Source organism: Papaver somniferum, chromosome 9 (assembly GCF_003573695.1).
Source record: "Papaver somniferum cultivar HN1 chromosome 9, ASM357369v1, whole genome shotgun sequence".
Taxonomy (NCBI): domain Eukaryota; kingdom Viridiplantae; phylum Streptophyta; class Magnoliopsida; order Ranunculales; family Papaveraceae; genus Papaver; species Papaver somniferum.
In genome coordinates, this window is record NC_039366.1 from 124,798,114 (window position 1) to 124,870,202 (window position 72,089).

At 36.3% G+C, this 72,089-nt stretch overlaps 1 protein-coding gene across 1 annotated transcript; it reads left to right on the plus strand.

Annotated features, from left to right (window-relative positions):
- The first annotated feature begins 14,241 nt into the window (after positions 1-14,241).
- Positions 14,242-17,076, plus strand: LOC113307907 (cationic amino acid transporter 7, chloroplastic-like). Its single transcript, XM_026556372.1, has 5 exons — positions 14,242-14,873; positions 14,971-15,193; positions 15,275-15,623; positions 15,962-16,196; positions 16,272-17,076. The coding sequence occupies exons 1-5, from the start codon at positions 14,489-14,491 to the stop codon at positions 16,865-16,867; spliced, it is 1,788 nt and encodes a 595-aa protein (XP_026412157.1). The 5' UTR covers positions 14,242-14,488; the 3' UTR covers positions 16,868-17,076.
- Positions 17,077-72,089: the final 55,013 nt, after the last annotated feature.

Genomic DNA, 72,089 nt, shown 5'->3' on the forward strand with positions numbered 1-72,089 from the left:
AGGTTGGGCGACTAAGGTAATAAGGACTCTCCCAAGGAGTGCAGATCTGATCAAGGCGCCGAGGTACACGGTTGAGTCAAGAGTGGGGGGTTTGAAGCGTCCTTGCCATTCTTGACAAGTCTTGGCTTATACTGCACTCGGCCTGAAGAAAACCCCACTTAGGGTGCAGTCTCGTAACCATAAGCCCTATAGGTAAAAGGGATAAGAGGCTGCGAAAACAACTGGTTGTTGTTAAGACTGGATGGGAGGAGCTAACCTTGTATGGTAGAAGTACGCCTCCTTGAAGGGGAACCAGGGGGAGATAAGGGCGGCACCCTCCATTAGGGAGCTGATAAGTGTCTTAAGACGCAAATGTCATGAGGCTTTTTATTCGCAAGGATATTAAGGCTTGTCATATTTGTGCAACAATCCTGAAGAGGCAATAATACAAAAGAAAAGATAAGACGAGATCAATGGGTTTTCGCATGAAAGTGCGAAGACGTCCTGCGATTTCGTCGCAAGACGGCAATGTCATGGGGCTTTATTTTCGCAAGAATATTTAGGCCTGTCATATTGTCGCAACATTCCTGAAGAGGCCATAATACAAAAGAAAAAGTTAAGGCAAGATCAATGGGTTTTTGCATGAAAGTGCAAGGACGTCCTGCGATTTTGTCGCAATGACAAGAGGTGGCATAATAAGACCTTTAATTAGGAAGGCAAAATAAGACCATATGATAAAACAAATTAATTATAAGTATTCGTAACAATTATTTTTTGCAAGAAAGATAATGAGAGGCAAGTATGGGAATCAATACACAAGAAGCATTATCTTTCTCATCAACAAAATATTAAAAGGAAAAGTTGATTCCAAAGTTTTGAAAAATGTAACTCGCAAAAGTGATAAAAATAAGACAGTTCAAGAAGACAAAGCTAGATAAGAAGCTCAAGCTTCAATATTAATTTCAGTAGCAGGAGATGACAAAATTCTTCGCCAATATTCTCGCAAGCTCCTTCATTTCGGTTTTGATCTTCGCCATGACTAGCATCTTGATTATCGCCAGCAATTATTCAGGAGAAATTTCTTTCTCATTTGATTAACACCAGCAGACGCTTCTTTAGAAGGAACTCTTCTTCATCTTCCAAGAAATTATCCTCTGCACCGCTTTCGTAATCATAATCACTATCAGCAGGACGAGGAACTTCATCATCATCTACTTCTAAAGGATCAATTGATGTAGGAGGAAGAGAGTTGGACTAAAATGTCATTTACAAGGACTTCAGCCCGGAGATGAACTTGGCGAAGAAGTGCTCTCTGATGATTCCTATCTTGAATATCCTTAAAATAAGCAAGATAATCAAGTCTTCTTTCTGCTCGGTCGCGAGAACCAGTAAGGTAGAGACAGCAATGCATTTTCTTTGCGAATTTTGGCATATTTAGCCTCCAAAACAGAAATAGAAGAATGAAGATTCTTCTCAGACTCTTCGAAAGATAGAATACAAAATTTCATTAATATAAGGAGTTCAGAGAGATATGACAAAAAAAAAAAGATAATTAAGGCAGTCAAACTATTATGAATACCTTCCTTTTGCGAAATAAGGTGTTGAATCAAGGACAAATAACTATTCTCCCAACGGTCCATTGCGTCATCAAATTTATCTCCAACTAAACCTTTAAGTCGAGACTGAAGATTTTTCTCTTTAGAAATAAGAAAGGCATTTTTCTTCGCAAGAGAAGAATAAGATTCTTCTAATTTGGAATATTGTTCTTTAAGCTGATTCACCTTTACACTTAAAGCTATTCTACCTTTAATGAGTGTATCTCTTTCAGCGATAGATGACTTTGTTACTTCTTTAAGTTCATTTCTCAAAGAGCGAAGAGATTGATCTTGGTCAGCACATACTTTTTGGAGAATACTAAGTTGCGAAGATATCGCCATCTTGTTTAAATAAGTTCGCTTCTCTTGAGATAAGGTCTTATTCTCATCTGATAAAGTTTCCATCCCTAAATTAGCTTTAGTTAAAGAATAAGAAAGACGAGATACTTCATTACTTAATAGATCTTGTCTTTGAACTAATTGGGTATTTTCATTGGTAAGATTATTTATCTGATCAAGAGAATATGAATAGAGGTTATCTAATTGGTTATATTGATCCATCAAGATTTCTTTATCAACACGGGCTTCTTCAACAGCAGATTCAAATTGATATCTCTCCATTATTCGTTTCTGGTTTAATGCTTAACATGCGAAAGAGGGATTTCAAGGATAATTAAACATGGGAAGGATAAAACCATTAAAAGGAAATTAAAGACATAGATAAGAAAATCATACCTCTCAATTCATCATTCTTCTTGCGAAGATTGTCACGATCCAGCAAAACATTCTGAAGCTTCTGATTTTCAGACGAAGAGCATTACATTCTTTTTCCAAAGCTGTGAAGCAGCTCTGTCAGAACCCAAATGCTTGCTCAGAATTTCGCAAACATTAGACTTGATAGGATCAGTAGAAGACTTCTTGCCATCATCCAGAATTCAGATAAAACTTTGAAAGCAATATCTATCCCTTCCACGGTTTTTTCGAAAGAGGAAGAGACTTGGTAGAGAACTGGTAGAGATAGAAGGTTGAGAAACATTCTCAATGGGAAGAGAAGAGGTTTCATTCGCAGAAGGATCACAAGGGGATTTCAATCATAGAAAGGTCAGCTGAAGAAATGAAGTCTGAGGCAGCTTTTCGCGAATTGGAGATAAAGGTTTATCTTGCGAAGATGTCGCAGGAGATTTGAAGAAATGAGTAGTGGAAGGGAACAGAAGTTGGAACAGTTTTAAGGTGGCGAGATTTCTTGAGAGGTTTAAGATCTTTATCACCCTGCGAATTACAATCCAGATAAGAAACAGAGGCAACAATATTGTTATTAGAAAAAGATAGTTTTTCTTACTACCTTCTCATTCGCAGACTTTCTTTTATGTGCGACAACCTTATGCTGTGATTTGGGAATGTTGGGTTCTGAACTGTAAATTTAGTGTTGGAGCCGTTTTTGCTGAAATAACAAGAGTATGGGAATCACATAAACAACACCAAATAAGGCAATAAACAAGATCAATTTCAAATATATCAATTCAACAAAACTCATAAAGAAGAAAAGAGAAGACTAACCTTGATAAATCCATGAAAAATAATAGCAGGGAGATTGTCTCGAAGAAAATTACGAACTATGAAGATCCAGTATGAAGATGAAGAAGAACTTAAGAAGGTTGAAGAAGAAAGAAGAAAAGTTGCAATAATGGAATTTGCAGGAGAACGATGAAGTTGCAGAGAAAATAAAAAGAAGAAAAAAGAGAGTGAGAAGGAATATATATAGAGGGAATTTCTCCTCGAGAAAATCAACACGATTAATACGGAAAGATATAAGCGGTTAAAAGGCAACAGTTACAAAAGACGTGTCGAGAAATAAATGGAAGAAAAAATACGTATGATAAATGCAGAATATAAAGAAGAGAACAGCTGCGGCATTTCTCACATCATTCTCTACTTTGCAGAGAAGATATGAGAAGAGGCAAGATGTAGGATCAGAATCTCGCAACAATAATGTCTCAGCGAAATTATCAATGGTACAACACAATAGCGTCGCCGAACAATTTCAGGAAGAATATAACAAACGACGTCAGCTAGGATCATGAGAAAGATGTGATAGTCCTGCGAAAATTAGAGAGCTTGCGAAATTAACATTTGTAAGGTCGTGAGAATGTCGCAAGCTATATACGAAAATAAAGGACAGAATAGCTGTCATCCACTATGTATTTCCCTATAAATAGTCGTTCAAGTTGTAAAGATAAGAGAGAGACCTTTTTGAGTGAGAACCAAGTAAATAGGAGAGAGAAAGTTCAGAGCAGAGATCATTCTTGACTTCTTTATCTTTCTTGTAAGAACATTCAAAGATTTATCAATAAAATTAAGAGTGTAAACCTAAAGATGAGTTGATCAACAATGAAATCATACGAGGGGTGTAGTGTAGGATTTCCTGCAACTACATAATGAAATCAAGCAGTAACTATCCAAGACAAGCTACAAGTGTCATAAATAGTCGGTAGATACATTCCTAAAGCAACATGCAAGAACAAAATCTACTTGAGTGATTATTCTCTGACTTCCTTTCTTTACTGCCTACAAGTGTCAACAATAAATGTAGGTTGCAATCCTCACAGAAATCTTTGAAGAATAGCCTATATAAACCCTCATACCGGTTGCCTTAGTCTCATAACTTTCAAACAAAAAAACAGATACAAAACAACTTCTTTAAAGTTTCAAAACACTCATAGTAAACATTATTCAGTTTTAGTTCTTTCTAGTTTTTGGAAAATGTCTAATGTTCCAACTAGAAATTACATTGCTCATCTTAATGATGTTCTTGAGGATCAAACTCAACCTCTATCACACTCTTTTAGATACTATGTGGAGTTTCTCAGAGATGCTGCTAAGGCAATTGAAAAAGGTAAATTTCCAAGGGTGATAGTCAAGCTCTTTAAGGAAATTAAGAGAGGTGATGATCCAAGAGGTCCTACAACTGGTGAAATGGCTTATGCTCCCAATATGGCTTGGTCTCCAACAGGAAGGCTTATCATCAAAAAGACAGCTAATCCAAAAAAATTTATTATCAGATTCTCTAATGCAAGTGACTTTGCTTCAGCTAGTTACTCCATCCCAAGCAGAGTTCATGGGAAACTTCTCACTATGCGCATGTGGAGCAGTGAAACTAGAATTGAGGATATTGACTTTGATTCTCAAGACTTCTGGATCAAATTTGAGCTTAGAGGTGATTTGGTGGAGAAGGGTTATGTGGCTAAACAAGTTGTTGAGAAAGTAGGAATGGTTTTCACTCTTATTGGTCCTCTAAACTCACAAGGGAAATACTGTAGGATCAGAATCTCGCAACAATAATGTCTCAGCGAAATTATCAATGGTACAACACAATGGCGTCGCAGAACAATTTCAGGAAGAATATAACAAATGAAGTCAGCTAGGATCATGAGAAAGATGTGATAGTCCTGCGAAAATTAGAGAGATTTCGAAATTAACATTTGTAAGGTTGCGAGAATGTCGCAAGCTATATCCGAAAATAAAGGACAGATTAGCTGTCATCCACTATGTATTTCCCTATAAATAGTCGTTCAAGTTGTAAAGATAAGAGAGAGATCTTTTTGAGTGAGAAACAAGTAAATAGGAGAGAGAAAGTTCAGAGCAGAGATCATTCTTGACTTCTTTATCTTTATTGTAAGAACATTCAAAGATTTATCAATAAAATTAAGAGTGTAAACCTAAAGATGAGTTGATCAACAATGAAATCATACGAGGGGTGTAGTGTAGAATTTCCTGCAACTACAAATGCCAAGCTCATGTTCTTACTAATCTTAAGAAGACTCTTGTTATTCAAGTTAAAATAGTCATTCTTGATGGAATGGACAGAGAAACAATCAAAACTGGAATTTTTTTCATGGTGATTCCACATGGTACATGTAGGAAGTGCTGGTTTGTAGATGGTGACCATTGTGAACAGAAGTGTGGACCAAGAATCATTGCTTACAAGAGAAACTTCCCTAAACTTTATGTCTATAATGAAGAGGTTGAGGATGCAGAGAGTGTTCATGAGAAATTCCAATATCAGGAAGCACCAAATGGTAGCAGAATGGAGTCACTAGCAAAAGCAGTTTCAAGCCTCCAGATTTATGACAGTGAATTTGACAAAGTAGATTACCAAACTAGAGGCATCAAAAGAAGGAGGATTGACAATGATTATTCATTTAATGAAGAGGATAATGAAAATTTAAAAAGTACAAATGTTGAAATCATTGGAGAAGGAATGATAAATGCAAGGGGAGGAAATACTGCAGTCTTAGAAAGTGGAAAAGAGCCTGAGAAGAGTGATCAAAATGTTGAGGAGATAAGGAGAGTTCTTAAAGGGAAAGCACCAATGATTGATGAAGTTAGCAACTCTAAAGAAGAGAAGCAGAAGAAAAAGAAAGCCGACTGGTTTAGACTCTTAAGTCAGTATGCAGTAATGGATAGAAGGAAGAGTTTAGTAATCAATGAGCCTAGTGAAGATTTGGTTAAGAACTGGCAGATGGTAGACAATGATCAAAACAACACTCCAGTTCAAATTGCTGAGGAGGTTCTAAATCAAACAAGAAACATTAGAGGATTTGGTGAGGCACTGATTCACCTTTCAAACCAAAGTAATCTAAATAAAGAAGATATTGAGGAGATTGCCTGTAATGATGAGGAAAATGCTCTTTGCTGGAGTATAATTGAGGCTGAAAAGAACAACAAAGCAATTGCTGAGATGGTAACTACTGAAGCATCAGCTGACAACACATACCCTATGGATTGCAACATAGTTGATGAGGTAATCCTAAATCACAATTTGTTCTCTGAAATTATTTCTAAAAACTGCTTGAATAAATATGTTAGGCCTTCTTACTTTTTCCCTAAAGTGTTACTACTCTATTTAATGTTTAGATTCAATAAAAGTAATTGTTGCATGCTGAATTTATGATTCAAAATTTGGAATTACTTTTTGTGTGAGCATGCTTCTATTATTTGTATGTTTCTGAAATGCACTTTGAATGGTTTTTTTCCTTATTATAAAAGAATGTTATTCTGTTATATGGTCATGGAAGATAAACAATATGGGTATGACTTTAAAGTTGTATCCTGGAATCTTCAGGGAATTAGAGCAAGCTTAAAACAAGACCATTTGAATCATATGAGCAAAACTTATAAACCATATTTGATTTTTCTATCTGAAACAAAAGTCAAAATGAATGTTGTAGAGAAAGTATTTATTAAAATGAAGATGAAAGATTGGTTTATCATTCCATCAATAGGTAGATCTAGGGGTTTTGCAGTAGCTTGGAATCAGGGAGTTTCTGCTAAACTCATCTCTTTTATGGAAAATGTTTTTAACTTTCATGTCATTAAGGATAATATTAGTGTTAACATCACTTTTATATATGAATCACTAGATAGAAAAATTAGAACTAAACAATGGGATTTCATATATAGTTTCAGTGATCTCAATAGTCCTTGGGCTTTGATAGGTGATATGAATTTCATCCTGCATAAAGATGAGATAATAACACTAATACAAGTAGTATGGCCTATGTGTATAGCCATATTCAAAAATTAGGATTAGTAGATTTGAAGTTTACGGGCTTACCTTTTACTTGGACAAATAAGATAATTGGAAATGAGAATATTCAAGAAAGAATTGATAGGACTCTAGTTAATCATAAATGGCTTGAACTTTTTTCACAGTCCTGTACTAAACATCTTACGAGAGTTTCATCTGATCATTCTCCAATCATGCTTGAGATTTTTTCTAAATTAAAGAGAAATAATAGACCATACAGATATATGAGGTGCTGGCAAGAGCATGAAACGTATAACATTTTAGTGGAGAATTCCATAGAAATCAGTAAAGAAAGAAAGTCAGATATCAATGACATTCTTAAAAACTTAGAAAGTGACTTTAGAATATGGAATAAGAAAGAATTTGAAAATATTTTTAGGAACATTACTAATGTGCTAAGTAGCATAGAAACAGAAAACAGGAAACCATATAATTATGACACAAAGAATAGGCTAGAATCTCTTCATAATGAACTGAATTCCTGGTATACCATTGAAAAAATGTATTGGAGTCATCATGTAAAAGAAAAATGGATAAAAGAACATGACCATAATACTAAATTCTTTCATCAGTATGCTTCTGAAGGGAAAAGGATAAATAGTATTTTTGGACTAAGAGATGATAGTGGGTTATGGATAGAAGGCCAGGAAAACCTAAATGAGTTAACAACCAAACATTTTAAGAATATATACAAGATAAATCATAAACAAACATACCCCATATTCAGTAGAATAATTAAGCCTAAGATTAGCGCAACTGAAAATATTGCTCTGTGTAAAATACCGGATGAAGAGGAAATTAGGGAAGCTCTTTTTAGTATGAATGCTTGGGGAGCTCCAGGGCCTAATGGATTTCCCCCTGGCTTCTATCAAAATCACTGGAATGACTTAAAACATGAAATTATAGATTGGGTTCAACAGGTGTTTATAGAAAAAGATTTCAAAAAAGATATTAACCATACTTTCATCTCTCTGATACTAATGGGTTTCAAAAGTTGTTGTAGTAGTAGAGTTCGTCTAAGACTTGTGAAGGTTCGATTTTTAAATTTAATAAAAATAAATATACAAATAATGTTAACAATGGTGAGAGGTACTGGGACTAAGAATTTCACCAAATTCCATTCATGTGATTCAAAATTATTCATGCACAATTATAGCTTGTATGATAACAATTTGTTGACTCTAGTTCCTTGCCTAATGTAGATTTTGAGAGCAATGAATGTAAATCTAAAGCATGAGACATCAAAACATTTTAGCTAAGCATGACCCATCAATTGAAATGACACACATTCAATAAAAATCATAAATCATTTCATAAACAGTGCAAGTAGTCATAAAAAGAAATTAATTTATTTACCACAATGACGAAAAATGGCTTCATCCGTCGTCCCAGTAAACTAAATAGAAAACTAGTTCCTCATTATTACAAAGAAAACTAAATAGAAGAAATAAAAGAAAATTGTGAAACTGGCTACCGGCTCACCGGCTCTCCAAAAAAATGACCCCCTGGTTTCCTGTTCTCGACATCAATATATAGATTTCAACAAAATCTAACCTTCCTCTTTTAATTCTCTTCCACATGTCATGTCCAATTGGAGTGTGCCACTTGTCTAAGAATACACAATATCACCTAATAAAGACTCGCCACATGTACGACCACTTGCTTTTCTTTTCATGGGAAAGAAAATATTATATGAGCACATACTGATCTTATGTACGAGGTAAGTACTCATTTTGTCATTATCTCAATTCCAAAACAGGCATCATGTATTAATGTGGTGAAGTATATATTATGCTCAAAATCAATCTTCTTTAGTTGCAAAAGATATTTAGTTTCCTTTCTTCCTCCACCATGTCGACATACCTCGTACATTAATTATTGAGTAGGATTTTTCATTTACGTGATACCTCCTAAATCCTTCGAGAACTAATCACCAAGTCCTTCATCCTAAAATCCACGAGACCAAAATGCACGAGCATGTTAGTTTCTTAAACCAACTTCAGCCAATCATCTCCTTCACTAACTTAAATTGGGCCTATCCCATTTAGATCCAAAAGTATCCACGACCCATGTACTCCGAAGTCCATATTTTTTTCTTGGAATCCTAGTTTTAGCCGATTTTCTTGGAAGAGCCCATTTTATTCATTTACCTAAAAAAACACAATCAATACCAAAATAAGCACCAACAATATATATTTTGGGTAGTAAATATGTAAGAATTAATCGCTCATCAGATACCTAAGAATAATTCGCCAAAAACTCCAAATGAATTCAGACCTATTAGTCTTAGCAAAGCTTTATATAAAATAGTGGCCAAAATTTTAGCTACTAGGATTAAACTATTGTTGGACAGTATAATCTCACATAATCAATCATCTTTTATACCTAAAACGCATATTACTGATAACATAATAGTGGCTCATGAAATTCTGCATACCATGAAAATTAGTAAACGAAAAAACGGTTACATGTCCATTAAGTTAGACCTTTCAAAAGCCTTGGATAGATTAGAATTGAATTTTGATTATCAATATCTTGACTTTACTAGGATTCACAACTGAATTTTGTGATTTAATTTATGCTTGCATCTCTACAGTTACATATTCTGTGTTAGTCAATGGTACCCCGAGTAATTCCTTCTCTCCATTTAGGGGAATTAGACAGGGTGACCCTCTGTCCCCTGCCATTTTTATAATATGTATGGAAGCTCTTTCCGAATTATTATTGCATGCTGAGAATATAGGTAAAATTAGTGGAATCAAGTTTACAAATAATAGCCCATCTGTTTCTCATTTATTTTTTGCGGATGACTCTTTCATTTTCTCTTCAGCTAATATTACTTAGGCTCATAATCTGTTAGATATGTTGAAAATCTTTAGTGACTCATCAGGTCAGCTAATAAATTACCAAAAATCAGGAATTTACTTTAGCAAAACTGTACAGAACAAGCATTGTAAGATTTTGTTTAGGATTCTTAAAGTGAATAAAATTACTAAAAATGACACATACCTATGTACTCCCTTATTTTTCAATAGAGCTAAGTCATTTAACTACCAACATATGTTAGATAAGGTTTACAATAGAGTTCAAGGTTGGAAGGCTAATTTCCCCACTCAATCAGGAAGGACAATTCTTATAAAATTTGTTACTAGTGTTATGCCCTTATACCAAATGATGTGTTTCTCTCTTCCTAAGAAAACTTTAGATAGAATTGATGCTCTCCAAAGAGATTTTTGGTGGAAAAAAACTAGGAATAATAAAGGAGTTTATATTAAAGATTGGGACTCAATGTGTACTAGTAAAACTAGTGGGGGGTTAGGTATTAAGAATCCTCATAAGTTCAATCAAGCTCTCCTAACCAGATAGCTTGGTGACGCATTAAAAACCCTGATAAACCGTGGTGTAGGGTTCTTAAATATAAATATTTCAAAAAAACTGAACCTTTAAAATATAGGAAAAAAACAGTTAACTCTTGGGTCTGGACTAGTATATGCAAAGGTCTAGAAATCATAAAGAGTAACCATACCTGAGATATAGGATATGGAAAACAAAATAATATTTGGGTTGATAAATGGCTTCCAAATGGGAAAATACATAATCCAAAGAATGGTAATATAAATAGCTTGTATGAAAAGGTGTCTGACTTGATCTGTCCTCAAGGAAAATGGAAGAATAACTTGTTAAGTAATCTGTTTGATGAAGAAACAGTTAAGGAAATAAAAATGATTGAACCAGGTATCATAGATGATTTGGACACAGTCAAATGGTTAGGAACACAAAATGGAGAGGTCACAGTTAAGTCTGCTTACAACTATCTGTGCAATAAGAATCATCTAGAGGTTAAGGTGGATTGGATAGATATTTGGAAACTAAATGTGATCCCTAGGATCCAAATGTTTTTATAGAAACCCCTTAGTGACTGTTTGCCTGTTAAGGATAGGTTAGGGAGACACATTCCCATTGATACTCATTGTGTTTTGTGTGATAAAATTGTTAGTGAAACTACTGACCATCTATTCCTTGAATGTACCTTTTCGGAAGCAGTTTGGAAAGGTATGTCATGTGATCAGGTTTTTTATAAAGGAAAGAATATGGGCTTCAAAAACTGATGTGTCATGTGGTTAAAGGATAAAGATAATAAAAACTTTTATGCTTATATCCTTTGGCTGATTTGGAAGTACAGATGTAGAATTAGTTTTGATAGAATTAAACCTAATCTTATTGAGCTGATAAACAATATGAGGAAAGACATTAATTTTTATTTGAATGATATCTCTAGACATGGAGAGCAGAGACCTAATAACAACAAACCTAGAACTGTTTGTGAATGTAATCACCCTGGTTGTAAATTTCATAATTCCCAGTGTTCTATTGGTGCCAATTATATTTGGTTTGATGCCTCCTTTGATAGGAAAACTAAGAACTATGCTTTTGCCATGGTTCTAACTGATCACAATGGTGCTGCTCATAACTTTGCATGGGGATCAGGGAGATGTCTTAGTCCAGGAGAAGCAGAAGCAAGAGCTTGCAGAGAAGCTGCAAGATGGGCAAAAAAAATGGAATAGACAATATCATCTTCTTAAATGACAACCTCAGTGTGATAAATTGAATGAAGAGGAAGAATTTTACTGTTAATTAGAAATGTAAAGCTTTTCTACTTAAAGCTTTAAGCATTACTAATTCTTTTGCTTCTTTTTCTTATTACTACATCAGAGGGAATGTAATTTCATTGCGGATAGGTTAGCAAAATGTTTAAACAAGATATTGATTATGTAAACTGTAAATGTTGGAACATAGGTAGCAAGGTTAATTATCTTAAAAAAAAATTTAATCTGAATGATGTAAGGTTTGCTTAGTGGTTTTATATATTTTCTTTTTTTTTTTTAAAAAAGGTAGGATTTTACTCCCACGCATGCTTATGAGATGCGTTTAATATTAGTGGTCACGTTTAAGAGGGACGGTTTCTTAATTAGCTTTTTCAACTTTTATAACTTTTCCACTTTTTACCTTCCTTAGGCTTCAGGTGGAAAAATTGCTAGATGCGACAACTTTAGCCATGACTCTGTTGCTCTTAATAGATAAAGAAATGAAAAACAAAATCGAAGTTAATAAAAGAAGGGTGTTCTTATATATACCCCCAGAAATACTAACTATACCCCTTTATCTATATATCTCCAACATTTATCTACCTATCCCATCAAATTCAAAAAATAATTATACCCCCGAATAACAAATCAAAAATAAAAACACAAACCCATCTTTATTACAGAGTTTTTGTTCTTCTTCCTTCTCTTTGTAAAAGTCTCGAATTTTAAATTTTCTTTTGGAATTTGTTCACTTCCTCTACACAAAACAATGGAATGTCTGAAGCTAATGTTAGCTTGCAAAAAATCCTAATCTTGGTTTTTTAGTTCTCTTCTTTGGGAATAAAAATTTTCGCCTGGTTAATTTCTTGTTACTGTATCAATATTGATGGATGAGGAGAATTAAAATGAATAGTTTGTAGAGGTTATCAATAAAACAATCATGATTCATGAACTCATGATCATTGATATTAATTTTATGTTATACTTTATTTAGCCTAAATTGAAAACTTATTGTTTTGTACAACATACCTTGTTCGTTTGATAAAATTCCTTAAAGATTTTCTTTGCAATCGATTGTAATTTAAGGATTCTAAAGAGATTTTGATTTGTGGGTTTTGTTTAAACATGAATTGATAAAATTCCTTACGGTTCATCTTAATATGATTCAATCCCCGGACCTTCCAAATGGGATTCTAACGATTCCATAGTTGATTTACCTAACTAGAGTTTTCTATGTTCTTCCATAAGATATAATATTTTTAGTATATAATCTCACAATTAATCTCACAGTCAAAATAATGTTCTATATTTGGAAGAAAGATTTTGCGTATTTAGAAATATAATTTTACATCTATACATATGGTTGTATGTATAGATGATTTTTACCAACCAAAAGCTTTGTATAATGATTAATTCAATGTTTCGTCATTGACATTAGGAAATAAAAATCAAAGACTTTTATATCAATCTTTTCTATACATATGGTTGTATAATAAATTTTTAAAAGGGTTATCAGTCTCAAAATTTCAAATAATTTCATGATTTTCATGTTAACCAAATTAAAACTATCATAACTAACTAATGAGGGTACCGTTAGTATTTTATGGGGTATATAAAAGAACGCCCTAAAAAAGAAAATCCCGATGATTTTGGAGGCACATCACATGTGAAGAGGAAGGCTCAAGCAAGATTGCGGTTTTCACGGTTACGTGTTATCAATAAAGACGGTGTATTTAGCAATATATATTTGCGATCATTTACGCGTGTCAGCCTCTGAATGCTGGGACCACGTTTCACCTCGGTGAGCGTTAACAACACATCTTTTAGTAAGTTTTTGACTTTCAACATTACTAATTCCGTACTTATCCTACTCACAACTCCTTAAACCTAATTTTGCCAACAAGTAAGAATTTCTAAGCTCTTATTTTTGGAAGTTTATCTATGACTATCAGCAGAACTTTATTAATGCAGTCAAACACTCTGATTTCAGCTTTCAAATGAGATGATAAAACAAGATAAATGTAGGCGCATGATGTGTCTTTCTGTTGAACCAAACCATAGTTACATTTGTGGCAAATTTCTCTAGACATCCAAAACATTTTTTTTATCCTTTTTGATCGGTATATAGAATTGTATTGTTTAATGGAGTGACCACCAAATGCAGGGTAAATAAAAATTACAGACATCTAAAACATTTACAATCCAGATTAAGCCATATTATGAGAAAAATTATTCAAAACAAACCGGTCACTTTGAATTCACGATCACACCCTCCACCCTTGAATGCAAAATCCCATTGTAAGTGAGAATGTAATTGCAAGTTTGCAACTAAGTGTGACATCAAGTCAAGCACCGTAAGAGAGTGAAGTCAAAAGCCCGGGATGCCTGCACCAATTTTAGTTAGTAGTAAATTGCTAAGGGATAAGGGTGGAAGTCTAGATCCACCTCTGGCTCTGGTTAACTTCTTCATACGGAACCATACTACCCTGACATTCATCCTTACTGGAACAACCATTTGCCTATCGGTTTTGTCAGTCTGCTAGACGGTTACTCCCATCATTTATTATACCTTTATCCCAATCTTAGCAATACACTTCCTGTAACTTTCTCTCTTTGACCCTATTCCTCTCTTTATCTCTTCTTGTCTTACTGCATTATATAAATCCCTCTTCTTCCGCTCTTAATTCTAACTCACTCATCACATCCACATTGTGGTAGAGCTCTCCCTCTATCAATCAGCAATGGAGGAAAGCAATGGTTCTTCATTTTCGAGCTTGGGAGCTTATGGTAAAGCTTTGATCGAGACTCCGAAGCGTTTATGTGTACGGGCTGGTTCGGTATCGACTACTTATGAAGAAATGAGTAGGATTCGTGCAAGGTCTGGTTCGAATATGCAGAAAACATTGAGATGGTTTGATTTGGTTGGTTTTGGTATTGGGGGGATGGTTGGTGCTGGTGTTTTTGTTACCACTGGTCGTGCTAGTCTTCTCTATGCTGGTCCAGCTATTGTTTTATCTTATGCTGTTGCTGGACTCTGTGCACTTCTATCTGCTTTTTGTTACACTGAATTTGCTGTTGATATGCCTGTTGCTGGTGGTGCTTTCAGTTACCTTAGGATCACTTTTGGTGAGCATTTTTAATCTCAAAATTGGGTGTTTTTTTATTTTGATTTTTGGGAATTTGGGAATGGGTTTTGAATTGATTTTTGATTTTCTTAATACAGGTGAATTTGCTGCATTTATAACTGGTGCTAATTTGGTAATGGAGTATGTAGTTTCTAATGCAGCCATTGCTAGAAGTTTTACAGCTTATTTAGGCACTTCAATTGGGGTACATACAACTCAGAAGTGGAGATTCACAGTTTCAGGATTACCCAAAGGGTTTAATGAAATTGATTTCGTTGCCGTCATAGTCGTATTGATCATTACTCTCTGTATTTGTTACAGGTACAACAAAAAAAATTTCTTCTATTTTTTCTTCACTCTGTTTTGGTATTGGTTTCTAATTTTGATCTTATGATTTTGCAGTACAAAGGAGAGTTCAGTATTGAATATGGTGTTAACAGCAATCCACATCCTGTTTATTGGTTTTATAATATTCGTTGGATTTTGGAGAGGAGAATTGAAGAATTTTACAGAACCATCAAATCCGAAAAAACCAGATGGTTTTTTTCCATATGGAATATCAGGAGTGTTTAGTGGTGCAGCAATGGTTTATTTAAGTTATATTGGATATGATGCTGTATCAACAATGGCCGAAGAAGTTAAGAATCCAAAAAAAGATATACCAATTGGTGTTTCTGGTTCAGTTGTTATTGTCACAGTTCTCTACTGTGCAATGGCCGCTTCAATGTCTATGCTGGTCCCTTATGATGCGGTAAAAATTCATCCAACTCCATATTTATTTTCTTGAATTATGCCATTGTTAAGACATTTAGGATTTTATTATAAGATATATCTAGTTGGTTCGCCATTAATGAATTCTTTTTGTTGTTTATGGTTTTTGATGTCTTTTCTATGTCTGTTACAACTTTGAAGTCACCATTGTTGGGTCTCTCTCAATCTCTTTCAAACTTTACATTGCCGTTTCCAAATTCGTTATTAATTACCCACATTAATTGACTATTAATGGAAAATCTTAATTAAACAAAAAAAAAAATCCCAGAAATGGTATAATCCATAATGTATGCTAATTTGATCCGGGTATGATTTCAGATTGATACGGAGGCGCCATTTTCAGCAGCATTCCGAGGATTATCCGACGGATGGGGATGGGTTTCCAATCTGATTGGTGTGGGGGCCAGTTTCGGAATATTGACATCCCTATTGGTGTCCATGCTGGGTCAGGCTCGGTATCTCTGCGTAATCGGACGGTCGAACGTTGTTCCCGCCTGGTTCGCCAAGGTGAATCCAAGAACGTCTACACCTATCAATGCTTCTGTCTTTCTTGGTAAGTGCATGCAATTTGGGTTGAGGGTTCAGATTCCAGGAGACCTGTTATCTAATATGAATCTTGTTTTGACAGGAATTTTTACGGCCGCAATAGCGCTGTTCACAGACCTTGAAGTTCTATTGAACCTCGTATCTATCGGTACACTGTTTGTTTTCTACATGGTAGCTAATGCAGTCATTTACAGACGGCACGTATCGACAGGGACGACAAATCCATGGCCAACATTATCTTTCCTATTAAGTTTCTCGCTCACATCCATCCTTTTTACCTTGATATGGCAATTTGCCACACCAGGGAAGCCTAAAGCAGTATTGCTTGGTATATGTACAGTAATTGGTGTGGTAATAATACAAATATTTCATTTTAGTGTAAAACAAGTTAGGAAACCAGAGTTTTGGGGAGTCCCATTGATGCCATGGATACCGTCGATTTCGATATTTTTGAACATATTCTTGTTAGGATCTCTTGATGGAGCTTCTTATGTGAGGTTTGGGTTCTTCTCAGTTCTTGCAGTGCTAGTATATGTTTTTTACAGTGTCCATGCTAGTTTCGATGCCGAGGGAGATGGGTGTTTTGATGAGAAGATTCAGGAAATGAAGAAATACAATCAAGAAGAAGAACCAAATCAAAATAGTAATTTTGATGCTAATAACAGTCTAAAAGTGTAAAGGGGAGGTTTAATTATGCAAGCACATTTACATTCGTAGTTTTTTTTTTTAATCTCAAGAAGGATGGGGTGTGTGGATGATTATAGAGAAGCGTGGGAAAAGGATAGAGAGGGAGATGTCACATATTTGTAAGTATGAACAGAATGATCTGTGGGGTTGATGTAATTTTTTGACATGCATATATATAAAAGATGCCCCATTTTCAGTTATGTTTGGTTATAAATGGTCCATCAACTTTTGTAGGGCAAGATAGAAAAGCAAACATAAAAGATAGAAGAAATGACTACCGGCTACTGCACTTTCTATCTCTATATCTGAAAGTTGTGATTCATAGAATGCCACCGTACCTTTCAATGGAGACAGTAAAGTGCCATAATAAGTTGTTCATTTGGAAACGGATTCTATTGGATTCGTGATTTGTTTGCACTACTACAAATGCGTGTGAAAAACGTAGTTAATAATGGTATTTTTTACTACTAAATAGCGACTAGAGTGGCCGGCAACAATATTCTTCTGTCTCAACTTTTTTTCTTTGTTTATACGGCATGGGTCTCCACTTCTCCGAACAGACCCACCCAGTTGGAAAATTCTGCTGTTGGTCTACAACAAGTTCAATCTCGACCACATGCATAAAGGAGATATGCGATAAAAGATGAAACTAAGAATTACTAGTTACTCCAGTTTTGGTGGCATGTTTAATGGAAGGTTCACACATTAAAGATGCTTTGATTGGTGATATAAAAACCTTAATTTCTGGCCAAAGCATGTGCGAAGGTTGTTAATTACTTTTTAAAATACAATATTGCCCTTCTACACGCAAAATAAAATTAGCTCATACTTTTTTTCTTCGAAAAATGGGTCATTTGTCCAAATATTTTTAAAACATGGTTCAAATGGGCGAGTAAAAATTAGTATGGGTGAAATGGACACTAAGAAAATAGTAAGGATGAAACTGGATTCATCGTGACTTAAGCTTAAAGAATAGTAAGGATGAAACTAGATGCATCCTGATGTAAATTAAAAATAAGAAAAAGTATTTGAAAATGGGTAGGATGAAACTGTTTACTCCTGGCTATTTTACATTTTTGTCCATTTAAACAGTATCAAAATCTAAATGTCCTTTTCACCCAGGAATTGTTGATTTTGGTCTTTTTAACCAATTTTGTGTTTTTTTTTCCAGCTTGTGCTCAGATTTGTTTATTTCACTCTGTTTCTGCTGGTGTTCTAGGAATTCGCCTTTTCGTTTTGAAGGTGAAGAATAAGATTTTGGAATCGAGTATGAATAGAAGAAGAAGATTCGTACAATACATATTGTTTATATATTGTTGATATAAGATTTTTGGTTGATTTAATCGTCATATATTCTTCTTACATTTCGTTTGGTCATCAGTTTGATTTAGTTTACTTTTATTTTCTTAAAATCGTAATTTGAAGATTTTTTTTTTGTTGTATGTATCAATATATATTGTGGGCCACTACGCCTAAAATAGACAAAAGGTTTGTAAGAATTTGATAGGAAAACCTTGTCATTTAATTTTTGATACACGTTTGCTATCAAATTCGTACATGTACATGGACCCCGGTTGGGCATCTATTATCAACGGGGTCAATAAGTGAACCCTTTTCGTTTTTCCTTGCATCTCTAAGTTCATTTTTCTTTTCTCCCAGAAGGAGCAATCCCTCTTTTCACTGACTAATCAATCTGAAGTTCATCATTTAAAACGATCGAAGTAGAATGAAATCAAAATGAAGATGTGGAATCGATTCAGCATGCAAGCCTCAATTCGAAAACTAAATAGGATTATCAATTAACACTTGATTCAACATGCAAGTCTCAGTTCGAAGATTCACTTGAAGTTTTAGGAGAAAATTAATGAGGATCAAATTGTATACTCTCAAGATTTAATCATTCAACACTATTGGAAAGATAAGTTTATTTTCTGGGTTTTTAAAACTAAATAGGAGTATCAATTAGCACTTGATTCAGCATGCAAGCCTCAATTCGAAGATTCACTTGAAGTGGTAAGAAAAAATTAATGAGGATCAATTGTATACTCTCAAGATATTGGAAAGATAAGTTTATTCTCTAACAATGACATATCTGATCCGTCGAAAAAGGTCATTTCTGGCGTAGTGGATGATATACTTTGACGTTTTACTATTAGATCATACGTAAACTAGGTTTCTGATGCGTATTCAAGCATAAAATAGGTTTTTATGTAGTACATATTGTATATACTATTGGATGATACATTTCAATATGTATTATATGATCCCACAATACGGGATCTTACACTTTCTCCTACAATACATATCAATATATATGTATTGTTGGATCATACATATCAATATGTATTGTAAGACTACATTTTTTCCTCCAGCATATATCAATATATACTATGGAACTGTACACTTTTTCATTCAGTATAGTACATATTATATCTATTGTTGGATCATATGTGAAAAATAAGACAAAAGAGACATACGTGAAATGGAACACATTGATTATACCTGTTGATGGATTTTCGAGATGGTTTTGAGTGGATTTTTGTATTGATTTTAATATATCTAGGTTTCAGTAAATACATATCAATACCCACTGTTGGTCATAGTGTAATATCTTCAGTCAGTATCTAAGGTGGAAACCTTCACTAATCCCGAGTCAAACACCTGGAATCATGAACTCATTTTCAATACATTCCCATCACAGATAGCCCACCACATCATTAACATCCATTAATTTACCATATTCATCGATCCCGTGGCTTGGTCATTCTCAAAAAGTGGAAAAGATCACAGCAAAACGGGAGATCTCTAACTCCTGAAAAACCAAATTGTCTTCACTTTTTATCAACTGTGCAACGCACCAACACTACCACTGGACTACAAAAGGACAAGTAATTTGCAAAGTCCACAATAAATTAGAATTTTCTTGTGAAAAGTCATGAGTAAGGCCTCACCACATTCCAAAGGCTACATCAGCTCGACGTCATCACCGCTAACCTATGTCGATTGCAGCACCCACACTGAATTTACAACTCACATCTTTTTCGAATACACAAGTCCACTCCAGTTTTGGGTACTCATGTTCTCTCATCTTTCAAGAATCATAAACCCATTACCACAGAGGAAAAAAATCCTATCCACCATCCATGAGCTAATAGTCATGAAAATACTCGAAACATCCAAAGTCCTTCTAAGTTTTGTCATCTAGCATATTTGGTTAGCAAGAAACATGAAAATCTACAAGAACACAACCCATACGCCACAACAATTATGCAGGTAACAATACCGATATGCCAAGAATATTAATGGGACCAAGAATGTGACCGACATACAACACCATCTTTGTTAGTTGGAAACCACCCCGACCGACATGGATTAAGATAAACACTTGTTGATCGGTGAAAAAGATTTGCTATTATTTGAGGAAAAGTGGAGGGATGTGCAACATGAGGATCCTCGATTGAGCAAATTTCCTAAACCTTTAGAGATGCACTTCACGGAGTACTTTGATTTTGAAAGAGAAATCCATAATATTTCGACCTAAACCAAGACAATGGTCCAGAGTTAATTCGATCACAAAGAGGGATGTTGGTCGATCTGTAGCAAGGATGCCGAGAAATGTGTGAGATCGATGATGATTGAAGGATTGTGGATGTGTTGGAGACTTATGTAAGTTTGATGAAGCGTCAGTGAATTCTGATCAAGATTGATTGGGTTTTGTTCATTACTGTTCGATTGAGATCCGTTGAATTGAGTTAAGTTAAGGTCAGATAAGTTATCAAGATTGATGAACCTATTTATACTGCAGAAGTAGTTTAACACATTGATCTCCAGTAAGTGTGACGGTTACAGAGGAGTGGAAGAATGTGGGAGTGGGAAATCGCGGTTGAACCAGTTCCACATACGTTGGAGACTTAGTTGATTGTCGATCCACTTCTTTGCTAAATCCTTCAACTACTAGCACGACTTACTCACATTTCTCATCGTGGATGTACTGTTACATCACACGTGATTTAGACCGTCAGACCAAAACCTTAGTATACCCCACCTCCCCCATGTGACATAATTCATGTCTCATGTATGTGGAGTTTGCAAGACAGACGTTTATTCAATTGGTCAATTCTTTACTTGGCTAGACCATGTGTAACACCCCGTGTTTTTAGCATGATGCATGCTCAAAGATGCGCTACGGCATGAGATGAAGCTGCATCCAAATATTCCGTTACGTAGTAAAGGAAACATTGGCTTAAGAAAATACGGTGTAAAAATGGCATATTGCGTGGGTATATGGGACAAAGACCAATGTCCCATCACAATAGTGCAACAGGCCAGAGCAGACTGGCCTTGGTAGTGTACATCCATTATGATGGACATTGGAGTGACTTATGGGCCATAGCTGGAAGTGCATCCATCATGGACCTTCTTCACGAGACTTGGCCGAGACAATGTACAGTCATCATGGTCGTACATTGCAGTTGGCCTATGGGCCAGAAATGGAAGTACAACCATCATGCCCCTTCACTGGACCTAGCTTAAGAAATGTTCAACTATCATGGGCGTACATTGGAACTGGCATGTGAGACAAAACTGAATGTACATCCATTATGGTCATACATTAGTTGTAGTTGGTCATATAAAGCCATCATGGCCTGTACTTGGTAAACGTCATTTTCTTCCCCTAATCTAAATTTTAAAAATATCTTTAAAACATATATAGGGAGGGTACTTGGTTGAAGGTACATATACGGACCATGCACCAAGTAAGCTTCAGAGCTTAGACGAAAGAGTATAAATGATGCTTAGGCCTAATTTGTAGTTGCATAACCTTGCCAATGGAGCATATTAATCATGGGCATCACTATGCCATGCCTCGGACCAAATATACATCACTTGGATGTAATTTTATGGAACGGCCTATACAGACTAGGCCATTACCATTATTGCTTGGCCACGACCTTGCAAACGAGTTGGCTTAAGTTGTTGTCCCTTCGAGGATGAACTACGGTCAGTGTTTGATCCCTTTAGAGTAGAGAAGGGTACGTAGGTAGCCGCAATAAGTTGCAACATTTTCGGTCCAGCACTTTGTCGCTCATATCATCTAACTGAGAGGTGATTTCGACATATTGGCCTATCGTGTCATCTAGCTCGGCATTGTGATGCAAAAGATGATTATGTAAACACTTGATGAGGCTAGTTTCGTGTCATTCACTGGATGTTCATACTGTTTATCAAGCTACACGGAGTTGGAATATGCATCAATTTCTAATTGGGCATGGCCAAGAAAGTAAGATACATCAATATGCAAGTTAGCAGAGCTTGCATAATCCTAAGAAAAGTACGACATGAGCCTGATTGATGCACCCTTGGCACGAGAAAGACAAGTGCATGCTTTAAGCAGTGCCTAAGCTAAGTAAAAAGGTGGAATTGGACGTTATGACTTATGCACAAGTTCTCAACATGTTCTATGTCTAGAAAGGACTCGAGATCCAGTGATGCATGCAATATGCATCGTCCATAGCCTCTATGGTTTTAAACCCTTCGCAGAACAAGGGTAAGTTCGAATGGTATGTAAGCTAAGTTAGACACAATATACTCCACGAGCATGATTGCAAGAAAAATGAATGTTCCTAGTTTTAAGGCCCGGAGTATAGCATCAGAGTGGCGCATCGAGGGAGTTATGGCCTGCGCCCCTGGTGTGCTAGGCTTAACTTTCCAGTCCGTCACAGTTGGTATCAAAACATGTTCCGAGATAACTCTAGGGACTGTGCTGAGTTGACTTATTATCGAGTATTTTTACTTGAATGGAAACAATAAAAAGTTGGAGAATATGCCAACTTTTGCATGGAAACAGTTTGTAACTGCTATGTCAGTTACCTTGCGAATCGAGTTGAGCTTGTTTTAAGTACTATGAGTTTTTTTGGCCTAATTGGCACCCTACTGACGAGTGGATGTCCGAAAGACCGTTCAGAACGGTAGGCAGGCAATGAGACTGATCATACCCACACGTTGGTAACTGGCCATCGGTGTGCGTTGTCAGGCCGACTAGCATCCCACTTACGAGTGACAACTTGGATGACCGTCAGGGACGGTGGGTAAATGTATTCCGTTTCATACTGTACTGTGCTAAGATATTGATACCTTATTGAGATATCCTTTTGGCAATTAGCCAAATGAGATTCTCCGCAATGTTGTGGACTCTTTTTGGATTCCTGAGTATGCGGTATGAGACGTTTTCTCAAAAGGTCCTAATTGATGTTCCACTATAAACTAAAGAAACCTTGTGATCTTTGAGCATCTGGTATGAGACTTTTTCTTAGGAATCCAAACTGAAGAGTTGTCCACGATAGTTTTTATTTTGAATTTCGGGGACGAAATTGTTTAAAGGGATGACCCTGTGTTTTTAGCATGACATATGCTCAAAGATGCACGATGGCATGATATAAAGATTCATCCAAAGCTTCCGTTGTTTAGTAAAGGAAACATTGGCCTAGGCCAACACAGTACCAATAATAGCATATTGCGTGAGTATATGAGCGAAAGGCCAATGTACCGTCATAATAGTGAAACAAGCCAGAGCAGTCTGGCCTTGGTAATGCACATCCATCATGGCTGGACATTGGAATGGCTTATGGACCATAATTGGAAGTGCAACAATCATGAACCTTAACGAGACTTGGCCGAGACAATGTACAATCATCATGGCCGTACATTTGAAATTTTCCAATGGGACATGAATAAAAGTACAACTATCACGGCCCTTCACTGGACCTGGCTTAGGAAATATTCAACCATCATGGTCGTACATTGGAACTGGCATGTGATCTGGAACTGAATGTACAACCATTATTATCGTAGATTTCAGTTGTCCATGTAAAACCATCATGGAATGTACTTGATAAATGCCATTTTCCTCCCATAATATTAGTTTTAAAAATGTCTTTAAAACATATATAGGTAGGGGTAGTTGGTTGAAGGTGCATACGGGGACCATGCACCAAGTAAGCTTCATAGCGTAGACGAAAGAGTATAAATGTTGCTTAGGCATAATTTATAGATGCGTAGCCTTGCCAATGGATCATATTAAGCATGGGCATCACTATGCCATATGTCGCAGACCAAATATGCATCACTTGGATGTAATTTTACGGAACAGCCTATACGGACTATGTCATTACCATTAATGGTTGGCCACAGTCTTTCAAGCGAGTTGGCTTAAGTTGTTTTCCCTTCGAGGATGAACTACAGTCAGTGCTTGATCCTTTTAGAGTAGGGAAGGGTACGTAGGAATCCACAATGAGTCTCAACATTTCCATTCCAGTACTTTGTCGCTCATATCATCAAACTGAGAGGTGATTGCGGCACATTGACCTCTCATATCATCTAGCTCGGTATTGTGATGTAAGAGACGATTGTGGCCACACTTGATGAGGCTAGTTGCATGCCATTCAATGGATGTTTCTACTTCCTATCAAGCTACATGGAGTTGGCATATGCATGAATTGGGAATTGGGCATGGACAAGAAAGTAAGATACATCAATATGCAAGTTAACGGATCTTTCATAAGACAAAGAAAAGTACAACATGAGCCTGATTGATGCACCCTTGGCACGAGCAAGTACATGCTTTCACCAGTGCCTATGCTAAGTAAAGAGGTGGAATTAGTCCTTTATGGCCTATGCACAAGTTCAAGGCATGTTTTATGCCTAGAAATTAAAAGACTCAAGAGCTAGTGAGCATGCAAGATGCATCGTCCATAGCCTTTATGGATTTAAACCCTTTGCAGAACAAGGGTAAGTTGGACTAGTGTGGAGGCTAAGTTAGCCGCAACATTCCCCATGAGCATGCTTGCAAGGGAAAATGAATGTGCATTTTCCTAGTTTAATTTAAGGCCCGAAGTGTTGCATCAGAGTGGCACATTGAGGGAGTTATGGCCTGCGCGCCTGGAGCGCTAGGCGTAATTTTTCGGTCCTTCGCACCATGAGTCTTGGTCTTGATGAGTCGGGCATAATTGATGAATGTAATATGCTCCGTGACTCATCTATTGGGTATAAGGTTTTTGCTGGGATAACAATAATGCCTCGACGTCAAGTCTGCTAGATTTTAATGTATCATGATTTGGATTGACGAACGTCGGTCTATTGAGATTGTTAGATCATGGACCTATTCTGATATGTCGAGTATTCGACAGGAATACTGATCTAATGTATCATGATTTGGATTGACGAACGTTGGTCTATTGAGATTGTTAGATCATGGACCTATTCTGATATTGTTGACTTATGTACAATACTCATTCCTGATCTAATATCTCATGAATTGTTGAATGAAAAATTAGGAATTAGAGAATTAATAAGTATTGGACTCATGGTCGTCCAAAAAAATATTGGATGGTCGGCCAAGTGGATGGACGTCTAAATCATGTAGCTCCTCGGATAATCGAGCAACAAAAATATTGGTCGCGGGACAGAACATTAAATATTAATTAAAATATTCATAGCTGGATCAGTATGAAAATTATTGATGTTTATCAGAATTATTATAAATTTGAAACCCTAATTTTGGAGGATCCAAGAGATGGAGAGATTTTCAATGTGGGTAAAGATATCAACCAACCAATGGGTATGAGGACCGGCCATTTGTGGTGGAGAGACCGGCAGAGCAGTAGATGGATAATTGTCCCACTGGTGGAAGAAGATTTACCAAAATATGGAGGATTATCCAAAATAAAATAAATAAAAGGAATGTGGGACCGGCTGGCCATGGTGTCCAAGGGACCAACCAAGTCTAGTCATGGTAGTGCGCGGTCCACCATGTCGACGTGCATCTATTCCTGAGAATTTTTGGTATTTTTGTTGGACGTTTATGCAATATTTTGCATTTTCAGAAGAGTTTTATCTTGACCGAAACTCTTAATTTTTGCATGAATGAGCAAGTAAGGATTTTCGCTCATGCGTCCAATATTTCAGAATATTAAAATAAGATATTAATATTTCAATATTTATTAGTGAGAAGGCCTGACGGTCGTGGGACCATTGATTTTGTGGGATTTTTGGAGAATTGAGAAATATTTGAAGAAATATGGAAAACTAAGAGTTTGCACGAATGTGAGAAATCAAAGAGTTGTGGAATAATAATAATATAAAATTAAAGTGAGGAGGCGTGGGACCGGCCACGGTCGCGGCTTGGCCGTCCGACGGTTCCGGTCCTGTGTGCCTATTTTTTGTTATTAATTATTTTCGTTTTCGATTTTGCATAGCTCTCCGTACATCCACATTCGTCCATATTTTTGGATGCTCGTTCGTGCATTATTATTGAGTACACTCGCACCATTTTCTCGTTAGTGACCCATATGCCCGAAAAGTGAATATCTATTACTAATCCATGGAATTCAACTGAGAAAAGCCATTAATAGAAGTAATGGAATATAGTGATGAAAATAGAGAACTTTCTAGGAATTCAACTGATGAATATTGCACTAGAATTAATTAATTGATGGCTCTATACTAGCAGGCAATCTTTCTAGGAGCATTATATTTATTCGGGAGTCGAGGTATAAGATAGTAGAAGCATCATACTCATTCTGAATGTTTATGGTGCATAGTAAGGGAACATTTACGACATCCTAAAGACATTATTGCTCTATACTATTGGTCAATCCATCTAGGAGTCGTCCAATCATTCTCGATTCCATATAGGAGGAAGTACTGGAATTTCTCAGTACAAAGTGATGAAACATGCAGAATAGTGAAAGCTCGGCTAAGGGGCTTTAATAGTTACATATCCATCCATGTTCTAAAGAAGCTACACACTCAGTAGGAAATCATCATGACATGAGCTTTCATGTCTAAATTCTAAAATGTGACTTTCATACATTCATCTGAAGCTAGGTCATAAATATACAAAATTATGATTTTAGCCTTCGTCAAAAATCCCACCATCAAAAATCCCACCTGCAGGAGCTGGAGTAATTTGCAGGAACTCAACAAGACCAAGTCATTCTAGCATTGGCAGCACCATTAGGGATTACAACAACGATTACTGCAGAAACATAGGGATTACTTATAGTAACCAGATTTGTTATTCAACGATAATGAAACAAGGTCTTGTTTCGATGTAAACTCGAAAACACTAATTAACACAACTGCTACAACAACCTACACCAGCACCTTGTACTTCAAATAAATGCTAAAATAAATTCACACACCGCAACAACAAATCCACACTTAAGAATTACTCACGTGTACGGGGAGGCTAGTCAAGCTGCAAATGAGCTCGCAAATTAGGCGGTTAAAAAATTAGTTTAATTTTTTTCTTATTCATCACTTGAAGTATCCAAGTGGATTCTGTATGTAAGGCTCATATAAACACACATTAAACTCATAATGTACCTTTACAAACAACAGTTTCAGTTTCAGTTTCACTGTACCACACAAAAAATACAATTCAATCAACATTTAACATCAATAGAATAGTAGTTCGTGGCTATTCCATTCAATATTAATCAAGAAATACATCATAAAACAAATAATGATCATGGATTTTTAACTAAGTATATGTTATGATGTTTCCATTGAGTTATATTCAATGTAGCTAATAAACCTAGTATCAGGATTTTCATGATTACCAAAATAATTTCACCATAAACCCTGAATGTGGAATGACTTACTTATGAGGATTTTTCCGATGGAAGTCAAAATTGAAAAATGCAATTGAATCACCTATGATTATGTAACCAGCTCTTTTAATTTGACCGAATTCAAACTAAACCACCTTCAAAATCAAAAGGTGGATGAAAATGAGTTGGAGTGAGGGAAAGACGGAAAAGAGGAAGTGAACAAAGAGAGTGAAAACATGAATTGTTCCTGAGAGTTTATAAGTGAAAAACAAAAAATGAATTTCCGTTTGGTCAAGGTTGATGATAACCCGGACGGAAACTCTGTTTCAGTATTACATTATTCTAGCGGAAACTAAATTTCCGTGTCGCTAAGCTAAGCAATTCCTGTCCCTATAGCAAGGTGCAGTTAGACACCCATTTCACTTGGCTACATTTAAGTTATAGCCAAACAAAACGGTTACGCCATAAGGCTTGGCGTTACGGCTAAGTGAGGATCCAGGTTGACTGTTCAACGCAATATAAAGCCATGTCTGTTGCAAGTAAGATTGGATGTAAGCTATTGAATTAACCTGCCAGTAGAAACGGCACTGACCATAACCTTATCTTTGTTTCTGTTAATATTCCCGAGTACGCAATAATATGGGGATGGGAAAGACAAATCCCAACAAACAAGTTATGGTCCCTCCCACACTCCCCCTATACTCTTCTGCCCCTATCTCAATTATATCCCTTATTTGGCTTTACGAACCTAAATACCGGTATCTACTCTATAACTGTGGGGGACCCCTTTCCTTGTGAGCCCTTTAAAAGTGACCAATGCTGCATCTATCTCTCTTTACTTTGACAAAGATGGGGGTTAATGCAACTTGCCAGACTTTCTTTTGGGGCAGCAGCAGCACCGCACCAGCATTACGCTTCACAAATTTCCATTAGAACCAACTCTTGCATGGGAAATTTGATGATTCAATCTTAAAATGTCCAAATGTCGATCGGTCATCTGAAGCCAGCGCCCATATAATGCAGTAAGACTATACACATGAGCCCTACATTTCCTCTACTGTCCGCAAATTTAAGATGTCTTTAATTTGTCTATGCTCTTGTTGACGAAAACGAATGGTGCAGTAGACATCAAAGAGTCCTATAATGTGTAGGTTATTGACCTATGCACTATTAAAATGAGTCACCATTTCTATTCAACTTTATCTTGAAAAAGAAAAATGGCTGTAAGCCATTGTTCTGATGGAAACCGAACAGATAGATATAGTATCCTTGAATCTAGCCCATGAATTGATGTGTTGAGAAACATGCAATGAATTTTAACTAATATGCAGCACTAATTAGACTTATTTTCGTTCAAGGGGTGGATATGATTCTTTCAGTCACTGTTATAATTCCCTTTTGACAAAGAGATAGGAACTCAAAAGGGAATACAGGGGGGATAATGCGTTCAAATTGCAATGACCTTGCAAGTCAATAACCTCTACTTAAGTTTTTTTTTTAAGGTCAACTTGTTAATTACAGAGTGAAAGTCGAATTCAACTATGGATAGAAACACAAGAATAAGATCTCGGGGGTTCTGTTTGGACTTATCTCTCGATACATGGAATATTGGAATATATCTTGCAAAGTGCACAACTTACTTTTACCAGTAAGTCATTTTCAGCAAAGTTCTGCCGAAAGCTTTAGGTACTTGATCCGGCCCTTTTCCAAGAAGCTAAATCTGAGGTGGGGGCATACAGAGGCTGCAGCAGAGCCAAAAATATTCTTTTGGTCAAGCCGGAAAAATGCACATTTAAACTAGATACATGAAATACGGAGAAAAAGTCGGCGATTCTATCGTGACAATGACAGTATATAGCCTATGTTGATTCCGTCTCTGATGTAGAGCGTAAAAATGACTTTTACGAGTAGTCTATAGATATAGAGGAAAGATAGGAATGAAGTGCAAGTGAAAAGTATGAAAGACTTTTGCTGTGCGGAGATGTGATTTTGCGAGTGCGGAGAGTCGCATACTGCTCACACCTCCAATTCCCAGTCTTCTTCCAGTGCTCCAATCTCCCCATAGCTCATCTGGATCTTTTGATAACAAAAATAATCGAACAGGTCTGATTTGATATGGCAATAAGCAACTAGCCAGACCAGAGTGATATGTACAAAACGCAAAGTGATAGCTTATAAAGTTAGATAAATATTGTCTTGTTGTCGTGGGGACAATTATAGTAGTCTTACTAGGTCTGCTGCAGCTGAGGTGACCTTACCAATCAATTTGTCCTCGGTTGTTTTGGATAAAATAGCACTGAGACCCATAACCTAGAAGATAGTGTATGTTGCAGATTGTTGCATGATAAATACAGTGGGACCTTTTATCATAAATTTTTCTTTTTCTTTCCTCTCTCTTGCACTGCAAAGTGCAAACTGTGAAGAATATCATCACTGACACTGTGAAACTGTAATGTGAATCCCATGCCCCTAGCATCATTCTTCTTTCTATATCCCTCACATCAACTTGCTCTGGAAAAAATATCTGTTCGCATATAAATAGGATAGGACAAATCTGATACTTCGTCAAAAGGAAATTTAAATTTAACAAAAGCTTAAAATTTCTCTCCACCTTTCGGCTAGTTTGAGTCTTTTTGAGACCATGAGGCAATCAGGGATCAAATTTAAAGAGTCAATTTTGCGGGATGCGCCAGCCGTTCCTTTAGTTGTCTTTTACTGTTTCGAAACACAATCCTAAGAATTTGAGTGCTTGAAGTCCCACAACGGCTAAAGCAATTTATGATAGTGGACTCTCTATTTTAGGATTCTCGTGCATTGGCCAGATTGGCTGGTCTCAACTATACGAAGTTGATAGTAGTCTTTGTATATTGGCTTAATTATGAGAGTATTCAAAACTGGACTGGGTCCCAGGAGTTTTCTGCATTTGTGGTTTCCTCGTTAATAAAACTATTGTGTTTGTGTGTTTTTACTTTTTCTGCATTAAAGTTATTTAATTGTAGAAGCATTTCCCCCACCCGTACGCTTGAAGGCCATTAGATTCGAAAACGTTGTGATTGTACTTGTTACCCTCGTCATTTCAAATTATTTTATCTTTATAACTGAAATATCACAGGTTGTACGTAGTTAAACCTAGATAGTATTAACTCAACCGTAAGAAACTTACAAGACTCGTTCTTGCTGAGTTCGTGGCTTGAAATAAAGATTACAAGACTTGTTCTTGATGGAATTCGCTTGGTTATAGTTCTGGTACATATTAGGTTTACCTTGTTAAAAAAATCTTATATACAGTTTCATAACCGAACGCATATATTGTACAAGGATTATTCATATAGGTTTCCAAACGAAAAAGTTGGTGGTCTACTAGTTACGCTCTCCTTTCTAATGCTCAATACTCACAAGAATTGAAGTAAAATGATCACAAAGAACACACAAGAAGAAAACAACTGATTTTTTTTATAATCACATTAAGGGAATGATTGCAAAACTCTCCCAACACTTGGAATACACATAGTTATCACTCTTTAACTCGGTCGAACTCTCAGTTCTGCTTCAACGATGTCGTTAACATGGTAACTACCGAATACCAAGGAGTTATGGCGTATTTATAAAGCAGTATCAAGTCAATAATCTTGTGCAACAATATGCACAAGCCATAACCAACCGTTTACAACCAACCAAAATACTTTTCAACTGCTCATCTTTTGTGTTGCGAGCTCGATGTTTGTTAGAGCACTGCTCGGTCGAACTCGCAAGCGTTGCTATCTCAAGCTTGTTTGTCAAGTTTAGGTGTCAAAACTATAAGTCTTGATTTCTAGTCTACTTATAGCTGTGTCTCAGATTAGGATAAAATGTGTAGTTGAGCTTATACTTCACGACGTTCATCGATTGAAGACGAAGATTTACTAAGGGGAGCTTGGAGGAACTTCATCAACAAAAGGTATGTGGAGACTTGAACTCATCTATCACTCAGAAGTCTATTCTATTCGATCTTCTATTTAGACTAAGTCGTATAGCTATATAGACTTTACATTATGCACATTTGATATTTCAAGCTTCGTTTACCTCGCTTATATCTTTCTCGAAATATGTGTTAGAAAGCTTTTTGCTTTAATTACGTTCATCATTATTCTTGATGAGTTTAGTTGGAAACAATTTATTTGTTGGAAACTAAATAATGAGTCAAAAAATAATGTGAAAATCGCCTTGTAACATCTTACATGATTTGTGTGAGACAGTCATTTGATGTAGACTCAGAATGTTTCATATTGATCATTAGATCACTTGAAAATTACTTATAAGCTAATAGTTTGTGTGAGACAGCTATTGTCGTCTTCTGAGGATGTTTCAATGATTGAAATGGGAGTTTAGCACAATACGCATACCTGTATGCAAATTGTTGTAAGAATGATTCAGGTCCGGGAACCAAGTATGCATACCTGTGGGCAAACGGTTTTAACTGTTAAAGTCCGGGAACCAAGTTTGCGTACCCGTTTGCGAATTGTCGGACATGACCAAAAGTCTGGAACTCTAGTTTGCGTACCCGTTTGCGAACTGAGTTGGTTTAAGTTCTAAAATCGGTAAGTATGATTTCATACTTATGAACAAATACATTTATAAATTAAGAAATGCAATCTTTGCAAACCGTGGCTAAAATGTTCATGAACTGATTCTTTTGAATCAATCCGATTTTGCTTCAATTGTGTCTTGTATACTTCTATGAGAATATAAACAATTCAACAACTCTATGAGTAACACAATTAGATTTATTTGATCTAGAAGTGTTAGATGAATGTGGTTAATACAAAAGTGTTCATATGGCTAACTTCGGTTAACTATTGTTGAGCCAAATCAATATACACGTTTAGGTACGGTTACCAATATCTAAATAAAAGAATATTTCATTTGTGTGTGACAAGCTAAGACCATCTAACGGTAGAGAGATATTGCTTTGGTTTTAAGAAAACTTAGCTTGAATCTTAAATCAGGTTTTCATCTAACGGTGAATATTGATTGCTTTGTTTCAAAGTTATCAAACCATGATTTGAAGACTATATAAGGGAGAACTCTAGCAACTGGGAAATCTAATCCCCACACCTCTTGTGTGATACTAGTTGCGACTAGAGTCGATTCTCCTTTAACCTAGGTTTTTCCTAAAACCATTATAGGTTAACGACTTAAATACTTCATTGGGATTCTGAAGCCAGACCCAACTATTTGCTCTGTAGTTGCGTGTTCTGATCTTACTTGTTCTATCTTATTGAGTATTATCTTCTCTAAGATTTGCTCGAGATTATCTCCGATAGGTAAGATATAAAAATTAATCACAAAGCTCTTCGTCTCATTCTTTGTGATTCCACATTAACTTGTTCTACTACCATATAGTTAAGTTATTGTGAGGTGATTGATATTTCTAGGATGTTCTTCGGGAATATAAGACCGGATTATCAATTGGTTCCTGTTCACCTTGATTTATCAAAAGACGGAACAAAAACTTTGTAGGTATTTATGTGGGAGACAGATTTATCTATCAGAATAGACTTTTCTGTGGGAGACAGATTTTTTTATCAAGTCTTCGACTTTGGGTCGTAGCAACTCTTAGTTGTGGGTGAGATCAGCTAAGGGAATCAAGTGCGTAGAGTCCTGCTGGGATTCAGAGGCGTAAGGAACACGACTGTACCTTAATCAGTGTGAGATTGGTTAGGGCTCAACTACATTCCAGTTCGAAGTTAACATGTAGTAGGCTAGAGTCTGTAGCGGCTTAATGCAGTGTGGTGTTCAAATCTGTACTAGGTCCCGAGGTTTTTCTACATTTGCGGTTTCCTCGTTAACAAAACTTTTGGTGTCTGTGTTATTTCTTTTCCGCATTATATTTGTTTATATAATTGAAATATCCCAGGTTGTGCGTAGTTCAATCAATTGGTAAATCCAACCTTTGGTTGTTGATTGAAATTGATTGACAAATGAACATTGGTTTTTGATACTGTTCAAGTTATTTCTCATATCAATCGGTCTCATAAATTTCTATTTGTCTGATAGCAGATTGTGTTAAGAAATTGAGATATAACTCTTGGATGTTTTCCCTTGATTGAGTCTGACTGTCTAGTTGATTCCAAGAGTGTTATCTCTATAAACGTACCGCCAGTCTTCGATGGATCGAATTACTTATGGTGGAAAATTGCTATGCGTGCCTTTCTACAAGCACGTGATTTTCAATCATGGGTTTACGTTGTTAATGGCTATAATCCTTCATTAGTTACAGTAGACGGTGTAACAGTTGCAAAGGATATTGGTAGGTATGATCCAGACGAGATTCTTACGGCAAAGCAAAATTCTGACGGATTAAATGTTATCATACATGCCATTACCCCAGATCTTCAGCACCATGTGACTACGTGCACTCGGTCTAAAGATGCTTGGGATATCTTAGAAACCGTATTTGAAGAAAATACCTCTGAAAAGGAAGCTTGGCTTTAAAACCTAAATTCTGATTGGGAAAACCTTCGTATGGATGATGAAGATTCATTTGATGAGTTTAATCACAAAGTATCTGAAATTTTTAATGCATCTTTTGCATTGGGTAAGACTATTCCTGAAAAGGACATTGTGATGAAAATTCTCAGATCACTGCCAGCTAGATATGATTCTAAGAAACATGTCATCGTTGAAGGAAATAACCTTGATACACTTTCCAGAAATACTCTTGTTGGAAAGTTAAAGATCTTTGATCATGAGCATACATCCAAATCTAGAAAGGATATTGCTTTCAAAGCACAAAAGAACACTAAATTAGTTGATAAAAGTAAAAGTGTTGGCAACTATGTAGTTGATCCTACTGAGACTGATTCATCAGACGAATATATTGACAACTCAGTCTCACTGATCACAAGACAGTTTAGAGATCTTCTTTTGAAGAGAAGTAAACGGTTCATCAGAGATAAACCCAGGTCATCAGTCAAATCTCACGACCGTTCCCTTCCTAAAAACATAGACCTCGTCGATACTGATGGTGCCACAGTGCTTCAAGTGTAAAGTTTTTGGTCATTTTTCTAATGAGTGTCCAGATCGTAGAAAATATACTGGGAACAAAGGTCTTGCTGCAATTCTTGATGAAATGTCTGATCACTATGATTCAAATGAAGATGAAAAATCAAGTGTTGCAATCCTTGGTGAAAATATTGACTTTGATAATTGTAGCAATACGTACATCAATCTTGATATTCTTCCTGGAGAAACTTCTTCAGGAAGACCGAGAAAAATCCATTTTATCCTCCAAAGTGGTTGAAGAAGTTTCTCCAGGAAGAATATCAAGATTGATGTACGTATTGCTCAATTTTATCTCACATGTTTCAGGTACCTCAATTTGTTTAGCACCATGCTCAGCTATGGTGTCTGAACCGCCCTCCACATTGACATGTTCTTATTGTACTTTTAAGGGTCATGAACTCTCTAAGTGTTTCAAGTACAAACATAAAATAAGATAAGTCAATAAACTTCAACGGAGAGCAAATCTATTAGCAAACAAACTCCAACTTGTTCAGAAGTCGAATTCATCTGAGGTATGTAAACTCAACATTTCTCCGAAGAAGTTAATTTCTAAAGAAAAAGATAGACCTCTACAGAAAAGGACAAGGTCTAAACAATCTATGAAAAAGGGTATTAGAATTTCGTACAAGAATTGTATGGTGGACATATTATTGCTCACACCAACACAACTTAATTGTGTTGAAATTGCATCTTGTCTTATGATCATGCTTTCAAAAAGAGAAGAGTTGAGCGCAAATCAGGCTTTAGGAAAAAAAAAAATTGTTTTATTTTTATTTTCTGGATTTCTGTTGATCTTTTCATATCATAAATTGGTATTGAAAAGGTTTTCCCTTTTTGATTATTGAAAGAGGGTTAAAATTGACAAGTCTACCTTCTTTAGGGTTATGAGTTGGTCGTACGTGAATCCTACTCTGTATATAGGTTCTGTAACCCTACATTCTTTTTTCCTTCCTGAAAACTTTTTTTTTATCACAAGATTGCTTGTAGAGCTTGAATTGTGTATTTCTCTCACAATTCAATATTTGAATGGAGACTCCAAGCATCATATCTTCTGATGGAAAAGATGTAAATATGATTGTTAAGCCATCAATCATGAAGAAAAAAGATAAATCTCCTTCCTCTACAACTTTGAAGAGAAAAAGGAAGAATATGAAGAAACCAAGAGCTATCCCCTCTAATCTTCAGAAGTTTTTTGGTGTTCTTGAAGAGTTGAAGGAAACAAGGAAGGAGATTCAGAAAATAAAGGCTATTGTTTTAAGAACTCTTGAAATTCAGAAGGCCCTGGTTCGGCATCAGTCTAGAAGGTTCGTTGGAATTAACTCCTTTCTTCATGAACCTTATGTTCCAATGTCTGTTGACGACAAGGAGTTCAGGGACGATAAAGAATTTTTCAAGAATCTTAATGTCTAGGAAACTTCTTATGAATTTATTCTTGTGTTTTAAGAAGGATAACTAGGGTTTGGAATAGCATATATTATGATTACACATAGCTATTGCCAACAATTTTCATCTTGCAATGTTTTAGATTTGTTAGAGAATAGCTCGGTTGAACCCACCAAGCGTTGGTATGTCAAGTTTGGTTGTCATATTTTAGTGAAACAAAACTCATTTAAGTCGCTTGATTAAATATACTAGAGTCAACTTCGTATAGGTTAGCTTGAACGTATTAGGATATGAGACATTACAAGTATTGCGAAGACTTGAATAAGTGAAGAAGTAAGGAGCTACAAAGACAACATCATCCTTCCACTTGAGGTTAGTGATATTTGACTTGAACTGTTTCATTCCATAACGTATCTTTCAAGTCGTGCATATTGAAAACAAAACTGTGAAGCATGAACACTCTAGATAGACATAGTATTAAGGAATACAATACGAGGTTTATTGCTTAACCATTAAACTTTGTAGATAAGACATCGACATAATCGTTTGAATGCTATTGTGATTATGTATGGGTATGAGGTGAAGATTTCATCCTAGGAAACAATGTTTTACATGTGTTTTAAGGAAGTAAGTTTGTGAACTTGGTTTGTGAAACGAAAAGGAAATCGCCAGGCGTTATTGAGATTGTTATTCATTGCATATCTTATGAACAACCAATATGTGTGATTAGTACAACCGCTCATGACTTGTTTGTGTTCTTGGTAAAACTATTCACATAAGGCCTTACTTATGTATTTGTATGACTTGTATTAGTGAAACCGATCTTAAGTAATCATCTGATGGTATGATCGAGTTTGTGTAGTTTGTAAGACCTAACTTTGGGTAAAGGGGAACCGATCCTAGTAAGAGGTGCAAAACATCACAAAGGGGAATCGATCCTTGTATGAGGTGCAACAAGGTTTATAGCAGAAAGGGGAACCGATCATATGGACATGTGCAACACGTTTTTAGGCAAAGCGAAACCTATCCTATGGACATGTGCAACACATATAAGTTAGATACCATATATATGTGGGGAACCGATCCTATTACCTAGTTAACCGAATTTTGGGAAGCTAATGTGACTATGCACAATACTCACATGGAGGTAGAACCGAAACTTGTTTTGGTAGAACCGTTACACCCATGATTTGTGATTGAGTGTTCTTGATCAATCACATAGCTCTTGAAAGTCAGATGAACCAATTCTAAACTTGTTTGGAAGTGTGGTAAATCGGTTTCAAGTGTGTAAGTATGAAAGAGGACTTACAAAGTAAGGATGTCTACATACTTTGAACACGTGCAATAATGCGTATCTTTTATTGTTCAAAGATATTCCTTAACAGCTAAAAGGAAGAAAATCCCAGGATCGAAATTAAATAAGTTAAGAATCTTTTAATTAAGGTTTTTAATTATATATATGGAAAATAAGAATTAGTAATGTGCATTTACTAGTTAAAGATTTTCCAAGGAGATTTTCGATTAATATTTTAGACAGAGCATTCTCAGGAATTATGAAAACCGAATTTGGAAATTATTATTGAATATCTTGAGAATATTTTCGGTTTTGGAAATTCCTTGGTGTCCAAAATTCCTTGTCTATAAATACTTGAAGTTTGCATTTCTAGCAAACTAATCCTTCGTGACAGTAAACTTCCCCTGTTGTATTGTTACTGGTGAAGCCGCCTATTCGGAGAGGAGAGTAACCTAATTAGACGAAATCTCTTATGGCGGCTCAGTTTAAAGTCTTCTTTGGGATTGAGAAGATCTATTAGTACCGTTGGTGGGAAACTAGATAATTGCGGTTTATCTTTTGTTTTCGATTGATTTGATTGACTAACGGTGGTTGAACTTTGATTGCACCTAGTTTGTTTATGCTTGAGAATCTTCTCTTCTGATATAAGATTCACTCAAACTAGTTCAAAGTTTCGACAGGGATCTTTAGACTGTTGTTAGTTCTAAAGACGATCTTGTGATAATCCATTGTTAACAGACTCCGTTTTGTGTGTGATTGATCACAAGAGATTCAAGTAGTTGTGTGCCGGTGTTTATTGAAGATCTAAGAATATTTGAAGACAAAGAAGAGATAGAATATTTCTGACTTGGTTATATAAATCTTTGGTGTGCACAATACTTGTTTCGGTAAAAAGAGGATCCAACTATAATCGGTTTATCCTTGTGGTAGATTGGATTGAAGTTGAGTAGATCCTCATCAATATGGTTCTTTGTAATTAAAAGTATTGATTGTAAAATCTTACGATTACCTTGGGTAATTGAACATAAAATAGATCTAAGGACCTGACGAAGGAGTTTATTGAGATAAACAGAAGAGCCTTTGTCCGACTCATATAACTTGGTTGAAGAGAGTTGATACCAAACAGATTTGTTGTTCCTTTACTTTTTGGAATACGAACCAAAGGAATTGTTCCAAGTACGTGACTTATTCATAAGTTGGAGGCATGGGAATACAGACGGAACTAGGTGAACTATAGGTTTAGTTGCTTGGTATCAACTATACGAAGTTGGTTTATTTTGTATAGCGGCTTAATCCTGAGAGTATTCAATTCTGGACAAGGTCTCGGGGTTTTTCTGCATTTGCATTTTTCTTCGTTAACAAAATCTTGTTGTGTCATTTACTTTTATTTCCCGCATTATAATTATTTTATTATAATTAAAGTAAATTACACAAACGTTAATTCCTATTTACTTGATAAGCAATCCTATTGTGTTTGGTTAAGTCCGAACCTTTGTATCAAGTAAACATACTTCGTTGTTGTATTGTCTCGATCTCGTATCCATAGACGATCACACGAAGTGTGAACTGATTAGTTGTATTATCTCGACTTAGTCCATAGATAATCACTTTTGGAGAAAGGACTTATAGGAAGGAAAAGTTTTAGCTTGAGGTATATTTGGGTACCCTTCCTTTTCAATTGGTATCAGAGCAGGCAAACAGGAAAAGATCTAACAATCTGTGTTTGGTGCGATCCATCCTATAAGAATGAGCTCGAGTTCTCATGAATCGACTTCAATTAACGTACCGCCAAGATTTGATGGGACAAACTATCTATGGTGGAAATTTGCTATGCGATCTTTTCTTCAATCACGAGACTTTAATACGTGGCTATTAGTCGTCGATGGTTATATTCGTCCAAAGATAGAAAATTCGGAAACTGAGTTTAAACACTTAGTAGATTTTTCAAACGAAGAAAAGGAACTAGCAAAGCAGAATTCAGATGGTTTGAATGCTATAATACATGTTGTAAGCCGTGACCTACAACATCATGTATCAACATGTAAAACTTCGAAAGAAGCTTGGGATAATCTTCAAATCGTATTTGAAGGAAAAAATTCAGAGAAAGAAGATAGACTTCAAACTCTTACGTCCGATTGGGAAAACCTTCCAATGAATGACAACGTCACTTTTGAAGAGTTTCATGTTAAACTCTCTGAGATAATCAATGCCTCTTTCTCCCTTGGAAATATTATCTCTGAAAAAGAAATAGTGTGGAAAATTCTCAGATCGTTGCCATCAAGATACGATTCTAAGAAGCATGCAATCATAGAAGCAAATGATCTCTCAACTCTCTCACGAAGCACACTCGTTGGAAAATTAAATATTTTTGATCATGAATCACAGTCTATTCCAAATAAAGGAATTGCTTTCAAAGCTACAAAAATTCCAAAAGATCCTATGGAAAGGAATAGACACATGGATGATTCAAATGAACAGATTGCAGAAAACTCTGATGATGAAATTGAACAATCATTATCATTGATTACTAGACAGTTTCGAGATCTCTTAAAGAAAACGAGTAAGAGATTCATAAAGGATACTCACCGATCTTCTCGTCCACATGATCGAGTTCCTGTCAAAAAGGATCATGAAGAAGACGATGAATATCAGCCGCAATGCTTCAAGTGTAAAGGGTTTGGTCATATTGCTAAATATTGTCTCAATCTTAAGAAATACACTGGAAGCAAGACATTGGATGTGACTCTTGATGAGACCTATGATTCATACAATTCTGAAGAAGAGGAAACAACTAATATTGCATTAGTTGTCAATCTTATTTCTCCCTCCTCCATTAGTGATTTACCCATTTTAAAAATGGACATGTCTTCCGATGTTATTAAATCATGTAATGGTAAAGGAAAAAGTAAGACAAGATGCAAAAACTGTCACAAAAACAGAATTGTTAAAAGTTGCATAGGCAACCTAAGTTAATTTCAAGATACTTCGCTAGTTCGAGGTAACAAGAGAAGAATTTCTCATAAGATACTATATCAAGGACAGTCTGGCTGTTCAAAATCCCATAATGAGAGAAAATCTCATACTAATACCATCTGATCGGTATTAGAATTCTTTCCTCACTATGTGTGCCGAAATTGAGTGAGGAAGAAGAAAAGTCAAGGCACATATGTGTAGATTATCGGAATAAAATCTAGTATTTGGAAATATTTAATATATTTGTATTTTGGGAATATTATATTTTCGGAAGTATGGAAATTATAAAAGATCTTTCTTCTACTCTGGTATTTCCTTGTCCGAACCATGAGTATGAATCCAACATCTTCTCTTGATAAGATGATAGATCAGAATGATCAGCCTAAGATTAAGTCAGGATCTTCTCTTGATATTAAGGGTAAAATCAAAAAGGGAGATTGGCTTAGCAAGAAGGAAAGAGAGAATACGCTGAGGAAAGATCAGTGTATTGAAGCATTGACACACTTTTGTGTTCAATCAAAGACAGAACTATAGGCCCTTGCACAATCCTTCATGAAAATTTCTCGCCTGCAAGAAGTTATGGTCAAGCAACAAGGTTTTCTACTTGAAGAAATTCACAAACTGAAGATCGAAAGTAGAAATCTGCCTTCATTTACTGGTGATATGAAGGACTAAGTTGAACTTAGATTTTAAACAATGGGAGGTCTCCTAGAGATTAAGTTATATGCTATAATACTTAATCTAGAAAAATAGACAATAATTTTTGATCTCTTTCATTGATTGTATTAAGTCTATTATGAATAAAAACTATTATGAATAAAGTTATTTGATTTATAATTTTTCTTGTGATAGTTTTTGATTTACATAACTTGTGCTTGAATGCTTTAATTATTGCTATGTATGTTTATGAGATGTTTGATTTCGGTTTTATTACCTTGATATTAGATTTCATATGTTGTGAACCCTTATGGTTTGGGTGACTTTTTGATTTAGCAGGATTAAGTTCTATCCCATGTTGGTAGGCTTTATCAAAGGATCATGAGGGGTTTTGATAGAAAGAATACGTGAAAAGTCACTATATGTTGAATCGGTTTTGGTTTAGCATAAAAGCATATGTGTTTCGTGGGTTTTCAACTTTTGCTTGCAATAGTTAAAAACCGGTTTTCAACCTTTCTCTGGTAAAGGTTGGTTGTTGTTATTCTTTTTTTTTTTGCATAAGGATGACAACATAATGGTATTTCGATATCAATTCTCTCTGGAATAAGAAGATGCGATCATATTGGAGAAGTGGATGCGAAATTGAGGTAACAATCTTGTTAGTTAATTGTTTTCCTGTTTAACAAAAGCCTAATTTTATTGCTTATATCTTTTTGCTTTTGTTTAACAAAATTTCGGTACAATTGATGTTTTATTCCATTATATGTATATGGATGTGTGCGTGATTAAATTGGTTCCGGTTAAAAAAAACTATTGTTATCTTGCTTTGTTGTGTGGTATCAATTGTTTAGGCTTACAAAAATTTCGGTGCAATTGTAGTACTTTAATATTTATGTTGTTTCAATTTCTTCCGGTTAAGGTGAATAATTATGCAATTTGATTTGTTTTGGTTTGTATGAATTATTTATGGCTTAACGAAAGAAAATGTTTACGGGATGAATTGTTTAGTCCAATTCGATTTCGGATAAGAGAAACTAAGTTAATTCTGATCTTAGTTAGACTTATCAAAGTGGAGGTTTCGGTTATTCAAGTCTAATCGAATGCCTTAACAAGAAATGCTAGTTAACTAACCTAGTATTTGGCTTGTTTAAAACTTAAAGGTCTAAGTTATATGGATAATTAGAACCTGATGAGAAAAATAGAGTTTATCTTTATTTTGGTCTTATCGAATGAAGCGATTGTATTTGTACAATCGGTTTAGCAGAGGAACTAATGTGATTAGTTGATTTTTGGTTTGCTAAACTAGTTTGGAAAATTGCTCCGGGCAATTATTTCCATGATAACATATCAAAACATAATTACTTTGTAGTTTCGGTTTTGATATTGGTTGTCAAAAATGATGTGTGGAACCCTCGTGCTTGACTCAACAGGTTGCAAGTCTATTTTGAGATTTGTAAGATCCTTTTCGTGTTGTCTTTTATTTTTTCGTTTCTTTGTCATTTTGTGACAAAAAGAAGGAGAAATATATGGAGTAAACAAGTGATGCTGGTGTCAATTTTATATTGATTGGTGTCACTAGGGAAGAAGGACATTGGTACTTGAACGTTTATCTAACGAAAGAGGAAAATCATAGACTAAGGGGGAGTAACATATCATATGATTTGGTATAAAAAAGGCGTGAAGATTGAAAATCTACCTATATCACCTTTAGGGGGAGTATTAACTTTGTTATTATAATGCTGTTGTTGCATTTTTAAGGATTGAATGTATACAGGTTATGTGTTGTTGAATTCGGGAATCAAGCGTATGTGTAATGAATTCTTGTAATTTGTTTATCCATATAATGTGAGAGTTTTGTCACTAAAATTGACAAAGGGGGAGATTGTTAGAGCATAGCTCGGTTGAACCCACCAAGCGTTGGTATGTCAAGTTTGGTTGTCATATTTTTGTGAACCAAAACTCATTTAAGAGTCGCTTGATTAAATGTACAAGAGTCAACTTCGTACAGGTTAGCTTGAAAGTATTAGGATATGAGACATTACAAGTATTGCGAATGTTAGAGCACTGCTCGGTTGAACCCACTATCATTGGTATGTCAAGTTAGTTGTCAATTTTAGTTGCCAAAATGCATTCTTGGTTTAGCATTCTAAAGACAGTTTCGGACTAGATTAGGTCTAAGAAGTTGAATCGAAACTATCCTTAAAGGATGAAGATTGAAGATTGAAGACTACAAGAAGACATCAACAATTACTTCATCAACAAAGGTATGTGATTGATTTCATTGGGATTCTTGTTCAATTCTACCTTTCTAATCTATCAAGATATATGCTCACTCTATGGAACAATTCCGATGACGGTAAATGTACATTTATGTATATATACTTGAGGTTATTTGATTCATGAACTTGGAGACAATAACATTTATCTTTATAAAGAATCTCATGTTATAGTGAATGAGCTTACGAATCCAACGAGCCAAGAATCACTCAATTCCGAGTTATAACGATGAAGTTATGAGTGATTTATTAACGTTCGTTAGTAGGAAACAATCCATGGGTTGTTTGTAGTAGTTCATGGACTTGGGCCCAATTCGTGACTAAAAGCTATTTTTGGTCAAGTTGGTGATGTTTCCTTGTCTAGGAAAGATGGCTATTGTTCCAATAACGCGCGCGTTACATCCCTAAGGCTGTCTACATCGATATAAGATACGCCCAACAAAACAAGTGAGTTAAAAAAACCCCAAAATCCCAGAACTGTCCGAAATAACCCTTGTTTTTTCATCCTAAAACTAAAAGCACAACTAAACACTCACATTTCCTCGATTCCATCGTTTTTCTTTTTCCTATTCTCTTTCCCTTGCTTCTCGAAAATCAGAAACAAATCTACGAAATCGTTTTTCTTTCGTTTGAATTGATAAACAATCGATTCTCCTGAAACCTAAGATTATAAATCAAAATTGAAACAAATTATGACCTAAAATCAAAAGAGTAGAAAACAAAATCAGAAAATTTGGTAAAAATGGTGAAGAAAAATGCTCAACAAGTGAAGAAGAAAGATGAATTGCTCTGTAAAACGATCAAAAATACTTCAAAAGGTAAATTGAATCTTTTGTTTCATGTTCTTCGTAAATTATTAAGCATTTGAACTAACATGGATCGACGTTTTATCTGTTTGGATTCATCATCGTTTTATCTATTGTTCGTAAACTGATCACTAATGATGAATTTCTCAGTAAAATAATTGTTGGTTTATCTGTTTGGTTTCATCACCAAAACTCTGTTGGTGTGTTGATTAATTCTGATTGTTTTGATGAAGCCATTGTTGTTTGAAGGATTTTCACTTTATATAATTTTGGTTACAAACTTTGTTGGTGTGTTGATCAATTATGGTTGTTGTGATGAAACCATTGTTGGTTCCATTATTTTCACTGTTGTCAAATTTAGTTCCACCAAAAAACTGTTGGTGTGTTGATTAGTTCTGGTTGTTTTGATGAAACAATTTTTGGTTTCATCATTCTTCCCTTGTCAAAAATGGTTCCACCAATACTGGTTTGGTGGTGTTGGTTAATTATGGTAAGATTTGATGAAAGCATTTTTGGTTTCATCATTCTTCCCTTCTTTGGTTCGACCAGTATTGGTTCGGCAGTGTTAGTTTATTCTATTTTTGACTAAAATCAGTTTTGTTTTGCAGGGAAAAGACGTGAAGATTCATTTAGGTGTTCATTGACACATTTGTGTGTGGAGACTCCTAAGATAAATGCTTTGATAGAGAATAAAAAAGAGCATATGAAGGCCCTTAGAGCATGCCCATTTTGGAAATTCTACAGACCATGCTATGATTGTGTAATGAAGGAAGAGGAAACATTTGTTTCATCAGTTTCCTTTTATTATATTTGGTTACACCAGAACTGCTGGTGATGTTAGTTTATTCTTTTCTTTTTGATGAAACCAATTTTGGTTTCATCATTTTCCCTTTGTTATATTCGGTTCCACCAAAACTGTCGGTGGTTTTGGTTATTCTGGTTTTTCGATGAAACAATTTTTTAATTTCATACTAACAATTTTATTTTGCAACTCTAAACATTGAGACATTTGTTTTTTAATTTCAGGAAAGATTGCGGACTTCATGTTTTCTATTACATGAAGAGCCTCTTAAAGAGAAATCATGAAGTCATGAGGAGAATATATCAGAAAAGGTGGAAAACATGAGAGGAAGGCTTTCCTACAAGATACCGGTGGACAAACCACCAAAGAATTAGAAAATAAGACACCACTGTCATTGCACACATAAAAATTAGTGTAACATCAACTAGTTGTAATACTTGTAATAACCTTTTGCAACATTATATGTTTTCTTTAAAAATGCTTATAATAGTAAAAGATTTAAATGTTTTATGAATAGATTCAATTCTGATTATCAGATTTATGTTTATCGGCTCCCTGCAACTTAAACCAAACCAAAAATACTGGATGTGCAGTGATTGATATACTGGATGTGCAGTGAAATGTTATATGATTAACTGCTTTATGATGAAACCAAAAATGGTTCCAACATATTTTTGTTCCAATATAACAGTAAAAATGATGAAACCAAAAAGGGTTCCAACATATTGCAGGTGAAACCAAAAATGAAAAGGGTCGTATCACGACTTAATCTTGTAACATGTAGGAAAATGAATCTTATGCTTCCTAGAGTTTTAGACCAGGAAGTGGTCCTGATCCTGATTTAAAGTCTTAATCATAGCATGCATTCTTAACTTAGACCCAGCTCCATATAACAATGTTATGACTCGTTATACAGGGTTCATTGATGCCTTAAGACACACATACACCAGAACTGAGGATTTTGAGATTTAAAGGAAAAATTATGATATATTTTTAGGCACGAAATGTTTTCATGTTCCAAGACACAGTGTAACTACACCCAAGTATTAAACTACAATAGAAAACACACCAAACTGAAAAAGCGAGGCTCTAACAACACCACCCAATATTTGGTTTGGCAATCTGAATAGACAAACTCCAATATACTTTCAAGATAATCAACTAGACAGTTAGACTCAATCTATGAAAAGTATATCAAAGAGTTTTATATCTCTATATCTTGATTCAATTCGCAATCAACAAATAGGGATTTGCGAGCCCGATTGAATATAAGAGGATTAACTTGAACGGTACCAGAGACCAATGTTCAAGTGTCAATCAATTCACTCAACAACCCTAAGGCCGAATACAAGAACTGATTGATCTTAACGTACAACCTGTGATATTTCTATTATATAAATAAAATATAATGCGAAAAAGAAATAACACAGACACCAAAATTTTGTTAACGAGGAAACCGCAAATGCAGAAAAACCCCGGGACCTAGTCCAGAATAAACACACACTAAACAATAAGATGTTACACCAAATTCCTACTACATATTCGGAATAGATGTAATAACTTCTTCAGCACTTGTAGAACTCCTAGCAAAATACCGATTATCTTTAGGAACTCTTCACACAAATCTTCTAGCAGAACCCAAAGTTCTCTTTAGAGGACACACCACCACGATTGATACGATTCGATATCTTATATGCATAAAACACCGCTTTGGTTTCCCTTTAGATGTGAATCAAGGTTTTGGAAATCTTGTGTTTAATTTGATAAAAACAATTACTATGTAAAATTAATATCAAAAACTTGTAGATTAGGGTTTTAACTTACAATCAGTATGCGTACACACAAGGAGTCCGTGAACCTGATTTCCGTAAGTAAACTTGGGTGATTCCAAAGAGCAATTTCCAAGTTAAGAAAACCCTAATAATTTTACAACAAGAACAACTAGAATAAATCTAGAGATATCTTGTTTAAAACTTCTCAAGGATTTTTACGAGATGCCTCAATAGAAGTTTTTATTTCTACTCTTCGATTTCGACTAACAAGTGTTGGTATACGATCGGAAACTGAAATCTATCAAAACCTAGGGTTTATGATCAACAACTCTTGAATGGTTTTATATCAGAAGAGAAAACCTTAGAATATACAAGAGGTGAAAAACCTAGATTACAAGTTGTATGATCAATCACGAAGATTAAATCCAACTTGGCTTTGTGATCCCTAATACAAAGACTTTTATCTCACTCTCGTTCACGAAGAATGGAAGACGTGGAAAACAACCTGCACAACTTACGCCAATTTTCCAAAGGGATGAAAACTGTGTAAACTCACGAACTCTTTATTTATAGTGAGCAATAGCTTGGAAGATAAGCAAAGCTATTTCCCTTTTTCAAGACTCTACTAAATAAGGGAGTCTTTCCTAAGTTACAACTCTTGCCAAAATAATTAAATAAATAATTAATTTAGCAAATTGTATTTTTGTGAATAAATCACAAATTAAATTAGGAAGGAATCACAAACACTTTAATATGGAAATCAAAGATGTTTGGAATAATAGCTAACTTGCCTAGATAAGGAAACATCACCAACTTGACCAAAAATCCCTTTTAGTCATGTATTGGGCCCAAGTTCGCGGACCACTCCAAATCCCATGGAATGTTTCCTACTAATGAACTTAAATCACTCATAACTTTATCGTTATAACTCGGAATTGAGTGATTCTTGGCTCATTGGATTCACAAGCTCATTCACTATAACATTAGATCCTTTATAGGGATAAAGGTTATTATCACCAAAGTCATGAATCAAATAACCTCAAGTATATATACATAAATCTATATTTACCGTCATCGGAATTGTTCCATATAGTGAGCATATATCTTGATAGATTAGAAAGGTAGAATAGAACAAGAATCCAAATGAAATAAATCACATACCTTTGATGAAGTACTTGTTGATGTCTTCTTGTAGTCTTCAATCTTCAATCTTTAAGGATAGCTTCGATTCAACTTCTTAGCCCTAATCTAGTCCGAAACTATCTTTAGTATGCTAAATCAAGAATGCATTTTGGCAACTAAAATTGAAAACTAACTTGACATACCAACGCTAGTGGGTTCAACCGAGCAGTGCTCTAACACAAACATAGTTTGATATATTGTACTAAACTACTACAATATGGTCTAACAAAAAATCTCAAGTAAATCACTAGTCACTTTAACATTAATGACACAGTTAGAAAAGTAGTAATCGAAGCTATCCTTAAAGATTGAAGATTGAAGACTACAAGAAGACATCAACAAGTACTTCATCAACAAAGTTATGTGATTGATTTCATTTGGATTCTTGTTCAATTCTACCTTTCTAATCTATCAAGATATATGCTCACTCTATGGAACAATTCCGATGACGGTAAATGTACATTTATGTATATATACTTGAGGTTATTTGATTCATGAACTTGGAGATAATAACATTTATCCTTATAAAGAATCTCATGTTATAGTGAATGAGGTTACGAATCCAACGATCCAAGAATCACTCAATTCCGAGTTATAACGATGAAGTTATGAGTGATTTATTAACGTTCGTTAGTAGGAAATAATCCATGGGCTGTTTGTAGTAGTTCATGGACTTGGGCCCAATTCGTGACTAAAAGCTATTTTTGGTCAAGTTGGTGATGTTTCCTTGTATAGGCAAGATGGTTATTATTCTAAACATATTTTATTACCATATTAAATTGTTTGAGATAACTTTTAATTCCTGCCTAAGTTAGAATGTGATTTATTCACATAAATAAATATTTGCTAATTATTTAATTAATTAGTTATGCATAATATTTGTAACTTAGGAAAGACTCTCATAATTAGGAGAGTCTTGAAAAAGGAAAATAGTCAAAACCCTAGCTTTGTTTTCAAGCTAACTTTTCACTATAAATAAAGGGTTCATGAGTTTACACAATTTTCATCCCCTTTGGAAAATTGGCGCAAGCTTTGCAGGTTGTTTCCATGTCTTCTGTTCTTCGTGAAAAAGAGTGAGATAAAAGTTTTTGTATTGGGGATCACAAAGCCAAGTTGGATTAAATCTTCGTGATTGATCATACAACTTGTAATCTAGGTTTTTTACCTCTTGTCTATTCTAAGGTTTTCTCTTCTGATATAAAACCATTCAAGAGTTGTTGATCATAAACCCTAGGTTTTGATATATTTCAGTTTCCGATCGTATACCAACACTTGTTAGTCGAAATCGGAGACTAGAAAGAAAAACTTCTATTGAGGCATCTCGTAAAAATCCTTGAGAAGTTTTAAACAAGATATCTCTAGATTTATTCTAGTTGTTCTTGTTGTAGAGTTATTAGATTTCTCTTCCTTTTATTGAAGAGTATAATAATCCCTAATCTACAAGTTTGTTTTGATATTACTTTTACCTAGTAATTGTTTTTATCAAAACAAACACAAGATTTCCAAAACCTTGATTCACATCTAAAGGGAAATCAAACTGGTGTTTTGTGCAAACAAAATATCAAATCGTATCAATCGTGTTGGTGTATCTTTTAAAGAGAACCTTGGGTTCTGCTAAAAGATTTGCGTGAAGAATTTCTAAAGAGAATCAATATTCTGCTAGGAGTTCTACAAGTGCTGAAGGAGGTATTACATCTAGTCCGAATAGGTAGTAGGAAATTGGTGTAACAACTTTTAATCAGTGTGTGTTTATTCTGGACTAGGTCCCGGGGTTTTTCTGCATTTGCGGTTTCCTCGTTAACACAATTCTGGTGTATGTGTTATTTCTTTTCCGCATTATATTTTATTTATATAATAGAAATATCACAGATTGTGCGTTAAGATCAATCAGTTCTTGTATCCGACCTTTGGTTTGTTGAGTGAATTGATTGAAACTTTAACATTGGTCTTTGGTACCATTCAAGTTAATCCTTTTATATTCAATCGGGCTCGCAGATTCCTATTTGTTGATTGCGGATTGAATCAAGAGATAGAGATATAAAACTCTTCGATATACTTTTTATTGATTGAGTCTAACTGTCTAGTTGATTCTCTTGAAATTACATTGGAGTTTGTCTATTCAGATTGCCAAACAAAATATTGGGTGTGGTTGTTAGACCCCCGCTTTTTCAGCGAAGACTTGAAGAAGTGAAGAAGTAAGAAGCTACAACGACAACATCATCCTTCCACTTGAGGTTAGTGATATTTGACTGGAACTGTTTCATTCCCTAACGTATCTTTATGGTCGTGCATATTGAAAACAAAACTGCGAAGCATGAACACTCTAGATAGACATAGTATTAAGGAATACAAAACAAGGTTTATTTCTTAACCATTAAACTTTGTAGATAAGACATCGACATAATCGTTTGAATGCTATTGTGATTATGTATGGGTATGAGGTGAGGATTTCATCCTAGGAAACAATGTTTTACATGTGTTTTAAGGAAGTAAGTTCATGAACTTGGTTTGTGAATCGAAAAGGAAATCGCCAGGCGTTATTGGGATTGTTATTCATAGCATATCTGATGAACAACCAATATATGTGATTAGTACAACCGATCATGACTTGTTTGTGTTCTAGGTAAAACTATTCACATAAGGCCTGATAGAAACATTTTTGTGTCTGACTTGTCCTCGATGTCTGTATTGTTAGAACTCGATTTTTGTACTAATACTGTGTTTTTATGTATTTTTAGGTATTATTGGGAAATAAACATTTTTGGAAAATTCGGCTTGAAAAGTTGATTTTGGCACCTTGAGGACACATGTTATTCGGAATCTCCCTTTTGGATAAGTGGAACCTCATTACTAAGGGGAACCCACCTGCTACTCGCAACCTAGCAAGTTGGACAAGGGGCACTCATCTTCCTCACGCACAAGACAGTTTTGGAGGGAAAAAGAATTGTTAACGACGTAACTTCCTGGATTAATTTTCATTCATATTTCATGCGATATTTTCTATAGAATCGATTGAGAATATCCTGTTAAGCTAAAACAGGAATGATAATTAACTCAGAATCAAAGAAGAATGCGTTTGTTGACCTCAACCATGCATGAGTGTGTCTCGGGTCTGTTATTCTCTATCCCGAGTGTAGATGAGAAAAAACGATTTGCTGGTTTTTAAGGAATTGAGGAGACGACCGTACGGAGGAGACTCCTCGAACCGAGCGAAATGTTAAACCTCACATACATGCACCGCTGCAAAGGGGGTGATTTATATTGGAGAGATCAATCTGTAGTACTCCGGCCTAAATCAAGACAATGACCGTTCCAGAGTAAATTCGGTCACAAGAGAGGATGGGTTGATCTGTAGGAGGGAAGCTGGGAAATGTGTGGAATCAATGGTAATCAAAGATTGTGGGTGTGTGAATTCTGAATATGATAAGCACTGAATGATTGAAATTTCTCAATTGAGAGTACTTGCTCAATTGATGAGTTGATGATCTCGTGTTGTCGATGAGACGTGAGATTGATGATACTGTTGATGCTGATGATTCAATCATGATTCAGATACTTATTTATATTGCTGGAATTTTAGACACCATGATTCCGTGAAGTGTGACAGTTGCTGGGATGAAAGAGTGGGGAAATGGAAATCTTGTTTGAGACCAGTTGCTCATCATGTGATGACTTGGTCGATTTTCCATCCACTACTTTTTGAATTCCTTCAACTGATTGCACGACTTGCTCACATTCCAACATGTGTATGAACACACGTGCCGTAGACCGCCAGACCCAAACCCTAAGTTATACCCCCCCAAAGTGACACGATTGATGTCTCGTGGTTTGTTAGTCAATTGATGACTTCGTGGTTTGATGGGACGATGAGTCCATGTAGTTGCTGAGTTGAACATGATGTTCTGAAACTTATGAATTGAACATGTCATGAGACAGAGGTATAGTTCTTACGATGAAGTGAGCAAGTATTGCTCATTCGATGGACCGTTGAATATTGATTGTTGAACCAATATTCCTTGGTTTGAGCAAATATTTATCATCTGAGCAAGTGTTGCTCATGTGATGAATTGTTGAATATTTGATCGTCTGAGCATGTGTTGCTCATCTGATGGATTATTGGAAGCGTACCAAAAATATTAATTAGAATACTGGTCGTTGAACCGAGTATAATTAATAAAATTAATGACCATGAGGTCGTCGTAAATTATTAAGGTTGGAATCTGGAATGATGATCCTTGGATTCAGAAACCCTAATTTGATCAATTGATTCATCAAAAGTTTAACCATGGGACGAAGGAGGGAACGAATACATGGGACTGTGGATCAACCATGTAGTTTCCATATGCTCACGTGAGCAAATACGAAGAAATCCTGAAGAGTTGACGATTTGTTGGTGAAAGAATGATTAAATGTTGGTTTAATCATTTATTCGAAAATGCTCGTCTGAGCCTTAGGTGAGAAAACCTAATTAATTATGACGGAGTGAGGGACCGACCATGAGGTCATAAACCGGCCCTGGGTAATCACGTGACCGCCTTATGATCACTTCACGAAAATCCAAAGTTTTTGGAAGAGTCTTGGACCTAATACGTGCAATTGTGCAAATTAGGTCAAAAATGTGAAACTTGATGGGACCGGCTTCTGTAAGCCAAAGAGCCAATCTTGGTCGGTCAAGATAGCGTGCTCGTGTCCCCAAGGCGTCCACGTCTCAGTCCTGAGAATTTTGATATTTTCTGGCATGCAATTGAGCATCCATTCGAGAAAATATGCCAAAATTAGGGTTTCGACGAAACTGAGGAAAACACCATGAGATGATGGAAAATAATTATAAAATAAAGAATAACGAAGCATGGGACCGCCGAGGCCAATGCATGGTCGTGGCCACGGTCCCGTGGTGCCTTTTCCTTAATTTTATAATATTTTGATGATTTTATGAAAAATTCATGAATTTTGAGAAATTTGATGAATTTAGGGAGTTTCCATGAATTGAAGGAGTTTTCATGAGTTCAGGGAAGCAAAAAAAATTAAAATAATAAAAACAAGGGCGTGTGGGACCGTGGAGGCGCGGCCGGCCGGCTAGAGCCCGGTCCCATGAGTTTTCATAATTTTTAATATTTTTTTAGGTATTTTTTCATGATTTGAGGGAATTTTTCCTAATTTGAGAGAAATACCATGAAATCAAGGGATTTGATGAATTCAAGGAAAATAAAAATAATAATAAAACAAAGGGGCGTGTAGGACCGACTAGGGCATGGTCGGTCGACCAGGGCCCGGTCCCACAAGTTTTCATAATTTATTTTATTTTATTATTATTTGGTGATTTGTGCAAAATACCATGAAATCAAGGAGTTTTTTTCATGAAATTAGAGAAATAATAATAATAATAAAATAATGAGGAACCGTGAGGTGTGGGGACGGCTGGGACCAAGGGATGGCCGGTTGGCCAACGGTCACGCCCCACACTTCTTTCCTTAATTTTATATTATTTTTTACGAATTTATGAAAATACCATGAAACCGAGGAGTTTCCTCGAGACTAAGGAGATTTGATAAAATGAGAGAATTTTCATCAAATCATGGAAAATAATAAAAATGCATTAAAAATATAAAACTGGCGTGGGATTGACCACGACACGGTCGGTCGGTCGTGTGTCCGTGCTCCCAGCACCTTGGTCAATATTTTTAATTATTTATTATTTTCTTCCCTATTTTGCATAGGTTCATCGTTTCGTTGTATTTTGAAATACTCGTTTCGTGCGGTGACTGTTAGTGTATCGTCGTTGAATACACTTTCACCATTTGAATCGGGACTTACTTACAGGTAGCTCAGACGCCCGATTGTTGATTATTTATTACTAATTGTGGAATTCAGTGGAGAATAATTCACAAAACTGAGTAATAAGATGTTTATTATTAATTCATAAAATCAGCTGAGGATTCGACTACGAATTCAGAATAATAAAGTGAGCATTACCATTCCATGGGATCTTAGATTTGACCATAGAATCAGAGTAATTAAGATTTATCTATTACCATTTATGAGACCAATTGTGGATTCGATCATGAAATCGGAGTAATGAGATAATATAGTTATTGCTATTCTATGAGATCAAGCCGTGGATTCGATCATAGAATCAGAACAATTGTTTATTGCCATTCCATGGGACCAGTCGTGGATTCGACCATGGAATAAGAGCAATTGTTATTGCCATTCCATGGGACCAGTCGTGGATACGACCATGGAATAGGATCAATAATAGATTATTCTGGGAATTCAGTAGTGAATGTCACGACAGAATTAATCTTAATTAGGAATAATTAACTTTGTGGCTCTATACTAGCAGAGCAAGCTGTCTAGGAGCATTAATTATCCCGATATGAGCTTGTCGGTAAGTCATATCCTTTATATAGTCAGGGTAAACTCGTTGTTTGTTCCTGAGGACATTATCGCTCTATACTAGCAGAGCAAGCTGTCTAGGAGCCGTCCATCTCGTGATACTATTTAGAAATAATCACTGAAAGTGTTCAGTATCCGTGAGATATGCCGTTGTGCAGTCGTGAGACTACATATCTACATGTACTCTGAGAGAAAGTACTCTCCGTTGAGAATTCGATGAGAGACCCGTGTCTCAATACTCACGTCTGATTGCTGGATCAGAGCTTCGTATAATTATGAGTTTACGATTTTAGCCCTTGTAGAAAATCCACCATCTACATTAAGTCCCCTGCTTACTGAGGAAAGTTGTGTTCCTCAGTCAGCATTAAATGGTGATTTTCCGGCCATAAATAATAATACCAGTAATTGAACTTAGTCGTAAGTTGAGACGTCATGAGAAAACCACGACTTGATGAAGGCTTCAATGTCATGATTGGAGCGTCGTTTGATGATCATAAATTGGTGTTGAACCGCTGATTCGATGATGGAATCTTGGTTGGTTCAGGAATCACGGGCCCGACCCAAAAAATAAATCCTTGTTTTAGGAATAGACGCTTGTTCGTTCGTTAGTTTAAGGAACAAAGAAAATAGACCTGAGTCTAATGATAATAAAATTCTGTCTATAAGCTTTCATGAAAACCAAAATTTTATTTTATATGTGAGATTTCATAAAGTGGAATAAACTCTCGTTTCAAAGGTGGATGCTCGTACGAGAGAAAAGTTTTTTTTTTTTTGAATAGACGTGCATCTGTTAGTAATAAAATTTTATTTATGAGCTTTCATGAAAATTTTATCTTCGAGCTTTCGGAAATCTTTGAAAATATACTCTCACTTAAAAGACAGATGCTCGTGCGAGAGAGCAAAAATATATAGATATGTTTTTCAAATTTACGTGAGTTTCACGTTAAATATATATATTTTGTAAAATCAATGTTTTGATTTTGAACAACAGTTGAAAGTAGACAATTATAAATGGTGAAATAATGTCTGTATGTGAGTTTTCAAAATTGTAGAATGGACGTTTGTCCAATTTTTGAAAAACCAGTGGATGTTAAATTCACGTGAGCTGTTCACGGTTCTATGAACATCAAGTCATGATTTTGAATAATGAATTTTGCTCGTCTTTGCAGGTTTGACGGACCGAGCAAGTTTTCGAAATTCTGACCTTATAATCACTACAGCTAGTGAAATTTGTAAATAGGTAAGAGTTGGATTGTTACCATTTTTGCAGACGCTGATGTGAGCACCTTTGTTATGCTTTAATTTCACTGCTTTGATGAAATTTGCACCTTTGATTGATATTCTGAAGTAAAAATATCACATGGATGCCGCACCTACTTTGCAGAGATGTCAAATGGCGGTTATGAGACTCCTTCAGTTGATGAAGAGGAAGAAGCGGTGACTAAGAGTTCTCCAAATGCGAATGACGAATTCTTCTTGGTCAAATATAAACCCGAAAAACGGCATCCATGTTCGAGCACTGTAAATTCCCATGTCTCTTTGGTGAGTTGTTAGCGCTCCTCACATCATGACTTTTTATTGTCCGTGCAATTAGGATCACGAGACCAAGGTTTGTTATTCCTTTGCAGAACTTTGCTCCGTCAAGTATTGACGGTCTTCAATTCTGTGTTGCTGGGCAGACGGTTTCAGACTCGAGTGTTGAAGAAGAGGCCGAAGTAAGTATTTCTTCATATAACTTCGTAGATAAGATGCTAATTGTTGAGAATATGTCCAGGAGGATGTCTCCATGGAAGTAGAGAGTACTGGTGATGCTCGTTCGGAGAATGACGATAAAGAAAACTCCTAAAGCTCAAAACCGAATGAAAGTAATGTTGTTGTTGATGTTGAGACAAGCAATTCTGGTTCTTTGAACACTTTAGATCCCACCCAAGTAAGTATTTATCTTGCATTTTATCCATAGAAGTATAAAATTGTTGATTCATGAATGCATGAATGAGAATCCATGTTAATATATGAAAATCTTTGCCGAAATACGTCACCAGAAAATTCAGAACTTAGCTGTTTAGCAAAAATGCTGTAGAATCTTCGTCCGATGTCATATTTTCGCGATCCACCCATGTATCCTTATGCCCAGGAAATTTCCAAGCTTTAGCAAAATAAGCTTTTTAAGTTTTGAGCACGTCCAGGGCATAAAAAAGGCAAAACAGTAAACTTCCAGGAGACTTTCAGAACTTTTTCAGACTGTACGTTGTCTAATGTTTTGACATCTCCTTGCTCGTTCATCGGATTGTTATGAAATTTTGACATGTGGTAGAGGACATCCATGCAAAGATAATGGTATATAACACATCCTAATATTCCTTGGAGATTGCTCCAAGTTAGTCATCTTGCACAGGGCAGAGTAAAGTCTCTTCAGACGAGCTTGCCGCAAAAAGTATTTTCATGACTTCCATGCTATTTGCTCGTGCCTCGAGTGTATAATGATGAACCCTGATGATGTTGGACTACTTGTATAATGTATTTTTATGATCTCATTTGGTCTCATGTTTAGATTTCTCTAACCTCATGTAATCTTCGTATTAGGTGTCAAATACCGAAGTTGAGGATATTGAAACCAATAAGGATAACTCGAGCTGTTCTGGAGTTGTTGATGAAGAGACAACCATCCTTGCACTTCAAGGCCATGAGAAGGTTGTCACTGAAGTTATGGAAACTTCGATTGTTGCTGCTTCAATGATAGAAGAAACCGAGCCACCAGCAGAGAATACTGAAGAAACTGTTGCCCTGATTGTAGAGGCTGCCCCAGTAACTGAGAATCATGTAGTGGTGTATTAACACCCAAGTACAGGGGTTGTTTTGGTCCTCCATTCGATGCATCACTCCCATACCACGAAATGGTTGGTGGAGGATTTCAATGCTATTGATTCATTTGAGATTAGGACCCTTTGATTGGTACATGAGCATGGTGCTTGCAGCCATCTTGTCTTTCTCAACCGTAAAACATCACGTCTGAAACCTTGGTCACGGGACCATAGCTGAGGTTTCTTTCGAGAGGGGATGATGTAATGACCATAGTTTCATGTCCCAGCGGTAGCATCACTTTTATGATGAATGATTAGCACAAGAGAGTCTGGCGTCACAAGTCTTGGACTGTAAAACTGATCGTTATGATCAGTGGATTGTCAGTCCCCAGTATTTTGTTAAATATCTCCTTTTTGTTTCCTCTTCTTCTGGCAAGACTTGGATAGAGGACCCAGGTAGAAAACTGATGTAAAGACCCAGGTGTTCGAAGTTGGAGGTACCTTGATGAAGGACTTAGCGAAAAGACCTGGTGGACACCGATCGACTGTGGAAGTTATGAATCCCGTCTAAGAATTGCTGCATGCATGTTGTACGCTCTGGAAGCTTCAGGAACCTCATACGACGTCAGAATTTGATGCTTGACACCAAATTTTGAAGCTAATAGACTGAGTTGTCTAATGAGACAAGAATCACTCAATTTGGAGTTGTAGAGGTCATCCAGCGAAGCGTGCACATTTGTAATTTGTAATCCCGTACAAAATTTTCAGATTTCATAGACCTGACGGTAAAGGCCATATCTTTCATGTCGTATGTTCGATTGACGCACCCTTTTGGTATGTTGTAGAAGAGACATATACGAACATATTTTGTTGAGGAAATATTGTCTCATTCCTCACCCATTGGTACGTTTTTGCAAACCTATGGCCTGAAGTGTGTTGTATCTCATTTGTAGAGGTGATGAGAACATCTTGTAGAAGAATCTGGATTATGCCCACCAGTCGTGCCAGCTTTGGGAAGACTTTCATGTTATTAGGTCTACACATCTTGATATGAATCATTGGTTCTTAGAGAATTCCGCTTCATATGTAACACTTCAAAGAATGATTAATTGATGAAGCCATGAGGATGTTGCTCCTGAGACCATTGTTGGTGCTGAAACCATGAATGGTTACACTCCAGAGATCTTTGTCGATGCTGAGATCATGGATTGTGTTCCTCTAGAGATTATTTTTGATGTTGATACCATTGTTGAAGTTGCTCCAAAGACCGAAAAGACTAGTATCTTTGCTCCTCCCTCCAGTGAGCCTTTTACTGAGCGTCCCTAAGATGAAGGTGTACTGAGAGTTCAACTTGAATGCTCCTGAAAGTATAACTTCATCATGAACTGGATTTGTCAGTAAGTCGACGTTGTTGCAGTATATAGAAGCGGCAGTTTTCATACTGGATGTGTTTGGTGAAGAAAGGAAGTTCCTCAATCGTGCAGGGGCTTGTGATGTAGAGAAATCATGTTGATGAAGTTTCGTGGAATCACCTCAGGTTGCCCAGTGTATGTTGAAGGAGTTAGCGCCATCCATGTATGAATGATGTTGCATCTGCTTCGGAAGTCTTATCCTGGGATAATGAATACTTATCGATTGTAGTTTAGTTACACTTTGATCGTGCTGGTGTTGAATCAGTGTATCATCGTCGAGATATTGGTGCTGAAGCCAGATGCGAAGGTGTACTCTTTGATTGGGAGTACAATTTGAAGGCTTCTTAGGTGCTTGAGCGTTGAAGCGCATATTACTTAAGCATCGAATGTCTTATATTTGATCGTCTCGACCCTGGAGTATCTTCTATTGATTCAACATACCTTTCGTTGCAGTAGTGGGATTCGACACTTATGCAGACATCAGAGATTTCTGATTTTGTGGAACACATGGACTTGCAGGAGAAACGCCCAAAGTGTTCTTTGCCATGTTTGGACGTCAGTAATGAATGTTTCAGTGCTTGATTCGGAGAAACGTCAGATTCAACCACTTGGTAAAATACTAATGCGGTGAAGCTACCATTCATAACGTCTTGTAGAGTTGCTAGCATAATTAAGTCCCCATGCTAAGATAGCATGTGAGGAAATAAGTGACATAGACATGGAATGTGACTTGCCTGAGTGCGGAACCTCTTGATGAATGTATATGCATATTTTGCAGGTTCTTGCTTCAACCTCGTCAAAGTTTGAAATTCCTCAAAGTACTCTGATGATGGAATGTCCGTCAAATCTTCTGGATCAGAACTTTATTCGTTGGAGAGATATGTAACCAAAGGCGCTTTGTAAGTACCCATATTTTTAGCGTGGATCCACGGTCGACTGAAGGATATGTCATATCCTGGATCTTCCTGATTATGTGAAACTTGGTTTATGTCCAGGTTGAACTTATGTTCACTTTGAGAGTGATGCATCCATAAGTATTTCCGAGCGCTCCTTCAAGGACTCTGATTGAGATGGGAGAATGATTAGCTTCTTGTCGAGTGATGCCCTTGGATCCAATGGTTTTCAGTGGAATGTTGTGGACGGCGGTGCCAGCATCGATCAACGTTCTTCCAAATTCGTTTCTTCTGAGATTGACTGTGGTAAGCAGTCCCCAGCCGTACATCTCTTGTTCTGCAGCTGGAGGATCAAGAAGTATTTCCGGAATAGACTTCTTGACACGATGTGGTTCTGTGAACATGTCTCTCCTTTGTCCCTTCGACAGATAAAGCAATTCACATCGACCGATTGAACTGCCACTTTGATAGGTTGTTCAAAGAGTGTAAAGGTTCTGAATGGGAGAGGATTCTTGTGTGCTCCTTTAGTACCCAGTTGAAGCTATTTTGGATCAACCTTCTCTTTAAAAATGTGCTTTGAAACTCCGCAGTCGCTTGTGGGATGATTGACGAACCTGTGGAAGCGGAAGTAACGAGGGATTTCCATGTCTTCTTCAGTTGTTTACTTCTTGACATATGGAAACTTGATTGCACCATCTTGGACCCAGACATCCATGAGTTTTATCACCTCTTTAATGGAAAAAAGAAAGTCAGGTGCTTCTTGATCAGGAACTCTTGTGCATTGGTCAGAGGCTTGTGCATCTTGCTCATCCTTCCTTTGTGCTTTTGAAGGAGCTGGGGTATGCTTGCACAGCGGTTTGGCTTTCCATTTGCTCCCTTCTCCAACAGTGTTTGTGGAAGGATGGAGGTTTTACTGCTTCTTTATCAGACGTCCGCCATCTTGAGTGTCTCGCGGTTCTTCAGACTTTGTAGCTTCTGTTCTTTCCAGTAAAGCGGGCACAGTAGTTGCCGATCTCTTCGCCGCTTCATGAATCTCTGAGAAGGTCTGGAAACGAAGATTTTCCAATAAAGATCTGTAGATCGGGATCATGCCTTTGATACACAAGTTTACCAGTTGCTGCTCCGTGATGTTTGGACAATGACAGTCCAAGGATTGAACTCTGAACCCTTTCACATAATCATCGGGATGTTCACTGCTCCTTTGAATCATCCTTCCTAGATCAGAGAGAGCGACTTGCTCTGACATGAAGAAGTATTTTTTGTAGAAAGAATTAATCATCTCTCACCAATCGGTGATACTTCCTGGTGCGATGTTGTTGTACCAGGTGTATGCCCCGCCTTTCAAGGATTTTGAAAATTTCTCCAGATGGACGACATGGTTATTCTCGTGTTCGCCCAATAATTCCAGAAATCGAGAAATATATTTTTGAGTATTGCATGTTCCATCATAAAGAATGAATGTTGGAGCGGTATAACCTTTTGAAAGAGGAATCCTCTGTATGGTAGTATGGAGGTTGGTGACGATGGACGGATGATGTCTTGTCTTTTCATCGATCCTCAAAAAGCACTTCATATCTTCACGAGTGATGAAAATTGCAGGTTCCATTGCTGGAGAGTCATCTGCAACTTTGCGGATGCTTCATCATGTACAACATGGATTGGAGAGATTTCAGGATCAGCGGTTGAAGATGTTTCTTTAGATTTTCCTTTCTCGCGCTGAGGCTGAGTTCGTTCAAACGCAAGCTTGTCTGTGAGAGTTTTAATATAAACACAACTGCTTCTGTGTTGCAGCCACATCAATCTGAACCTTCATGAGATCAACTATGGTAGGATGATTTCCTATGGTTTCTTCAGGAGACTAACCGAAGAGTGGATTGTTGATGGCGCCAGTGCCGTCACTTGCAGGGGCGATCACTGGAGCACCAGTGCTAGTGTTTGGAGGAGTAGTAGTAACATGTGGCATGACATTGCTAGCTGGAGGAGTGGTATTAGCGGTACCACTGAAGCCTGCAATGTTGAGAGGAGTAGTACTTGCGATTGCAGTATCACTAGAAATTGCGATGTGAGAGTCGGGTGTTGAACCCGGATTGGTAAATGAACCGGACCTAAGATCAACCATCTTTGTGAGATTGTGAGATTGCAACCGAGAGAATGATCTCCCACTGTGGTCGCCAATCTGTAGATGGGGAAAAATGATTTGCTGGTTTTTAAGGAATTGAGGAGACGACCATACGGAGGAGACTCCTCGAACCGAGCGAAATGTTAAACCTCACACAGATGCACCGCTGCAAAGGGGGTGCTTTAGATTCGAGAGATCAATCTGTAGTACTTCGTCCTAAATCAAGACAATGACCGTTCCAGAGTAAATTCGGTCACAAGAGAGGATGGGTGGATCTTTAGGAGGGAAACTGGGAAATGTGTGGAATCAATGGTAATCAAAGATTGTGGGTGTGTGAATTCTGAATATGATAAGCTCTGAATGATTGAAATTGCTCAATTGATGAGTTGATGATCTCGTGTTGTCGATGAGACGTGAGATTGATGATATTGTTGATGTTGATGATTTAATCATGATTCAGAGACTTATTTATATTGCTGGAATTTTAGACACCATGATTCCGTGAAGTGTGACAGTTGATGGGATGAAAGAGTGGAGAAATGGAAATCGTGTTTGAGACCAGTTGCTCATCGTGTGATGACTTGGTCGATTTTCCATCCACTACTTTGTGAACTCCTTCAACTGATTGCACGACTTGCTTACATTCCAACGTGTGTATGAACACACGTGTCGTAGACCGCCAGACCAAAACCCTAAGTGATATCCCCCCAAAGTGACACGATTGACGTCTCGTGGTTTGTTAGTCAATTGATGACTTCGTGGTTTGATGGGACGATGAGTCCATGTAGTTGCTGAGTTGAACATGATGTTCTGAAACTCATGAATTGAACATGCCATAAGACAGAGGTATAGTTCTTACGATGAAGTGAGCAAGTATTTCTCATTCGATGGACCGTTGAATATTGATTGTTGAACCAATATTCCTTGGTTTGAGCAAATATTTATCATTTGAGCAAGTGTTTCTCATGTGATGAATTGTTGAATATTTGATCGTCTGAGCATGTTTTGCTCATCTGATGGATTATTGGAAGCGTACCAAAAATATTAATTAGAATACTGGTCGTTGAACCGAGCATAATTAATAAAATTAATGACCATGAGGTCGTCGTAAATTATTAAGGTTGGAATCTGGAATGATGATCCTTGGATTCAGAAACCCTAATTTGATCAATTGATGATCAATTCATGGTTCGTCAGAAGTTTAACCATGGGACGAAGGAAAGAACGACTACATGGGACCGTAGATCAACCATGTAGTTTACATATGCTCACGTGAGCAAATACGAATAACTCCTGAAGAGTTGACGATTTGTTGGTGAAAGAATGATTAAATGTTGGTTTAATCATTTATTCGAAAATGCTCGTCTGAGCCTTAGGTGAGAAAACCTAATTAATTATGACGGAGTGAGGCACCGACCATGAGGTCATAAAACCGGCCCTGGGTAATCACGTGACCGCCTGATGATCACTTCATGAAAATCCAAAGTGTTTGGAAGAGTCTTGGACCTAATACGTGCAATTGTGCAAATTAGGTCAAAACTGTGAAACTTGATGGGACCGGCTTCTGTAAGCCAAAGAGCCAATCTTGGTCGGTCAAGATAGCGCGCTCGTGTCCCCAAGGCGTCCGGGTCTCAGTCCCGAGAATTTTGATATTTTCTGGCGTGCAATTGAACATCCATTCGAGAAAATATGCCAAAATTAGGGTTTCGACGAAACTGAGGAAAACACCATGAGATGATGGAAAATAATTATAAAATAAGGAATAAGGAGGCGTGGGACCGCCGAGGCCAAGGCATGGTCGGCCAGTCGTGGCCACGGTCCCGTGGTGCCTTTTCCTTAATTTTATAATATATTGATGATTTTATGAAAAATTCATGAATTTTGAGAAATTTGATGAATTTAGGGAGTTTCCATGAATTGAAGGAGTTTTCATGAGTTCAGGGAATCAAAAAATATTAAAATAATAAAAACAAGGGTGTGTAGGACCGTGGAGGCGCGGCCGGCCAGCTAGGGTTCGGTCCCACGAGTTTTCACAATTTTTAATATTTTTTTAAGTATTTTTTCATGATTTGAGGGAATTTTTCCTAATTTGAGAGAAATACCATGAAATCAAGGAATTTGATGAATTCAAGGAAAATAAAAATAATAATAGAACAAAGGGGCGTGTGGGACCGGCTAGGGAATGGCCGGCCGTCCAGGGCCCGGTCCCACAAGTTTTCATAATTTATTTTATTTTATTATTATTTGGTGATTTGTGCAAAATACCATGAAATCAAGGAGTTTTCTTCATGAAATTAGAGAAATAATAATAATAATAATGAGGAACCGTGAGGTGTGGGGCCGGCTAGGACCAGGGGATGGCCGGTTGGCCAACGGTCACGCCCCACACTTCTTTCATTAATTTTATATTATTTTTTACGAATTTATGAAAATACTATGAAACCGAGGAGTTTCCTCGAGACGAAGGAGATTTGATAAAATGAGAGAATTTTCATCAAATCATGGAAAATAATAAAAATGCATTAAAAATATAAAACTGGCGTGGGATTGACCACGACACGGTCGGTCGTGTGTCCGTGCTCCCAGCACCCTGGTCAATATTTTTAATTATTATTATTTTCTTCCCTATTTTGCATAGGTTCATCGTTTCGTTGTATTTTGAAATACTCGTTCGTGCGGTGACTGTTATTGTATCGTCGTTGAATACACTTTCACCATTTGAATCGAGACTTACTTAGAGGTAGCTCAGACGCCCGACTATTGATTATTTATTACTAATTGTGGAATTCAGTGGAGAATAATTCACAAAACTGAGTAATAAGATGTTTATTATTAATTCATAGGATCAGTTGAGGATTCGACTACGAATTCAGAATAATAAAGTGAGCATTACCATTCCATGGGATCATAGATTCGACCATAGAATCGGAGTAATTAAGATTTATCTATAACCATTTATGAGACCAGTTGTGGATTCGATCATGAAATCGGAGTAATGAGATAATATAGTTATTGCTATTCTATGAAATCAAGTCGTGGATTCGATCATAGAATCAGAACAATTGTTTATTGCCATTCCATGGGACCAGTCGTGGATTCGACCATGGAATAAGAGCAATTGTTATTGCCATTCCATGGGACCAGTCGTGGATTAGACCATGGAATAGGAGCAATAATATATTATTCTGGGAATTCAGTAGTGAATGTCACGACAGAATTAATCTTAATTAGGAATAATTAACTTTGTGGCTCTATACTAGCAGAGCAAGCTGTCTAGGAGCATTAATTATCCCGATATGAGCTTGTCAGTAAGTCATATCCTTTATATAGTCAGGGTAAACTCGTTGTTTGTTCCTGAAGACGTTATCGCTCTATACTAGCAGAGCAAGCTGTCTAGGAGCCGTCCATCTCGTGATACTATATAGAAATAATCACTGAAAGTGTTCAGTATTCATGAGATATGCCGTTGTCCAGTCGTGAGACTACATATCTAAATGTACTCTGAGAGAAAGTACTCTCCGTTGAGAATTCGATGAGAGACCCTTGTCTCAATACTCACGTCAGATTGCTGGATCAGAGCTTCGTATAATTATGAGTTTACGATTTTAGCCCTTGTCGAAAATCCACCATCTATACCGAGCTATATGCTATTTTAGGAGATTTGGCATGTGTTTGACACTTTCTGAGAGAAGTAATCAACGTGTTTGAAGGGTGTTTACGCGTTAAGAAGAAATAGAAAGAAATAATTCCGTGACTGGTGATGAAAAGGGAATTATTCCCGCGATCTGCATAAAAAATAAAGAGGATATTTTGAGAGTTTAATGTGAAATTTTTAGAGCTGTGAGTATATAAATCGGTGATAGAGAGTCGAAGAAGGAGGATGAAGAGTGAGGGTGAGAACAAAGGTGATTGGTGAGCTGCAGAGAAGAAATCAGAGGTTAGCTGCTGCACCTCAAGAACACGAAGAACATAAGACCGCAGAGAACTGTCGTTCTTCTACAGTGACAACAACAGAGAACTGGAGGGTCGTACTGCTACAGTGACAGTGACAGTGACATTGCCTATTTATCGTACACTGTAACAGTGAGTTTGTAACGCTTTATATGCGCTGCAAATTCCTAGTTTATTTGATATCTCTCCTTTTCATCATTTGTATGCACCTTTAAGCAATGAAATCATATTTTGAGCGCGTTTCCAAAGTGATGAGCTAAAACCCATCACTGGGACGACGGAGGAAGTCAAATTTCACGAATACGGTAATTATATTAATTCTTTTATGACTAATTGCACAGTTATTGAATTGAAATTATGATTATCATTGAATGGTTGTCATTTCAATTGATGGGTTATGTTTGCTTAAATGTTTTGATATCCCATGCTTTAGATTTACATCCATTACTTTTGAAATCTATGTCAGGCAATGAATAAGAGTCAATGAAATTTTATATTATGAGCTATTATTGTTTAGAATTGGTATTTGAACTGCATGAAATTGAAGTTTGGTGGAATCCCGAGTCCGGGTCATCTCTTCATCCTGTGACAATATTTGTATATATATTTTCTAATTTTTTGGTACGTTTTATATTTAAGCCTAAAATCAATTCCAACAAAGTCCGAGTGAACGACAACCTTTTTACCACTATATAAAATTCGATCAAGGCCTCACTTATCTATTAGTATGACTTTTATTAGTGAAACCGATCTTAAGTAACCACCTGATGGTATGATCGAGTTTGTGTAGTTTGTAAGACCTAACTCTGGGTAAAGGGGAACCGATCCTAGTAAGAGGTGAAATACATCACAAAGGGGAATCGATCCTTGTATGAGGTGCAACAAGGTTTATAGTAGAAAGGGGAACCGATCCTCTGGACATGTGCAACACGTTTGTAGGCAAAGGGGAACTGATCCTATGGACATGTGCAACACATATCAGTTAGATACCATATATATGTGGGGAACCGATCCTAGTACATGGTCAACCGAATTTTGGGAAGCTAGTGTGACTATGCACAATACTCAGATGGAGGTAGAACCGAAACTTGTTTTGGTAGAACCGTTAAACCCATGATTTGTGATTGAGTGTTCTTGATCAATCACATAGTTCTTGAAAGTCAGATGAACCAATTCTAAACTTGTTTGGAAGCGTGGTGAATCAGTTTCAAGTGTGTAAGTATGAAAGAGGACTTACAAAGTAAGGATGTCGACACACTTTGAACACGTGCAATAATGCGTATCTTTTATTGTTCAAAGATATTCCTTAACAGCTAAAAGGAAGAAAATCCCAAGATCGAAATTAAATAAGTTAAGAATCTTTTAATTAAGGTTTTTAATTATATATATGGAAAATAAGAATTAACAATGTGCATTTACTAGTTAAAGATTTTCCAAGGAGATTTTCGATCAATATTTTGGGCAGAGCATTCTCAGGAATTATGAAAACCGAATTTGGAAATTATTATTGAATATCTTGAGAATGTTTTCGGTTTTGGAAATTCCTTGGTTTACAAATTTCCTTGTCTATAAATACTTGAAGTTTGCATTCTAGCAAATTAATCCTTCGTGACGGTAAACTTCCTCAGTTGTACTGTTACTGGTGAAGTCGCCTATTCGGAGATGAGAGTAACCTAATTAGGCTAAATCCCTTACGACCGCTCAGTTTAAAGTCTTCTTTGGGATTGAGAAGCTCTATTAGTACCGTTGGTGAACTAGATAGTTTCGGTTTATATTTTGTCTTCGATTGATTTGATTGACTAAAGGTGGTTGAACTTTGATTGCACCTAGTTTGTTTATGCTTGATAATCGTCTCTTCTGATATAAGATTCACTCAAACCAGTTCAAAGTTTCGACATGGATCTTTAGAATGTTGTTAGTTCGAAAGACGATCTTGTGATAATCCATTGTTAACAGACTCCGTTCTGTGTGTGATTGATCACAAGAGATTCAAGTAGTTGTGTGCAGGTGTTTATTGAAGATCTAAGAAGATTAGAAGACAAAGAAGAGATACAAGATTTCTGACTTGGTTATGTAAATCTTTGGTGTGCACTGAAAAAGCGGGGGTCTAACAACACCACCCAATATTTCGATTAGCAATCTGTATGGACTAACTCCGAAACACTTACTATAGAATCAACTAGACAGTCAGACTCAATCTAGATAAAAGTATCTCAAGGAGTTAATATCTCTCTCTTTTTTTGATTCACTTAATCTAATAGAAATCAGCGAGTCTATAATCAAACACAAGGAATAACTTGGACGGTACCAAAGACCAATGTCCAAGGATCAATCAATATTAATCAACAACCAAAGGTCGGATTTCCAATTGATTGATTCAAACGCACAACCTGTATTATTTCAATTATATAAACAAATATAATGCGGAAATATAAATAACACATACACCAGAATTTTGTTAATGAGGAAACCGCAAATGCAGAAAAACCCCGAGACCTAGTCCAGATTGAATACACATTGTATTAAGCCGCTACAGACACTAGCCTACTCCAAGCTAACTTCGGACTGGACTATAGTTGAACCCCAATCAGTCTCTCACTGATCCAAGGTACAGTTGTACTCCCTAAGCCTCTGATCCCAGAAGGATACTGCGCACTTGATTCCCTTAGTTGGTCTCACTCACAACTAAGAGTTGTTACGACCCAAAATCGCAGGCTTTAACAATAAACAAATATGTCTCACACAGACAAGTCTATCAAAGGATCAATCTGTCTCCCACAGAAAAACCCTAAAAGTTTTTATTCCGTCTTTTGATAATAATCAAGATGAACAAGTACCAATTAATAATCTGGTCTTATATTCCCGAAGAACATCCTAGATTAATCAATCACCTCACAACAATCTTAATCGTATGGTAGCGAAACAAGGTGTCGTGGAATCACAAACGATGAGACGAGGGTGTTTGTGATTACCTTTTATATCTTGCCTATCGGAGAACTCTCACGATCTCAAGCCAATCAATATGATTGTACTGTTACGATAGAAGATGCAAGATCAGATCACACAACTACGATAAAAGTAGTATCGGTCTGGCTTCACAATCCCTATGAAGTCTTAAGTCGTTAACCTGGTTTTAGAAGAAGAAAACCAAAGGTTAAAGGAGAAACGACTCTAGCACGCAAACTAGTATCACACGTAAGGTATGGGGATTAGTTTTGCACAATACTAGATGTCTCATTTATATAGCCTTTCAAATCAGGGTTTTGCCTTAGTTACAAAGCAATCAATATTCACCGTTAGATGAAAACCTGATTTAGATTCAAGCTAATATTTCTCAACCGTTAGATCGAAAACTTAGCTTGTCATACACAAATAGATGTACGCTTCTAGGTTTGTTAACCGCACCCAAACGTGTACATTGTTGCTTCAATAATAGTCTACCCAAAGAGGTTAACCATATGAGCGTTTCATACAACCATGTTCTTCTTCACCATAACTAGTTCAATTGACTCAAATGAACTAGTTAAGAGAGTTGTTCAATTTCAAGGAAATCTTATGCAACTACACAAGACACAATTGAAGCAAAGATGATTTGATTCACTCGAATCGGTTCATGAAATTTAATAGCCATGGTTTGCAAATGAATTCCTTAGTATTTTAAGATTATGTTCAGAAATCATCTTTAGATATATAACCTTCTCAAATTCGCAGACTAGGTTCGCGGACTCAAGACACCGGATAGAGTTTACAAACTCCAGCAGAAATTTTCGGGTTCGAGAACTACGCCGGTTCGCGGACTGGGTTCGCGGACTTGGCTCACGCAAGTAGTTTGTCAACTCCAGCAGAAATACTCGGGTTTGAGAACTTCGGCAGTTCGCGGACTGAGTTTGCGGACTTGGCACTTTCCATACTTCCGGTTCTCTTGATCAACAAAGTTCGAAAACTTCGGTTCAAGGAATCCATTGGTTATGTAATCTAAACTCCCATTCCAATCGTTGAAACATTATTAGAGGACGTTATTGTTACATTATTTCTCGTCAAAGCAATTTCAAAGTGATTGAAACATTCATGACTTTCGTCACTAGGTAAAGATAAACTCGGTCGAAGCGAAAAGCTTACCAACACATATTTCGAGATATAGATAGGAGAGGTATACTCGGCTAGAAATACCAAATGTGTATGATCTAGTATATATATATAGCATACAACTTTTGTCTCAAAGAGTAGGAGATAGAATAGATAGACTTTTGTGTGACAGATAAGTTCAAGTCTCCACATACCTTTTTGTCGAGAAGTTCCACTGGTTCCTTGAGTAGATCTTCTACCTGTATGATGAATCGCCATGAAGTCCTTGAGCTCAACTACACTTACTATCCTAGTCTGAGACTTAGCTATAAGAGACTAGAAATCAAGACTTATAGTTTTAATCACTAACATTGACAAACATGCTTGAGAAAGCAACGCATGCGAGTTTGACCGAGCAGTGCTCTAACAATCTCCCCCTTTGTCAATTTTAGTGACAAAACTATCAATTCATATGGAATACAAAAAAGATAATGAAACTTTAGTAGATCCTATTCCACATTCCTAATCTTCAACATTCCTCGAAATCTTCGTCTCTTCCAAGTACTCCAATGATCCCAAAGGTTGTAAGTTTAGCATCACCGTTGTTGAAGATCCGTAGCTATAACAATGAGAAAGCATCGGTCTCGATCATTGTTATACAGTGTCATAGTATTATTACACAGTGTCAAAGTCCAATTATATCACAACTTCAACAATAACACTATGGTGATATATATCACTCCCCCTTAGTCAATACTCCATCTCACATGAAAACCACTCCCCCTTACACAATAATCCGAAAACCATATGTATTTGTAGTGTGAACTACATATTAATTCTCCCCCTTTTTGTCAATAAAATAGGCAAAGGTACAAGAACGAGATCATAATGAAATTTCCATAAGAGACATTTCATGACTGAGAGAAAGAAACCCACATCATCTTATTTAGATGCAATCATATAGTCGAAGCTAATAACATTAATCAAGGAGTTTAAAGATACAAGATAACCCCTCTAAAATTCCACAGCCGCACACCCCTCAAGATATGACCATTAAGCACAAGTTCAAAAGAACTCTCCCCCATTTGATGTCATTCTCAAGGGAACAACAACGAGCGACCTTAATTTCAAGACGGAAGGATTTTATTGGACACCAAAACCATGAGAATGATTTTTATATCCAAAACTCAATCAAATTAATCATAAGTAAACCCATGATTAATTTAATCGGAATACATAATCAAATTAACCACAAAAGTGATCAATTTAATTCATTGTGCTCAACATAAGTAAACTTACGGAGCAACGACTAAGTTAATCATACAAGAGAGTGATTGGCTTAATCGTTCATGTACTCAACATAATAGAAGTTGTGGAGTAATAACTAAATAACCAACAAGATGATTAATTTAGTTCTAAAATGCTCAACATAACGTACCTCACAGAACATGTAATACCCGGTATTTTTATTTACAAGTTTGGGTCGGGTTATACCGAAATTAGTTGACCTTGTGTCTTAGGTTGTTGTTCCTTGGCCTTAGCCTAGATGGGTTGATTGAACTAGAAAGGCTACACGATAGGGTGGAAATAGAATAATTAATAATAAATAATAAATAAAATTAGGAGAAAATGAATAGACAATTAAAAGAAATAAACATTAATATTATTAAGATTTTTATAACAAAAAGTTTAGGAAAGGAATTATAGGATCAGAAAACTAAAAGTTATGGAGAAGAAGGAGATAAAACTAGGGTTTATTTTAGAGAGAAAGACTATGGAACATCAGTGGAGGCTTAATAGAATTGAGGTAGAATGTTAAATCCCATTTCTCTTTGTCTTTTGTTGTTATACTTGATTTAAATTCTCATATCATTAGGTTTCTGAAATTTATACGTATATTTTTGTGCATCCATTTGATAATCAACCGTTTAATATTGATAGGTAACATAATTGGGTATATATTGTTAAATTTTGAGAATAATCCACCGTATATTCGCCGTTGAAAGTTTGTTTGAATTTGGGTGATTATTTCAGAAATTCTGGATAGTTTCGCTTTGCAATAGTTTTGGTGTGTTTAAATTTTTTTAATGATTTTATAATGATTTGTGATCTTGACAAAAGTTGTAGATATTTATATTATCTTTCTTTTTGCTTTGGATTTTCTCAATTTCAGGTTTTCATGAATTTTTCATGAATTGTTTGGATATGTTATATATAGATATGTCAGGAATATGCGTATAAAATTTGGAGAAGATCGGATTAAGTGATCATTAGCAATCCTATGGAATGAAATTCTGCAGTTAGTGTGTTTGCTTAAATGCTTAAAAGAACTACATCGTTAGTTGGGTTGTGAATTTATAACTTGTTGAAGAAGTGGTTTGGAATATCAAGATGTATAATGTATGATGAAATAATTCAATAAATAATTGTATATGCTTGCTTGATTAGCGGTGCCTGTACCGAGGATATACAGATAGGTGGGGCACGATCCAAGGATACTCGTGTAACGGTAGTGTGTATTTTATAAATACTTGGATGTGCTTGTGTGAATGGCGGTGCCCGTACCGAGGATATACGGATAGGTGGAGCACGACCCAAGGATACTCGTGCGTCGATAGTGTGAATTTATAAATGAATAGATATACGTGTTTGAATGGCGGTGCCCGTACCGAGGATATACGGATAATGCAAGTGAGTTGGAAGTTCCGTTCCGAGGATACACGGATAGGCGGGGCACGAACCGAGGATACTCGTGCATTTAAGATGATTTGGGA

What these genes read in the sequence shown, in the direction of transcription:
- LOC113307907 (XM_026556372.1), top strand. Translation starts at nt 14,489, where the DNA reads ATGGAGGAAAGCAATGGTTCTTCATTTTCGAGCTTGGGAGCTTATGGT. An exon ending in TTACCTTAGGATCACTTTTG is followed by an intron (nt 14,874 to 14,970) that starts GTGAGCATTTTT and finishes TTCTTAATACAG; the next exon opens with GTGAATTTGCTGCATTTATA. An exon ending in ACTCTCTGTATTTGTTACAG is followed by an intron (nt 15,194 to 15,274) that starts GTACAACAAAAA and finishes ATGATTTTGCAG; the next exon opens with TACAAAGGAGAGTTCAGTAT.